This window comes from Coccinella septempunctata, chromosome 8 (genome assembly GCF_907165205.1).
Source record: "Coccinella septempunctata chromosome 8, icCocSept1.1, whole genome shotgun sequence".
Taxonomy (NCBI): Eukaryota; Metazoa; Arthropoda; class Insecta; order Coleoptera; family Coccinellidae; genus Coccinella; species Coccinella septempunctata.
The window spans coordinates 2,227,671-2,294,336 of NC_058196.1; the positions used below are offsets into that span (position 1 = coordinate 2,227,671).

Sequence of the window (66,666 nt, forward strand, 5' to 3'; positions counted from 1 at the left end):
ATATATATATATATATATATATATATATATATATATATATATATATATATATATATATATATATATATATATATGTGTGGGTTGCTAACCCACACATTGGCGACTCGGGTACGCGGGGACGTCACCCCCATATATATATATATATATATATATATATATATATATATATATATATATATATATATATATATATATATATATATATATATATATATATATATATATATATATATATATATATATACGCAGGGTGGTCTAGGCCATCGGGGATTGACGACCCCGCGTACCCGAGTCAGCCAGCTCCCAGGTCAGCAGCCTGGGAGTTGATGATATAGTTGCTCCTGTAACAAGAAGCATGGTTCAGGGCGGTAGAGGGCAGCGGGCTGGCCCTCTTCGGAGCCGTCCGGAGGAAGAGCCTGTTGGGGTTAGCTGTGGGGCAAGCGGCGCAGCCCCCCGAGATGGCACCGTAAGCCAGGACTCGCGCCCTTTCAGCAGATTAAGGAGGAGCATAAGCTTGGACGGTCTACATGCCCGCCCCGCTGAGGCTCTAAGGCGAGATGGGAGAACACGCTGGAACGAAGAGGAGAATATCCTTCTATTACGTGTTCATTACATTGCAAAGGAACTGGAACGCAACAAAGGCATGAATTACAGGCAAACCCTCACTAACGTGTGGAATGAGATAAATCCGCACAGACAGTCGTACACCAATCTTCTGACCAACAGAGTAAGATGGATGTTAGACCAAGAAAAGTTCACCGAAATCGAACTCAACAGCATAATGCTAAGCTGTTACCCACGGGGCGCCACGCTGGATTCTGATGACGAGTCTGTTGGGGACATCCCAATCCAACCACAAAGAGAAAGCGCTGCACCTAAAACAGGTAATTTAGAACGGAAGTTACTTGAAAATTACTTGAAGTACGCTGGAATACCACCTCAAAACAGACCCAGGATACCTAGGATGAAAGGCTCTAAAACCATGCTGAAAAAAGTACAAGAAGTAAATGAGCTAATACAGCAAAATTTTTCGACAATCAGAAAAATAGAGGAAGTGGTAGATCTTGTATACGCGGGGGCAATCACAGTTTGCACAGAGTTGGGCATGAAGATCAGGGATTCTGTTCAACCGATGAGAAAGGAAACAACACCACCTTGGAAGCGGCGTCTAGAAGAGAAAATCAAAAATATAAGGAAAAACATAGGTATATTGCATACTTACCTGAATACCGGAACACCGTCCAGTAGAGTTGAGAAACGAGCACGCCAAATAGCGTCAGAATTCAAGATCAAGTCCAATAAACACCACTTCAGAGAAAGCGTAGTGGAAATCTGTGATAGGCTGAAACAGAAAATAAAAGCATTAGGAAGTAGAATTCAACGATATAATGATCGAGTCAAAAGGTTTAAGAACAACCAACTTTATTATAAAGACAAACAAAAGTTTTTCCGCCAGCTTGAACAAGGAACCCCCGACCAAGAAAGCCCACCGGTGAAAGAAGCCATGCACGCCTTTTGGAAGGAAATATGGGAAGATGAGAAAGTTCACAACGATAAAGCGCATTGGATTGGTGAAGCAGAGGCGAACGCCGCCAGGTACCACATGGACGATGTTAAGATCACTGAAGATGATATAAAGCTTGTATTGAAAAAGACCAACAACTGGTCAACCCCAGGAGTTGATCAGATACAAAACTATTGGTGGAAACACTTTACAACAACGCATGGTCATCTAGCGAGATTTTTCCAGGCAGCCCTCACAGACCCATCTGGACTACCGGATTTTTTCACGCTTGGTGTTTCCTATATGCTACCAAAGGAGAACAATACTGCAGACCCTAAAAAGTACCGGCCGATAACCTGTCTCCCCACCATATATAAGATTTTAACAGGGGTACTGACTCGATACATCTGGAGGCATGTTAACAAAAATAATATACTTGCACAGGAGCAGAACGGATGCAGAGGAGACGCCAGAGGATGTAAGGAGCTTCTGATCACGGACTATATAATAACGAAGCAGGTCAAGAAGAAGCAGCGGAATATATCGATGGCATGGGTAGATTATCAGAAGGCGTTCGATTCGGTGCCGCACTCATGGCTCATAAAAACTCTCCAATTATATGGAATAGCTAAACCGATAATCTCGCTTCTCGAACATCTAATGAAAACCTGGCGCACACAACTGGTGGTAAATAGTGCAAAATCTCAGTATAAGACAACCGAGGTTAGAATCAAGCGGGGAATTTTCCAAGGAGACACGCTTAGCCCCCTATGGTTTTGTCTGGCACTAAATCCTCTGAGCCAGCTACTGAGGAATCAGATATATGGATACATTGTTCATAAGGCACGGAAGATTAGAATTAGCCACCGGTTATACATAGATGACCTTAAGCTCTACGCCGCGAATGAAGAACAATTGAAAAAGCAGCTCAAAATAGTAGCATCGTTCTCCGAATCTATAGGCATGGTAATGGGCATAGACAAATGTGCTGTGGTCCACGTGAAGAGAGGCCGAATACAGGAGGGATCAGGAATGCAGGTGATGGAGGACGTCATAATACCACAACTAGGCACGGAGGAAGCTTACAAATATCTGGGTGTTCAACAGGCCCTGGATATAAAGTCAGCAGAGATGAAGCGGGCCTTCAGAGAAAGACTTTTTTGCAGACTAAAAAAAGTTGTACAAAGCAAGCTCAATTCAAGATCAATGTTTGAGGCAATCAACATCTGGGCAATACCCTGCATTGCGTACTCGTTCGGGGTAATTAGATGGACCAACACAGAGCTGAAAGATTTGGATAAAAAGGTGAGAGCAATACTTACCACACATGGAATCCATCACCCACACGCATCCGTGAACAGGTTGTATATCCCGAGAAACGAAGGAGGCCGAGGGCTTCTCAACCTGGAAATAACGCATTATAAAACAGTTTGCAGTTTGAGGGAATATTTCATTTCTAATAGCTCACCACTTCATCAAGCACTTCTTCAAGAAGATAACAACCTGAGTCCATTGAACTTGGCAGGCCGGATGGAGTCTCCACAGCTTACCACGGAAGTACTCTCCCAGGAATGGCGAAGCAAGGCACTGCATGGAAGATATCCTGGAGCCCTGCAAAACAAAGACGTTAATAGGTCAGAATCACTAACATACCTTAAAGCAGGATATTTATTTGCGGAAACTGAAGGAAGATTGGTCGCAATTCAGGATCAGGTGGTTCCGACAAGATCTTACATTAAAAATATCACAGGCAGAAATATACTTACAGATAGATGCCGCAAATGCTCACAGGCAATAGAGTCCATCCAACATGTGACGTCTTCCTGCAGTGTGCTAGCACCTACCGACTACACTCAACGGCATAACGAGATGGCGAAAGTTTACCACCAGGCTATCGCCAAAAAATATGGCCTTTTGAATAAAACAGTGAGACCGTTTGAGTACCGGCCAAGTAGCATTCTTGAGAATGAAAGCTACAAACTATATTGGGATACATTTATCACGACGGACCGGTCAGTCAAGCATAACAGACCGGACATCCTACTTCATGATAAGAAAGGAAAAACAGTAGTGATTATAGACGTCGCTATCCCAGCCGATGACAACCTCAGCAAAGCCTTCATCGAAAAACTTACGAAATACCACGATCTGGCTTTCGAACTGAAGACCATCCATAGCTTACAATCAACAGCAATACTACCTTTGGTCATGTCAACCAATGGTTTGGTTGAGAAACATCTGGTTGAGAACACACAGAGACTGGAATTAGACAAGGAGGTGATCAGCACTGCCCAAAAGGAAGTAATCCTTGCTAATACAAGATTGGTGAGAAAGTTCCTGACGTCCCTCTGATTTGCCTTGGCAATGTTTTGCCCGGCACTTAAGAGTCCAACCCTGAAAGGTGATATTTAAAAAAAAAAAAAAAAAAAAAAAAAAAAAATATATATATATATATATATATATATATATATATATATTTACATCTCCGAACATTATGGCTTCAGACCATAGACCAACCATTATGGCGTCACCTAGAAAGAGACGACCTATGTCGGTTTTGATTCGTGTATATTCAACCAAAACGACCAATTATACTCCCTGTCTACGAAGAATAGCGTACGATGTAAAATGAATATACGAAGTTTCAACATCTGGCGTATGTTATGGCTTCAGTATAAGTTCATAACATTGTGGCGTCAAATATACGCTTTTTGTACAAGAAGATAACATTACGGACTCATGTAAATTGCGTTTAATTCCCTCACAGCGTTGCCAGAGAGATTGCTATTTCGACAATTATAAGGTAGATTTTATAGCTTCGTTTCCAGTTCGAATTGAATATTCACGTGTCTAGTTGAGTTCGTTATCCATCTGGTCAGGATCGCGATCTTATCCATTATAAAAATGGACCAGAAAGAATCCTCTAGTACTTCAGTATAAAAATCTATGGTTACTGGAATATAGAATCAAATTTTTGAACTTTTTCTACTTTGTTATCCAAAATAATTAATTTTGTGAAAACTACTCGACCTGAAATATTCAACTGATATTTTTTCGAAAGCCGGTGCTGATCATTTTATGAAAAAATTATCTACTTAAAATACCTTTAAGGTTTCCATAATACAACTATTCTGGAGTGTAAATGGAAAAAGCTGCTAGATAAATGATTTCGATAAAAAGCAAACAAAATATGAGTTTAAATTCAGTTCTGAATTAGTAGGAATATTTTCGGTATGAGATAAGCATATTTCTGCTGATTTATTTTCTGAAGAGTCCATTTTCACAGTTTTCGTGTCGTATGTATGAATGTACCGGATATGAAAAACACTGTATGTAAAAACTCGAAAGTGTCTTTTTATGAAGATTCAAGATTAAAGAGATTTCTTTGTGGATATTCATGATTTGTCCACATCCAAAATTCGTTCTGATTTTTTCAAAGCCATAAGTTTTTGAAATATGAAGTCTGCTTTTTATTTGTGTCGATATACTAACGGCCGTTTTGAATAAACGTATATCCATTGTTTCAGCTACTGAAGATAGACAATACATCTGATTTCGTTACTATGATCTATCTGTAGATATTTTTTAGAATGGTTACCAATGGTTACTAATCGTCAGTAAGTGAAACGACGGATAAATAGTTTTATCGAAAACGGCCGTTAGTTTCCTACAACTAGTATACGATAGTTCAATCAGAGGAAAGACCCATCTCATGGAATTTGACTGTTTCGTCTGGAAGATTTAGTGAAAAATACCTTTACTTAGCACGCTCAGAGAAAATACTGACAAAATTTTATACAGTTTTGTTTTTCAATTATAGATTTTGATATATCGCAACAGCTATCTCGTTTCGATAGTGAGTGAGTTCTATCTTTGGTTCCTTGTTTTTCAGTATTATGAGTTGAATATTGAAATGTATTATTTTGAATACTATTTATTTAATTTTGAACCACTGGTGCCGATATCGCTGCTGTTTGTTGTTTATTTTCATATGCTTTCGATACAGTTCTCTCTAAAAATTTCACACTTTCTTTATTCAAGATCGCTTATGCATAACTTAAATTTCGATCTCTTGATGAACCCACATTTTTGTTTATGAAGATTAAGTGGCTAGTAGGTACTGCTGATGACAGTTTTTTTCCAATTTCTACTCTATTCAACTGTCTACCAAGTGAGATGTCTGAAATACTCGAATTGTATATGGAATTGAATCGAAACAATTACAACCTCTCATTGTCAACCAAATCACATCAGGTTATTTCATTGAGAATTCAATATACCGAAACGTATCTGATCAATTTTTTCATTGTATGGCAATATAATATACCTATGCAAGCTTCAACCCATGAACCCAGAAATTCATGCACCGTGTGAATATTTTTATCTACACAAGAAAATTTACTATTTTTCAATTTTGCGTGCCATGTTTACTATGCTGTCACGATTCAAACTACTGTTGACATAATACTCAAAATTTGTGTAATGAATATTAACACAACAAGAAGTATCGGAAATTTGTTTTAACTGCAGGGACATCTGTCCTGGAGAAACAATGTTAAATAAAACAACGAGAATATGCTCAGTCAACAGTCCGATAAGAAAATATACTGAATAATAAGAAAGAAGTTTCAATGAGTGAACTAAATTCTGATAGTCGAATGGGAAAACTGTACCTAACCATGAATAGTTATTCATATTCTCAACCTGCCTAATCAACATCAACTGCTTATTCCCTGCGTTTCTTGGAACAGTGAGAAGATTCTCATGAAATCAGCAGTATTCATTCCCGAGATATATGAGCATTTGCTGGAGGTCTCTTTTTTTTTTCTTTAGAAATTTCACACTGAAAATTTATTTTTGGTAGATCAGAATGTCAGGGAAGCTTTGCTAGGCTGGCGTTTTTCTTTGAATCATCTGTTTTAACTGTTTTCATCCACAAACGATTATCGATATCTCCAAATGCTAGTGCGGTTGGTAGGTATTATATGTGGTTTCTTCTTCTTATTCGGATCCATGTGATTTGAAGTTTGATTGTATCTAAAGAGTTTTACGAGGGCTGCAAATTCAACGAAATCAAATTCTGGCATAGCTTCCACCATGAAGGGGTTGTTTATTCAATTTTGGACGGTTTTTGTTAAAAATGATAGTCATAATAAAGTAAGCACTTATATATATACAGGGTGTCCCAGATGTCGACGGCAAGCTGTAACCGGGAGATCGATTCATCGACCATCTGACTCTTCTTGAAAAAATACTAGATCATTCCTTGAATAGTGGACGATCTGATTCTTTGCAAAAAATAGTTTCCAAGACATTTTTCTTAGTTATTTGAAAATAATTCTTGTGTGCCAAGGCCTTCTTTGGGGCTTATTGTAGTTTGAGTTGAACAGAAAGAAGTATTTTACTATGTGGGAGCGAGACTGAGAATGACACAATTAAATTAGACGCGAGTACGCGCGCGAGTACGCGCGCGAGTACAAATGTTTGCTGTCCCGGAACCATCAACCCAGTGTAGCTTTTGTCGAACAACACCATCAGGAAAATCCGTGATTCGCAGAGAAAAATTTATGGACAGATGAGTCCACATTGGAAAAATATGGTTACCTGAGCACGCATAACTTGCACGAGTGGCAGTTAGAAAGTATCTTGATGAGGTATACTCTAGCGATTGGTTACTATCTCGTTCACCAGATTCAAATCTGCAAGATCCATCTTATTGGGAGCGGAGAAAGTAAAGGTTTGTTTAGCCAATCGAAAATATCTGAGTTACTGCAGAGATAAAGGGAGGCAGCTGAATTTGTTAACATTGGAAGAAACAAACGTTTGATAACACGATCTTATAGAGGAGTTTATACCACGGGAATTCCTCGCCATCCGTATAAGGCGTAAAGGGGGAAAGACTACCAGAATGTGGGGTCTTTCCATCAGTAGAAGTTACGAATATTACAATAGTTTCCACTTTCGTCGAAAAGACGAACGTCTTTTTCCAATTTCACCAGGATACGAATTGTAGCCAATGGCGAGACTTTTGGAGAAATTTTTTCATGTGGAATTTCATAGAAGAGATAAATGCACATCGGAAAGTTAATAACATGAATGAATATTTGTTCTTCAGTAAAAAAAAAATTTTTTTCCGTTCGACGAATAAAAAAAATTCTAAATTTTCTAGGTGACGAACTGATTGAATTGAATTATAATGAATACCCCATATAAATTAGCTCTTTCTGACGTGAGATATTCATTTTTTCTTTTTGAATTGATCACTAGAACGGTATAGATCCCTCTTAAGGAGATATCAAGCTTGCATTGCGGCTGAGGAAAACAATTCGAACATCTGCTATAAACCTTATTATTTAAATGAAACATATTAAATGAATTTTATAATAGTGTCATCATCGGTCTCGCTCCCACATCGTGAAGTGATTCTTCCTACCTCAGTCAAACACGAATCAGCCTTGATGAAGCCTGTTTTTTTGCAGAAAATGAAATTTTCAACCATTTAAAGAATAATAATTTAGAAAATCTCATACCGTTTTTGATTTGCCAAACTCGCACAGTATGTATTTTATTTTTAGTGTCATTTTCTTCCATGCTGGACGAGCTGGCTCTAAATTTAATAGTAGAATCATTATTCAGTATTACTCAACACGAAAAAAAATAAGAGAATTGAAAACTCTAATCAGGAGTGAAACAACGCCACAAGTATTCCAATATGACAGAGTTTTCCATTACTATAAAAGCCTTCATTCTTATCAATTATCATCAATAATATCAATATTCACTGAAAAGAGTTGATCAAACCTACTATTTTTCATCAAAATAAATGAAGTGAAGAGATGTTGAAAACGGTTGACCGAGTTTTCCATATTCGCTAAAAACCCTAGCTATACCTACTATTTTTCATTACCAAATAATAATACTTATATAGAGTAAGATCAAGATTGAATATCGAATTATAATAAGGGCTTTTAGAGAATATTGATACAATTCGACTGTAAAAATTTTCAAATCGTTGACTTTTGATGTAATTTAGAAGATAATCGAGTTTGTGACGATATCTCAACGTTTATTCTCATGAGCTGTAAATAAAGACTTCCTAAGGTTGAGAATATGTTGGTTTTTATACTGACTCAAAATTTTAATGAACAAACACTATGTATAACCTACTTTTGTTCTGTTATCCTTGACTTCATATTATTGTTTAAATAATAAACTGAATCTTCATTTGGGATTTTTTTCAATATTTACCCACCAAATGATAATACTTTTGCAGTATGCTGATAGACTACTATGCTAATAAATAATTTTATATCATTCGAGGTCGGGATCAAATGTGGGAAAATTATTATGTAGTTGTGTTTTACTAAAACCAACTAAACCAACTAGGTATTTGTTATATTAAACTCATTTCATTGCAACATTTTTTAGGAATATCTTCCTGAGCTCTTGGTCGTTGTTAAAATTCCTTTATTTCGAAGGTCTTGTTACTAACTTCGACGACATTTGAACTGCAAATTCATTATGAAATGAGAAGAACAGGTTTTTTGTTTTTTATGGAAAGTGGTTTTTTCCATCAGATTAAAATTTTTTATATGAAGCGAAAAACAATTTTATTAATTTTGGAAATAAGTTTGCAATTCAAGCATTTCATTTTTTTTTCAGTTAATGTAAAGAAGTTCCTGATTTTCTTCGAATCATCAGAACTCCTAAAAAAATTTCTGGAAGCCATTATGTTTTGGCCTATCACATAGTTTCGGCTTGAGATAGCATTTGGGCTGAATTAACATATCAGTTATTCTTCAGTATTCAACTAGAATGTGCGTTTGACTGATAAAAAAATGAACCACGAATTTTTATCACTGATTAGAATATTAACATCCATATATGACGTTTTCCTTCATAGAAGCTTTGAAAGGCCACAAGATGAGTACCTAACTTTGACGCGCAATAAGAATTCTGCATCCCCAAGAGATATTCGAAATTCAACCGCTGGATGAGAATTCTCTCTATTTACTATAGATAAAAACGCGAAGGAGATGTTGCCACATCTCTGAGTCCATAAAGTACAAGGTGTAGTTTACAATATACATGACATGTATATTACAGTCACGACCCCGGTGGCAATGTCTCAAACTAAAATATACAATATTTACCATTCTCCGACCATTAGGGCTTCACGAGAAGAAATTTTTATTTCGTAATAGTGATGTCATCTTTACAATTTAAGCAGATATCTGTATTCAAGGTTCTTCCACATCACTCAGTGCTTCGAATCACGTAAACCAGAGTCAAATCGGTAGCTTCATTGAGCGGAAAACGTGAATTACATTATGGCTTCACATATACTGAAGTCATAATTCGCCTGAAGCCACAATGAATGGTCCTTGCATGTTACATGAAGCCATAATGATAGGAGGATATATATATATATATATATATATATATATATATATATATATATATATATATATATATATATATATATATATATATATATATATATATATATATATATATATATATATATATATAGTTATAAAGTGTTAATACCACCTCCGAAATAGTAACTCGTTTAACGCTCTCACCTCATATATATCGCTGTCACCTCCGAAATCGGAGGTGACAACGTTTTGCCTTGTTTTTTAGCTTGTTAGATTCAGGAGGCTTCAGGGATCAACATATCAAAAAATCGTTTTGAGGTCACAACGCACCCCGTTTATGTACTGAACAATCTTTTAGTTCGAGTGTATATCACTGGCGCTAGTGTGCTGAGCTGTATATCGAAGAATTGCTGTGGGGGACTCTCTGCTCGTTAGCACCTCCGAAAATGGCAACGTTGTATTTTCAAAGCAGATGTAGACAGGCGGAATATAAGTATACGGATGAATTAACTGTAGAGAGGCGCAGCGCGCTATCTCCTCCATAATTGCAATCCAGGCGGCATATCTCAACGATTTTTTATCGCATTTATCTGTAGGGGAAAGAATCACGTGAAAGAAAACCAATCTTGGCTCTCTCGAATGGAATTATGACTGTTTATATTCCATCGTGTGTATCTATACATCCGTTGAACTTCTTTTATCTCAAGCTAAATATTCAGATGTAAATGGTGATGAATATTCAAGGACAATGAGCCATTCCGAAAATTTTCATTTCAGAATCAAGAGAAAAAATGCTACAAATTTTACAATATCACAGAAATGAACAACGTCGGCTAAACCGAATGTTGGACATTGTTGTGTTATTTCAAATGGAACGCTCTATATATTTTTCTTAAATCGGATTGCTCAATGATTTTGAGGAATCCTTTGCTCAGAAACATCTGTTTTATTATCGATTATGTTTAATTATTGGATTTTCCCGAAAATTTGAATAGCTTGTACCATCTCTCTGGTTTAAAATACTGGAACTAACAATCTGCACTCAACTAGTAGAATACCTTCTAAAAAAAAAGATCCTTTTACCCACACAACATGGTTATGTAAGAGGTAGATCAACTCAGACAGCAGTGTTTGAGTTCATTTCAGGAATCCTTAATGCCTTGGAGGATTCTAATATAACAGTGGGTCTAATGCTGGATCTATCAAAGGCATTCGATACTCTGTCCCACGACCTTATTCTCCATAAACTTTCTGCATATGGCATAAACAAACTTGACTGGTTTCAATCATATTTAGCAAACCTCAGGCAGAGAGTGATGATCTCTCAGAACGGAAAAACAACAGTTTCGGAAGAAGAACTCACAGAGTTCCGCAGGGTAGCATATTGGGCCCTATAATTTTTATCATTTTTCTAAATGACCTAAGTACCATATTCGATGAAACCATGGTCAGGACAGTGAATTATGCAGATGACACAAACTTCACTGTATTGGCCAAGCACGATTTAGAGTTGAGTTTACCATTTTACACTCAACTCTAACTCTAAATCGTGCTAGCCAGTGGTTTGAAGCAAACGGTTTGTGCATGAATTCTGAAAAAACAAGTGCCATCCTATTCAGGACAGCTCATTCCGGTCCCCAAGTGCCTACCAGCATTTCACTGTCTAACTCCACATTAGAACTGACTAAATCTTGTCGCTTCCTAGGCCTCACTATTGAGGTAACCCTTGATTGGGGAGAGCGAATTTCCAACCTTTGCAATCAACTGGGTACCATCTGCTACACTTTGGGAGTCCTCAATAAATATCTGGACATAACCTCACTAAGAACAATATACCAGACAGTGTTTAGGTATGGCATCATGTTCTATGGTAGTTCATACAACCTACATAGAGTGCTGAAAATGAAGAAGAGAGCCTTCATAATGATCTGGAGGATGAGGAGGACGGAATCATGCAGGGGAGTCTTCAGAAGGAATGGTCTTTTGACTGCTCCTGCTGTACACATCCAAGAAAGCCTGATATTTACATTCAAGAACTAGCACTACTTCGAAGAGAACACTGTAAGTAATTACAATACGAGGACAACTGCACTAAAATATCCAAGACACAGATTAAGCCTCACTGAAAAGGGACCTGAATATAGATATATTCGTTATTACAATAAGATAGCTCACAAACTAAGAGGAGAATGGACTCTACAACAGTTCAAGAAATTCATCTTCAAACTCCTACATGAAATCGAACCCTACAGTGTGGAAGACTTTATGGAACACAGACTATAAAGCAGAAAATGACCCTGTTTCACTTCAAGTGTTTAATGTCATGTGTACACTTTACCTGATATAAAGCACATTATTTATTTATTTATTTATTTATTTAAATTTTTTAGTGATGTATCATAAAGAAAATTACAAATTATATCGAAACAAGTAAGAATTCATGAAGAATTATCCAAAACAGATTTGTAAGGGAAAAAATAAACAAAATTGAAGTCTTTCGAAGGCCTCGAGTCAACATATTTTGAAATTGCAACCATATTTTTGTCAAGACATGATGAATCTACAAAATGAAGGTAATAATATAGATACATACTCGGATACATATGATTGATTGGTAATTCCCAAAAGCTATGATGAACAGCGGACACTATGATGGACGCATGATGAATGGAGAAAGACAAAATTTAATTTAAGTATTTTCGCATGAAGTTTTATTATTCAAAATAAATGATGATTCTTATAATTAACAAATCAGGTGCAATTAAAATTTTTGTTTTGGTCTTCGAAAATAACACATATTGATTAAACTTCTACTATCCAAAATGAATAGGTACATAGATAAAATGTATCTATATACAGGATATCTGTAAACAAATGCGAAGGACTAAGGGAGATGATTCCTTAATGAAAATAAGCGGGGCTAGTTCCTATAAATTTTTTTCCAAATAGACAGCTCTTCCAAGATGCAGCCTTGGAAAGCGATGACGAGTCTACAGTTTTTAATTTTTTTTTACAGGTTCTGAAAAACACTGAGTCATAAAACTATACATATTATGAAGCACTGAGTAGATTGGTACCAGTTTCAACTTCGGCAAGCTCGCAGTTTAGGCGGTAACTTGCTATCGATTTTTTTAATGTGTCTCTCCCTTAAATTCAAAAATTTCTGTGAAAATGTTGAAATTTGAGTTATTATGCTATTGTCATAGAAGTATACGAAACTATCAGGTCAGGGGATCCAAGATTTCGGGCCGATTCACATGAAAAAAAAACATAATAAAATGAATTTCGTGAATACCGAGGCTGAAAACTACTATTCTCCGCTATGAAAATTTAATATTATTCCAATAATATACCGAGTTAATTAATGCTACGTTGCTATTACTATAAGGCCCGGTTGTTCAGTTCAGGATAAGGCCGAGATTTAAGATGATCCTAGATTAACCTGACAGAACTGAACTGAAGTGTCAAAATCAATTTAGGATAAACTTTAATCCCGAACTGAACAACTGGGACTATTCATGTAGAGTTTCGGATTTTGCGAGAATCTACTGCTTTTTCTTCAAAACAACAACTGCGCTGAAGGAAATGTGATTGACTGTTATCTATATCATTTACATCATTATTTGCCGAACTTCAAAGTTCTGAATGAATTAAAATCTAAACTTGAAAATATACGAGATAATTTTCGCAAGAATTTCAATGAAATCTGAAAATTTTCATCATTCTGGAGCATTCTGGACATCAATAATTCTCGAATCATCCATGAAATTCAATTTTATCCAATATAACACGCAAAACGAAATGTTATTCGAACTCGGCATCTTGAGCAATTCGTTCCTAAAAAGCCCGAATCAGGTAGAAAATTTTGAACCCTTCATATCAGCGTTAACACGTGTTTTGCAGTAAACAGATGCCGATTTCGTTTTCAACGGGCCATGTAACTAGGGTCGGCGTTGGGTGAAAGGATGAACGGTTCTTACAACAAGAAGAATTTGAATTTTGATATGACGGTGAGGGCATTTGTTTTAAAACGTTCAGAGTACAAGAAGTATACAGGGTGTTTCACGAGTAAACAGACAAATGAAAACCGTGAAAAGAGGGCATTGAGCTGAGTTCAGAATCATCCCATATACAGGGTGTCCCAAAACTAGTGAATCAAACGTCACACCGCGATAGAGTAAACCAAATATTATCGAATGACACCAACATTAGTTCGACGAAAATGTACCGTTTCCAAAATAATCAGAATTTTATTAAAATACATAAAGTTGCCGATTTTCGAACTATTTTTCTTAATAACAGGGCCAGTTTGTGAAAAAGGATATCGATTTTAAATTATATTGAAGTAATATTATTGTTTCATCTCCTCTAATTGAAATTATTTTAAGTAGTTAATCGATAACCATAACCTAAGTAAATGTAAATTAAAACAATTGTTTTTTCTACATGATTTTTAATACTCAGAATAAACAGGGGTGATAATATGGGAGAAAAACGCTATCCTCAATAACAAATTGGCCTTGTGACTGAAAAAATAGTTCGAAAATCGGCAACTTTAGGTTAGGTTTTTTTAGAAACGGTACATTTTCGCTCAACTAATGTTGGTGTCATTCGATAGTATTTGATCTAGTCTATCGTGGTGTGACGTTTGATTCAATAGTTTTGGGGCACCCTATATATAGGTTTCTTCGAGGTTTTTTGAAATTTCTCGAATTTCCGTTTTACTATAACTCCTGAAATTCTGATCAAGTCGAATGAAAATTTATATTTAGCCTTGAGTTGTTAATTTCATTGAAACAGAGCATTAAAATTCGACAAAAATCTGGACCGGGCTCAGTGAGGCTTTACTTAACTTCAAACTCATAAAAACACCATGTATGTAGTTTTTTAATCATAATTTCAACTTTTTTATCTGCATTATTATTGTCTCAAAATGAATTGATTTTTGGGTTGCCCCACCTGTTGATCATGTTCTAGAAATAATTGTTTTGGTCAGACGCCTCTAAGGAATAGAGCACTTCATGAAAATGTATTTAGAAATCCATAATTGATTTTTTTTCAAAGAATATTCTGTTGAATGTGTTCAACAATTATACCATATTCGGTCTTCAAAATACTCTTTCACAAGGATAAAATGTTTCAAAATTGATAATATCCAAATATGGGTGGAAAAACTACGCTATCTTGAAATTAAATTTAAAACTTGATATTCAGAATGAATCTATTTTTCTATGGACAACTAGTTGTGTGAATAAAAACAAAGAAAGAAATCGCGGGGTGTCAGATCTGGAGATCTAGCAGTCCAATGTTGGGGTCCTACCCTTCTAATAAAATGACCTGAAATACTGATAAATACTTTTGCTGGTGCATGAATATCATCAATGTTTCAATAACAAATTGTAATAAGACCAGAACAATCCATAGATTTCCATAGATCCAATAATGACTATAACGAAAGAAAGTGCATTTATCATACTTATCCGAAGTGCCAATCATTACCTTCACTAAATGACCAAATGAGGTGAAAACCAGTTCGGAAAATTACTTCAGTTCCACGTTGTCCATAAAAAGCGATTCATTCATAAGACATCGAATTATAATTATTATTTTCATGATCATGATAGCGTAGTTTTTTTTTTCTATTTTTGTTCATTATCAATAACAAAGCTTATTATCACTGTTAATGACTTATCTGAATGACCAGATATGCTATAAATATCAAAAACAAATGCAAGACATATATTGAGAACGAAAAAATTCAGTTGAACATTTCAAATTCCATTTTTAGATTTCCTCAGTTGATTGGCGATCATATTCATCCCATTAATTAATGTGAAGTAAAAGTCAATATGCAGCGCTGTTTTTTCCAGACATTCCACGATCAAACAATTATTCATTAAAAATAATCTGAAAAGGCATACCAAAGTTTCATTGATTTTGAGAAAATCAATGGAGATGCCTGAAAAATTCAAAATTATGACGAGAAAAACTACAAACAGAGTGTTTTGCATGAGTTTAAATTTGAATATATCCTCAATGAGTTCGGTCCTGTGTTCGTCAACTTTTATTGTTCTGTTTTATTGAAATTTAGAAGTTTAAGCGGATAATGAATTTTAAGCCGAATCCAACTAAAATATTTGGAGTTATAGCCGAACAAAAATTAGGGAAATTTGAATAAACTCCTCTCTATATCGGAAACGGAATGCCTAAGACACACATATGAGGTGTTTTTGAACTCAGCTCAATGCCCTCTATTCACGGTTTTCGTTTGTCCGTTTACTTGTGAAACACCCTGTGTACTGAAAAATTTCAAAAGACTCCTCGAGCAATTAAGAAATGCCATTAAATCAAGGAGTTTCTTTTGAACCGCTATGATGAAAAATGTCAATATCCAGTTATTATTATTATTTGGGGTGATTCATCGAAAATCCCCAATATCTCGAAAACCAAGGCACTTTTGCCAAACGTAAAATATATTTATTTGAACCGCCATAGAGTACTCTACCCGCAGGCTCCATATTATCCACTCATTACGCCACACCCTGTATAATTATTATTATTATATCAATGTATTGAAAATAAACAGACATGAATACTAGGCAGTTGTTTTGTTTGAACGTGAAGCTCCTGTTGCTTCAAACTTCTTTTAATTATTTTGACGCAAGATGATTTTTGTTGAGGAATTCAACATTCTCGTAATTATCCGTTCATTTCTTCAAGAGATACCCATTCCCTACCACCTATGAGTATTCAATTCAATGCTAACACTGCATCAAATGCATTTCATCTTCGGGTTGATTTTTTTGAATTCTACAACTGATGTAACGTCTTCAGCCAAAGAAAATAAACAACAGTAACTCTCCTCAAGCTACTGATTACTTCTATTTTCCATGTAAATAAATAGATTTGGTATGTCTTCAATCAGTTTGTATAAATGTCAATTATGTTCGTTACATATTTTCGACGCAATATTTTCCGAAGTGATTTGACATTGTGATGAAGTACGTTATTACTGAGAGTCTCACGTAGAACGGACTACGTAGCACTGATTTAAAACTCAAAAATGTTTTGACCAGCGTCTTAACCCAACATTTTCGTACCATACAGAGTGAAAGGTATTCAATTTCCATGGCCAATCCTGTGCTAAAATGAAAGTGAATGAAGTATAGAAGCTGAAAGTAAAACGTATATCTTTGTTGATTCATTCGGGAAAAACATTTCAATGGAGTTCCTCATGTCGTGAATATAATGCCCAGAATTTAGATAACTATTTCATACCAGAACAAATTCGGTAAAATTGTCTTTGGAATTAATCTTATATGTAACGAAAAATTTCATTGTCATGTATCATTCATTTTAGGACCTATACGGTATTAAACTCCCCTATCGGACGAAGTATCGTAGACATAGCATACTTATTCAAAATTGTTGATATTCATGAAGAAAAGATAATAATTTCTGTCCAAATTCATTTACTCCGAATCCTTATCGATCAATTATTAGCGTATGAAGTTTATTAATATCAGTATCGTTCTCGAACTATTTACAGGTTTCAGTATGTGTGAATGAATCGGAAGAGCAGCTGTATTCTGTATATGAGTAGAATTCAAGCTGCCCTACTTTCTGTCCTCCTGAAATCTGGCAACGTTGCGGGAGGTGAGAGCGCACTACTAATAAGAAATATATGCGGAGGTAGTAAGGTCTGATTCGTTTAAAGAAAAATTTTTCAATGAAAATCTTTTCCCCTCTTTAGGTACCCCTGTTATTTACCTTCCCCTCTACATATATAAGCAAAAATTATTCCAATTAAAAAACTCCTTCACCCGGAGGTCAGGTCGCCCAATGAACTTAACGGAGGTAACAACGAACTACGGGTTCATATATATATATATATATATATATATATATATATATATATATATGGGGGTGACGTCCCCGCGTACCCGAGTCGCCAATGTGTGGGTATATATATATATATATATATACATATATATATATATATATATATATTATGTTGGGTATATATATATATATATATATATATATATATATATATATATATATATATATATATATATATATATATATATATATATATATATATCATTCATTCATTATGTTGGGTATCTAGGTTAGGATAACTTTTGTATTGTTCATTTATTTCGTATAAACGTTTCGTCGTATGCCTTCTTCAGTATACATTACATTTTATGTTTTCATCATCGTTTTGGTTTCGTCTGTTGTGTATTGTCTTGTCCAAGACAAGATGCCTCCATCGTTGGAGGCATATGGCCTCCTCGCCTAGTACTGTCTGCGATGTTCTGCAGAGAAAAGTTTGTCACCTCCCAAGGACAGAGCCTTTTCCGCCCAGCCTATTTTATGCCGGACCCACACAATGTTGGAGACAGACCTCACACCGCTTGAGGACGGGTCCTGCAGCTGGCTTAGTCTGTCTCTGAGTATTCCTGGGATCGTGGTAACGAATGCAGGAATCCCGAGCCCGCCGTTTTTAACGCGTGAGCAACCGGATAATACAAACAAGTGGTAATACCTGGGCACTAAAAAGCAACGCAAGATCTTGAGGCGTTGGTGCGGCTTAAGTGGAGCTCTTGAGATTCTCTTAATCTCATCCTCAATGGAAGGGCTGATTTTTCGCAGTCCCTGGGTCTTATGTTGAGCCCTGAATACCTCCACTCGTCCGAAGGGCCGAGTTGATGTATGGGGTCGCCCACTATGAAATGGAACTGAGCCCGGGTGAGAACTTTGGTCTTTTTGTCTGTACCTGAAGGTACCAAAGAGGTAGCTACATACTTATTAGGGTTGAATGTTAACCTTTGCTCGAGAGCGGCTCGCTCAACCGCCTCGAGCGCGATGGTCATACCCGCCTTCGAGGATTTTAGACACTGTACCCCACTTGGGGAGGGATCGAGCGGAGCACCTTATCCACCACCAATGCAAACAGAATGCTGGACATTGGATCGCCCTGTCGAACGCCTCTACTCACCGGGATCTCCTTCGACCTCTCGTCGCCACACTCCAAGACAGTACTACTGCTCGAATATGTGTCAGCGACATACCTCACGAGCTTGTCGCTTAGCCCAGCCTCGGTCAGGACAGATGTTATCGCCTGGTGACTGACCGAATCATACGCCTTGGCTACATCTAGAGACACTAGATGCAACTCCTATAGGTGTTCCCTGGCGTGATGGAGGACGGCAGCTAGTAAAGAGATGTTTTCTGCACAGCCGTCATCCAGGCATCTCTGCCTCTCATCAATGATGCCGGTAGCCACTATTCGCCTGGCCAGTAACTTATGTAATTGTCGTACTATGACCGACGCTATGCTGATTGGCCTAAAATCAGCAGGCTCGGTACTTGCCGACTTTTTAGGAACGAAAACCGTTCTACTCGTGAGAATTTGTTTGGGAAAGGATCCCAGGTACAACACAAGGTTGTAGAGAAGCGCTCTATGGGCTGGCGGAACCTTGGACCACATAGCAGATGTTACGCCGTCGATTCCAGGAGCAGAGTCGTTAGGAATTTCAACCGCTTTAACCTCGCTCTCGCTTATTGGCAAAGCGGTAACAGATTTCTGCAGATGTTCGGGCAGACTAGGTTTCTGTGGTAACGGGGTTGAGGGTATAGTGAGCATTGGCTCCCAATAGCCCACCATCTCCTCTAGAGATGGTTGTGATGTTACACCTCCCCCGTCCAAAATCTGTTTGGCGGCCCTCGACATGTTCTTTTTGGAAAGATACTGCATCGAAGCAAATTCCTTGCGCCTTCTAGTATCTCTATTAGAAGGCGGTACGGCTCTCCTTCTCCTCACATACTTCCGCTTGCTTTTGCCATAGGTTGGTATCATGGCTTTGAGGCAGGCCACTATCATCTCTGACGGGTCTTGGCCGCTCTCAATGTGATCCACCAACGAGACCAGCATGTCAGAGCCCGGATAAGCGGACTCTTGTACCTTCAGCAACAGACCTCTTGCCGCTAAAAGGTATGGGTCTACGTTGGGTACGGAAGCAGTCGGAGGAGGCTCCTGTTTTTCGACAATGGTCTCAAGCGGTAAATCAGGGACTCCAGAAGGATCAGAAGAAGCCGCAGCAGCAGAGAGTAAGGTAGCGGCATCTTGGAGGTATGCCTTATAAGCCGGTTGTCTTCTCATACCCTTAAGGGAGTCAATTGTTCTTCCTGGGAAGAACTGACTCAGGAAGACATTGACAAACTCGACCTCACGGCCTTGTCTGTCCCGACCAAACTTGTTCACATTCGCCTCCTCCGCCGCAGCAATCCTCATTACCTCCGCAGAGTTTCCCCGATTTCTCCGCTCAACCACTATCTCTTCATTCGTAACGTCGGTATGGGCCCTTTGCCTATGTACCCCTAGGCCAATCCTTGATGCGAATGCCCTTACGGGATCGCACAAATGGCACACAAGTCTCCGCTTGCCGTTGTTGGGGCCTCCGACCCAGACGGCTCCTGGCTTGCCAGGCCAGTTGCCTGCTCTGGGGCGCGGTGTGTGCGCATGTGATTAGCCAGTCCCCGCTTGGTATCGAAGTAACGTTGGGGGACGCACGTTATCTCAGGTGTTCGAGATCGTGGTGTGGACCGAGAGCCTCGATTTGACTGAGAGCCTTGATCGGACTGGGTGCCCCCGGAGTACGTCGATACCAGGGCGGTGCTCCGAGTACACCGCCGTTGGCCCACAGGCCGATTTACTCCATCTAAATCCTGAGCTGCTATCTGTAGAAGCCGGTGAGGGCTGCTAACCCACACCAGCCCGGGGAACAGTACCCCAGTGCCTCTCCGCTTGAGCTGAGCGCCGAACACCGAGATCCTCGGATGGAGTCGGCCACTTGGGGGGGGGGTGGGTTTGTCCGACGTTCGCTGTAGTGCTCGCCGCGCCACCGGCTCCGTGACGTCGGCGTGTTACGACGCACACGGCCATTGCTTGCTATTAGCCGTTCCGGGGAACGTTACCGACTCTCACCACGAGGAGGTTCCAAGTTGGACTTAAGAGAGTGACTGAATTCTGATCTCGCCGTTCAACCTCGCGTATTCACATCGCCTATTTCACTCATCTTTATTGAATATAACTACGGTCAGTTAGATTGATCTTTACATATGTGTGTAGTTGTACACGATAGAATGCAATACAAACATGCAAATGTATAAATCTGTAGATGACAATAACAACAATAATGGTTGTTAAGTAACCGCACATAGCACTAAAACAGTAAGCAAGACAGGCCATAAATCGCACAGGAATGCAGATCACACAGAATCGCACAAGATGTCCTTTCCTCTGTTGACTGTTATCAGAGATAGCGAGAAACAATTCGGTCATCCCATGCTTTCCGCATCATGTCGACGTAAATCGAACACGACCTCCTAATTGTTGTAATTATAAGCTCTCTCCTGTTCGCTTGGGTGTTCTCCAAGAACGCGTAGAATGTCTCACTTAACAGCCTAGGGCCTTCCCATGAGATACCTACGTCTGCCACGACTACATCATTACCCTTGATGCATAGCCTATCCCGCTTATGCAAGCGTCCGCTGAGGTCGTGGATGTTCGGCTCTTCAGTGATTTCCCAGCCCTTTGCTCTTCCATTGTGCAGATTCTCCTAACCACGAAGTTGTGCCGGATAAGTCTCTTCTTCTTGCCCAAATGCCATCTCTGCAACACATGTCAAAGAGACTCAATACGACCGCCGCCGCCACGACACATTTTGGCTTCTCTAGGTCCATATGAAAGGCCTCTAGTAGGAAGGCTGTTGTCGTGCAGGTTGATCGCGCGCACATAGTCCTCACAAGACCAAAAAGGGGATGGGGTGTTGACAAAATGACTCGACACTGAGTCATTAATTGCCTGTATTGTTCCTCCTCCGTAAAAAGAACCCGCGAGCCTTGTGGCGTTTGCTCGATCAACAGCATCTCTACTGTTCAATTGCGGCTTTATAATTCTCTCAACTCTCCTTTCCCAGTAGCTGTTTTCGCTTATGAATGAGGAAAACAGTTGAGAACTAGTTTTAGTGGATCTCAATATGTCTCTCATCATTATGAGAGGGATCTTACAGGAAAACGAGAAGAGACCTAAACCCAATAGTTTTGTTGAGGTATACAATGTTTCGTCGATGATGTGAGACGGCACCTTCAGGAACTTTTTAATAGTTCTTAAACGTCTGTCGGATTATTAAATCCATCTTCTTGATGATTTTCAGGTTGACTGAAGGGGATTGCATGGCATGAATATATCTGGTAATCAGGAACGTCTTGATCACGTGCATATTTTGTTGCGGCTTATGAGGGGCAGTCTGAATTCTGCTCAGTTGCTCGCAACGTTGTCCAATAAAGCATGGAGATACTCGCTGGCTGGCGAAGTAGAACTCCAGATAATGAAAGGTCTCACCGACAGATTTGTTGGGAGAGATTGGTGTCGAGCCAATGTAGAATTTAGGGGTCGTGTGAAGGAACAACTTCTTTTCAGATGGAACGACTGCCATGCTCAACATTTCGCTGAGTTTAGAGAACGATGTTGTGCCTCTAAAAATTTCCTGGCGATGTTGAGTTGAAACTGTGCATCTTTCGTATTTTCTGCCAAAAGAAGTAAGTCTGCATACACTTTGGTGTAGCGCTTCTTCCTCACTTCTTCTCGAGGTCTGCCAATGGCCTATGCGAGGTAATCCAGCTCTGTGTTTAGTCTTTCCGGAGTGTTCTACGTGTTTTCGCTGTCCGGTATGACTCTATGCGCCCACTCATCAATTTTTTCTATATGTTCTTTCTTTGTCTTGTTCTGTCTTTTCAGTTCCAGTCTTAAATCTATATATTTTCTGTCAATCTCTTGCCTTGCCTTGACTCTATGATTGGGCAGCACTCGATCATAACGTGCTGAGCGTCATCACTCTGAACCCATATTGTCTATTATCTCGCCCTTCGTTATGTTCTAGCCAGTGCTGGAGCCTTTTATTTATTATTTTGTCCTGCACTCTTCCTATAGCTGGTAGCAGACCTACTGGTCTCATTGTCTTTTTTTTCTTTGGAATCCACACCACCTTGGCGTGTTTCGATGTCGTGGGGAAATATCCATATTTCAGGCATCCATTGAACAACTTAATCATGATTTCTTCTGCTATGTTGGATATATGTCTCATGGCCTTGTTTGGTATACAGTCGATTCCTGTGCTTTTCCCCCTCTTCAGCTGCCTTAATATGCTCACCATTTCGTCCATGTTTACTTCCACCTCAGTGGTCTCATTATAGGTGTGTTCTAAGTAAGTATATATAGTATTTCATTTCCTCAGTATCGTTTGTGTCGTCATCTTGTGGTGAGTACTTATCGATTAGATAGGAGTTTTTGTCTGTGTCCTTGACTGTATAAGTGCCGTCATCTTTCTCTTTGTTTGTGTTTGGCATTACTTGTCTCTTTTCAAAAAACTTTCACAATTATTCCCATGGGTTATATATTTACATCTGGCATACTTTATTGCGTCCTTTCAAAAAGCAACCTTATTGCGTCTCCCAGAAATACGCTACCTAGGTGGAATCTGATCGAAGTATATTAATCTACGCAAAAAGTTACGTAGTTTAGTCGTTTCAGATCTCAGATATCTTTATTAATAAAGAAGTTGATATACGCACATTATTGCGTCCTTTCATGGTCCTACCATTAGTGCGTCCGGCGTATATTTTGTTTTCATATGTAGCACAATGCTGCGTCCGAATTTTATTCAATCTTTCACCATTAGCATGTTGTTGCGTCCAGCGTAGTTGCCACATATGTTTTAGAATCTGGTACAGTAGGATTATTCGAACTCGATGACGTGATCGTATTATAACATTGGCTCCACCTCTATATTTATGATGGCTCTCATCCTTAGTTTGTGGACTGCTCACTTGGGGAATCGTGTTTCAGAATGTTTCAAACACTCTTTAAGTGTCTTTTTGTCAAGAAGAGCTGTGATGATTATGTAATAATTTTAAAAACGTTATATATTTCATTTTCGTTTTTTTCAATAACAAATGAATGTGAGAGAGTGGTGCTCTGGAGATAACTTAAATTAGGAATGCATTAACTGCAGAGTTGTTAGTTTATCCTACGTTTATCCTATGAACAATTTGGCAGTCTGGAGAGTCAACTACTCTCTCAGGGTAGTTAAATGGACGGCGAATGAAATTCTCGAGTTCGATAGAAGAGTTTGAATATGAATCGTAGCCTGCATCCTAGCTCTTCGATATACAAGGAATCTCTTTGCTTATAGAAGGACGAAACCATTGAGCATATCCTCAGTGACTGCCCAGCGGCAGACAAGGTTCGCTCAGGCTGGTTCAAGGCGATCTCATGAACTACTCCTCCTCTGTTATCACCTCTTCCCTTTGGAAGATGGCACTGGAGGTAGAAGTTTAGCTCTTTGATCTTGTTTGTGTGCCACAATAGACCGCTTTGGTCGCGGTACTCGCGGTAGCAGGTCTGGGGGATTCGACAGATGCGCTGAACAAACTGTAACTGTAACTCTTCGATACAAAGGATATACTTTCCTCGAATGCAGGAAGACAGGGGTTTCAAAGTTTGCAATAACAAAATTATACACAAAAGTTGGAAATGGAATAAGATTATTGAGAGGTCAAGACCCACTCAAGGGAATAGTAGCTCATCATAAAATCAAAGTCAAAGAGCTGGAGTGCTTCGGAGGAGCTAATATCCGACATATGAATCGATCTTAAGCTAGTAGGAAAATCTATCACGCCAGCAAAACAAAAGATATTAGAGAGCCTGATTAGACAAGCAAAACTGAAGTTTTCATTCGAATATCATATGAGTAAGCATATACTTTATATATTTCAAGAGATTGAAAGACCATGACTTGCTGTAAAAATCATCTTCTGCTTTTCTGGAGTCGGCTGAGCTGATGTCGGAAACGGGAGGATTTGTATTAGGTAGTATAAGAAGAATATAATGCAAGTGGTCACCTCAACATCTTGCAGGGCTAGCCGTGATCAACGAAAACTCTTATGCACATCTTGTCCGCTTGCAGAATTCATACTTTATCAGGGTATATAGAGAGACACAATGCGAATTCCTTACTTCCATCTGAGAAAAGTTTATGGCATAGACAAATAACCAAAGCTCTCATTTGTACCTCCAAAGACCAAAGCAGTTTTTGAGAATGATAAAGCTCGCATATATTGCAATTAAGCTTTTTCAACAACTTGGCATATGCCAAGTTGTTGAAGAAGCGTGTATATACACGCAAGGGCTCGATAAAGTTCTGCCAGAAAAAGAGCTCAAAGAATTTCTTGTGTCGTATTCCTTCGCTGCTAAAAATAATGTGGTAGTGAACGAAGAACAGAAAAGTGAAAAATACAAAGGATCAATGTTCGAACAGGAGGCTTCATACCCAGGGCACAAAGTTTGAATGGTAATTCTGATTGAAGAATTTTTAGATCTGAAAACTAATAACGTAACTGAATTGGAGATTATTCTGGCCTGCAGAACTCTGGCAGAATCTCAAGAACGTGGGGACAACACCTGGTCTGTCACTAGGGCAAGAAAAGGGGTTCTGGACGAGACAATAGTCAACGCAGCTTCCAGAAGAAGTGTTAAAGCTTGGGAAATGGTGACCAAACCATCAATCTCTGACCATAGGATAATCGAATATAAAATAACAGAAGAGGAACTGATCCACCATTAAGATCCATCTGAAGCAAAACTTACAACAGTTCGAAACTAATTGGCCAAACCTCTCGGACTACGATCTGGAACAAAAAGTCGATTAGGGAATTTTGGAGGCCTTCCACTCCAGTTATCCACTCCCGGAAGTTTGAACGAGTGAGGATGCATCTAATTAATCCTATTCGTGCATGGACTCATGCCGACGATTTTGAAATCTTTGGTGATCTAGGCTCTATTGAAGACTGCGTTTCCTGCAGCATGCTTTGTGGACTAATTCTTGATTTGGTGTGGCAGAAATCACCTACCATTGAGCATTTTTGAGTGCAATGTCACCACGTACACCAGGAAAAAGAACTATTTATCGTATAGTTAAAGTCTTGATGGCAGCGTCCTGAGCAAAAAAAAACGGAGATAAAAGATCTTGGCGTTGTTTTGATCAAAGTTTTACATTTGTTCCTCATGTTAATCATTTACTTGGTACGAGGCCAAGAATGTGTGAATTCATCGTGCTTAATAGCAGATATTTTCTGATCCGGAAACCTTGATTTTGCTGTTCAATACATTTGTGACGAGCAAACTGGAGTTTGGATGCATTGCTTGGAACCCAATATACGATTGCCATACACATCACAATGACATATATTCCGAGAGCTGGCGACGAAAATTGGCAAAAGATTTGTAATGGATCATAATTAAATATGAGTTAGTTTTGATGGTGTATATGAAACAGCACCCACGCTAAAAGGTCAGGTAGTGGAACATCTGACGGCGACGCCCTTTGATTTATATAAAATTACAATATCCGTACTTTGGGGTGACTGCTGACTGCCTCTCTTCTATTGATTTGTGGTCTGAATATTTTATTCACAAATAATATATGATATTTGAGCAGTAAATGCAGTTTCAGCCAATACAATTCTTCTGAAACAACATCATCAAGGCAGCAACTTATGTGATGTACTGACACACCGCGTTTCACTAAAATGAGATCTGACCACTTTTTCAAGTTTTCTGTTCTATTAACTAGTGACAATTTTCAATCATTACAAAATACTTGTAGAGTGTGTTGTAATTTCATATACCTACATCAAAGCACGTCGCCGCTAGATGTTCCACTACCTGACCTTGAGAGTGGGTGCTGACTTATGTACATATCATATTAAATTATACGCCAGTACAAAACTTTTGCCGAATTTCGTTGCCAGCTCTCGGACTAATGGAGGCTGTTCAGAGAAGTTTTTTCGAGTAAGATCATGCTGTTTTGTTGAATAAATTCGGTGCAGTTAAGCTTGATGTCAGGAAGGGCTTTGTTTGTTTGAGGTTCCTTCCTGGACCCTTGAATGGCACATCTACTCGCTAGAGTAGGATTTCATGTAGGACGCCCAAGTTCTAGACCCGTACGCTTGTTCAACCTTACTACGCCCAGAACAAATATATTGTTTCAGTCATCTGTGTACAATATGATTTGTTTTAAATTCAATCAGATCTCGCATCTCTGTGATATACACTTTGACAAACAGTCCTTATTAATTAATATATTACAGGTTCACTACATATATACAAAAGTTTACATAATTTGTAGAAGTTTTTAATTTTTGTGGTGAAGTCACTTCTAATCCCACAGCACTCAGAATACAAAAGGTTATAGAAAAAGGAGTAATCAACCCCACAATATCGCTCAATAAGCAAGACAGATAATTCACCGAAGGAGAACAGGAACGATCTTTCAGTTTTTCCAAAACAACCTTCACAGGTAGTAAACCCATAACTAGAATCGATACAGAAATATAGACCAAGAAGAAGGAAGATTGGGATATTTAAAAGACGATGTTTGGAGTGGGCAATGAACACCTTCAATCTATATAGATCACCAGAAGTGTAAAGAAAAATCCTAGAAGAGATTCGTCTTCATCTTCTGAAGATAACCAGAAGCTGCTTAGAATGAGTCATATACACAGAAAATGGAGAAGGACAAAAGTTCCCTTCACACCAAAATGGGGACCCACAATCTTCAAGAACAATTAATTCAACATCGTTTCTATTGAAGACGATGAAGAAAGTAGTAGATAACAACATAAGAACATAGAATCTGGAGAATACACCAATTCACAAAGGCCAGATGGCCTACAGGACGACTGATCAACAAAAACTGCTCTGTATGACCGTTGTGACTCTATAACTAGATTCCTGGTCCCTCGGGAACTAAAGGAAATGGAGAGGCAAATACACTTGTTTCTAGCAACAAGGGAAGTTGACGTTTATTCATCCAGTGGAATAAAAAAAATTTTAATTCACAAGTGAAATGAGATGACATAAGCATAAGCGGATAAAGCGATACCTTTCATGTCAATTTATAAATCCGATAATTCTCTGGGAAGTGTTATCGTTGGATTTCCAATTGAAGTGGAATAAAATTCACGTGAGTTATAATTTTTTTTCATTCGAAAAAATAATAATGACAATATCAGTTAAAAGAACACCATAAGGGCACTTCAATCGGACCTGCTATTGCTCTAGAGACAGAATCCAATTCTTCACCTAACAGACTTTCGGGATGACCTTGGAGCCTAGGAAGCTAATTCATTTCAGTTGTGCAAATACAACTTGGTTTACTTGTATACACAGTTGCCAGATTTCGGACGCAACATTATGCGTCGTGTGAAAGATGTATATTGACTGTATATCAGTTTTCATCATTTGAAGCGCCCTCGAAGCGGAATTTGCGTGAACTAAAAATATACTTTAGGTTTCATGAGACGCACTTTAGTGCGTCTGGAGATATGTTTTTCAACATGGAATAACTCTCTTATCAAAAGATGAATGAAATCTATAATTGTTCCAAAGATAGCTCTCGACGTCCTTCACGATTTGCGACCACCCCTGTCGTTGAATCCCTCGAAATACCAGAGAAAACTTTGAAAAACAATGCTGCGTCCGGTATACGGACGCAGTATTATTCAGGACGCAATATTGTATGGCCCAAAGACAATGTATGGACGCAACATAGTATGCTGGATATATATATATTTTTTTTTTTTTTTTTCATCACCGTTTACCGGGTAATCATGCAGCTGCCGGACTTGGTTGTCAAGGCAGTCGCAACGCTATTGACCTTGCAAACACTTTCTCACGATACGGACGGTGTTCAAAAGTACTTGCTTCTGTGCCCGTGAAATTATGGTCTGATCCAGGCCCAGCTTTCGCGTATTTTCGATAAGGTGTTTTTCCACCAAACCATTAGTCGATATGATCAGTGGTAAGATACTTATGCCCTTTAAGTTATGTAAAGCGCGAAGCTGAAATGCTAGATCGTTGTATTTGCTGATCTTTTCCGAGTATGCTCTGGGAATATTGTCGTCCGCCGGGATAGTCACGTCAAGGAGGACACAAGTTTTCTGCTCCAGATCAAACAATGCGATATCGGGCCGGTTGTGTGCCACTCCACCATCTGTTATCAGTGTGGCATCCCAATATAATTTGTAGCGGCTGCTTTCCAGGAGTGTTTTTGGTTGATATCGGTAGTGTTCCTCTTCACTGCAAAGCAAGCCTAATTTGAGAGCCAAGTGTTGATGATATATCTTGGCCATCGCATTGTGTCTGTCCAGATAGTCCCTGGGGGCCATAACCGAACATGATGACGTCAAGTGCTGAATAGACTCAGGAGCTTGGAAGCACCTTCTGCATCGGTCAGAGGGGATATCTTGTTTGGCTATATGTTTCAGGTACATTCTAGTAGGCATTACCTGGTCCTGTATTGCTATCAGCCTCCCCTCTGTTTCCGGTAAAAGGTATCCAGCACGTAAGTATGACAGTGATTCGACTTTATTAACATGTCCACTTTCTAGGAGAGAAGCATATCTACCATGAAGAGCCTTGGACTTCCATTCTTCGATCAACTCATCACTCGAGCGCCCGGAAACCCGATCAGCCCGATTAGACAGTCCAAGAGCCAAATAGTTTTCGTCAGCTCGGCAGAGAGCCTGCAAAAGTGGTGAGTCACTTTCATGAAAATAACCCCTTAAGGAATCAATATGTTTGTCATGTGCAGCCTCCAGGTTAAGTAATCCTCTTCCTCCCTGTTGTCTCTTAAGATATAGTCTGATGTTAGATGAATGCGGATGGTGGACTCCATATCTCGTGAGCGTAGCTCTCACCGCTCTATCCATCTCGCGGAGCTCTGTTCTCGACCAGGTCAGCACACCAAACGAGTACATCATACTAGGAATCGCCCAGATGTTAATAGCGGTAAAGAATGCTTTGGAATTGAGTCCTGTCTTCATCAGGAGTCTTAGTCTGGCATAAAGTTTATCCTTAAACATCTTTTTCATCTCCGATGTTCTAATCTCCAAAGCTTGGCTGATTCCCAAATACTTGTAGGTGCCATCATCGTCTAGAGCCGGTATTGTGACATTATTCATTAGGGTCTGGTGTTGAGTTTCTTGAATTTTTCCCCTTTTTACCTCCAGCACTGCACACTTTTCGATTCCCAATTGCATATTTATTGATTCGCTGATTGCTGCTACAATCTCAAGTAATCTTCTCAGTTGTTCCATACTTGCGGCGTATATTTTCAGGTCATCCATGTACAGATTATGATTAGTTTTTATGTTCTGTTGTTTGTCTATGATATAGCCGTACTTTGTATTATTGAGCAGCATGCTCAGGGGGTTCAGTGCGAGGCAAAACCAGACAGGGCTGAGCGAATCACCCTGGAATATACCCCGTTGAATTCGGATCTCGTCTGACGTCCCCAAAAGATCCCCCGCTCGTATCTGAAGTGATGTTCTCCATGTCTTCATTAAACTCTCCAAAGCAGTTATGATGATATATATATATATATATAGATGTAGAGGGAAATATTTGTCGGTTATGTAAGTAGAGTCTTGGTATTTATTGGGAAAGCGATAATGGTAAGTAAAACTCTTTTTCCTTCAGCTTTCGAGACTTTATTTATCTCTTCTTCAGAAGCACTATAAAACATAGAGGAGTTAGTATTTATAGGCTATAGTATTTGAAAAATGTAATTACTTACAGGATTTGAGGTTGTACCTGGGTTGTTTTCATTATAATTACAAATCAGGATGATCATAATTGCATGTTATATCTTAAGATTGATAGAATTCAGGTAAGAAATCCTTGAACGTCGGTGTTTCATTAGAGGTTAGATCTTAGATTCGATAGGTTATGAGTTACATGAGACCACAGACGTACAGAGAAATCATTGGTAACTTGATGACAAGTCGACTCTTCTTCTTTGTGTTAGGTAGTTGTTAGAAATGTCTTACATTAAACAATGGCAAATAACAATCTGAGTGGATTTTTTGTTCTCTTTTTGTTAGAATTAGTTCAGAGCATTTTTTGATTTTATTTTTATTTTTTATTTTTAGGTGACAACAGGTATATTAAAAGGCCGTGGGGAAACTACTAGGGTCTTCTATCCGTATCTGTATCTGTATCTATCTGTATGGGGTTTCTGTTTCTAGACATTTTGTCTATCTCGACTAGGTTCGCATAAATTGCGCTGAGGTTATCAATGTCTTTTTTGTGGTTGATTGCGTTAGGTTCTTGGGTTATCCTGATCATCTCTATAAATTTTCTCTTCCAACTGTTAGTTTCTGTATCTAGGATCTCTAAGTCCGAAAATTTCATGTGGTGTCCAGTCGTGTTTTCGTGTTGAGCTAGTGCGCAGGCTTGGATGTTCCTTCTAGAATCACTCTTGTGTGATGTGATCCTTTTATTCATCGTTCTCTTCGTTTCTCCGATGTATACTCCGCTACAATTGTTGCACGGTATCTTGTAGACAACGTTGGGTCTTCTCTCTTTGGGTGTTGTATCTTTGAGTTTACTGTACAGGTATTTAGATGTTTTCACATTGTATTTTGCTATGAAGGTATTGTCGTCGCTCAATAGCTTTGTTATCTTGTGTGTTAATCCTTCTATATGGGGTAGTATTATTATCTTTTTTCTGTTTTGATTTTCTTCTCTTGGTGGTTCTCTTGGTGGTCGCTCGTTATTTGTATTTTCCATTTGTTGTTCATGCATGTGATGGTTGGGGGTGTTGAAGACTAATCTTCTTACCAAGGATCTGGGGTAACCATTCTGTTTCATCAACTCTGCTAAGGTCTTCAGGTTTTTGTCAAGGTATGTCGGGTGTGAGATCGTTGTGATCCTGGTCTTCAGGTTTAGGATAAGGTTAATCTTCATTTTCATCGGGTGGTATGAGATGTAATGTATATATCTGCCTGAAGCTGTTGTCTTTCTGTGCCAATCAGTTTTAATTGTTTCATCTTCTCTGATCACTTTTGTGTCCAAGAATGGAACACAGTTATTGGATTCTTCTTCAATGGTAAATTGAATCTTTGGATGGAAACTGTTGAAAACGTTAAGGATCTCATCTTGTTTTCCTTCGGGTATCATGAGGATGAGGTCGTCGACGTATTTTTTGCAAAAAGGTATTATGAACGTCAACTGGGGTATACACTCATCTAGAAGTTCATCTATGACATAGTCAGCTATTATTTGTGATAACTTTGAGCCCATTAGTGTACCTATGCACTGCCTGTAGAATTTTCCATCAAATGCAAAATATATTGAACTAAACACCAACTCGATCAGCTCCATAAATTCTTTCTTTGGAATTTGACACTGTTGTTCTATTCTTTGCCAGTTATATTCGATGGCCTTTTTTGTTGTTTCGATAGTAATATTGGTGAAAAGTGATACGACGTCTAGGCTTACAATCCTATAACCTGGTGGTACTTTGAAATTGTTAATAGACTGTGTGAAGTCGAATGAGTCCTTAATGTAGTATGTATTGTTGAAATTGTATGCTCTATAGAGAATATCTTTCAGGAATTGTGATATCCTGGTTGTTGGGCTGCCAATCGATGAAATAATTGGTCTCAGGGATAGCTCAGGTTTGTGAATTTTGACTAAGCCATAATATTTCGGGCATAAGCCGTCGTAGGTCATCAACTCTTTTGCTTCTTCAGGGGTGATGTAGTTCTTTTGTTTCAACTCGCTGACTTTCTTGTTTAATTTTTGTTCGATTGTACTCGTAGGATCTTTAGAAATTTGCTGGTAGTACTCTTGGTCTCCGAGTTGTTGGTTTGCTAGGTTTATGTATTTTTCTTTCTCCATCAGTACGGTAACTCCACCCTTGTCTGATTGAGTGACTATGATGTCTGGGTGTTCTCTAAGAAAGCGTTTTGTTGAATTTTCCAATCGAGTAATGTAGGGTAATCCTGTGGATTTCGATTGTTGTAGGTGGTTTGTGATAACGTTGGTTACCTTGGCTCTTATGATGTTGCACTCGTTATTGTTCCTGCTGGTGTTGTAGGTTTCTACTGTTGCTAGAAGTTCGATAATTGGTATGTCCCTGATTTGTGGTACAAGTGAGAACTTCGGACCCAAAGACAAAAAGGTTTTTACTTCACTGGGTAGTTAATATACCTGTTGTCACCTAAAAATAAAAAATAAAAATAAAATCAAAAAATGCTCTGAACTAATTCTAACAAGAAGAGAACAAAAAATCCACTCAGATTGTTATTTGCCATTGTTTAATGTAAGACATTTCTAACAACTACCTAACACAAAGAAGAAGAGTCGACTTGTCATCAAGTCACCAATGATTTCTCTGTACGTCTGTGGTCTCATGTCACTCATAACCTATCGAATCTAAGATCTAACCTCTAATGAAACACCGACGTTCAAGGATTTCTTACCTGAATTCTATCAATCTTAAGATATAACATGCAATTATGATCATCCTGATTTGTAATTATAATGAAAACAACCCAGGTACAACCTCAAATCCTGTAAGTAATTACATTTTTCAAATACTATAGCCTACAAATACTAACTCCTCTATGTTTTATAGTGCTTCTGAAGAAGAGATAAATAAAGTCTCGAAAGCTTAAGCTGAAGGAAAAAGAGTTTTACTTACCATTGTCGCTTTCCCAATAAATACCAAGACTCTACTTACATAACCGACAAATATTTCTCTCTATATCTAACTACAGAATGGGTTTCTTTGAAGACATGAGGAATATCCACGGCCAACAGCTAGTAGTGAACCTAAAGGAATATAACAACAACCTACACAAAATTTCTAATTTGAAAAACAGGAGGATCTTTCTTTTACGCTGCAGAGAACAGATGATCACCCCCACACACCTACAAGGTTGCATCAAAAGACTGGACTCTATGATAGAATTCAAGGATGCCCGAACCGGACAACAGGTCAAAGAATTCAACAACAAGTTAGGACGTAAAATACTCACATTTCAGATCGATATTACTATAAAAAACTTGAGATTCTTGGATAGTAGACAATCTATACTGGATAATTCAATTTCAGACATTTTATCTGAGCATACTTGGAACGAATTCAAGAGAAAAACCACTAGTAAAGTTAATAGAGCATTCCACCGCAAAAAGGAAGCCAACAGGAGAAAATTTGAAAGCCTAGAAAGTACACAGAGAAAGACCATTGTGACACAAGATAAATGGCTGAAGAATCTCACCGGACTCCAACTACCCAGTGAAGTAAAAACCTTTTTGTCTTTGGGTCCGAAGTTCTCACTTGTACCACAAATCAGGGACATACCAATTATCGAACTTCTAGCAACAGTAGAAACCTACAACACCAGCAGGAACAATAACGAGTGCAACATCATAAGAGCCAAGGTAACCAACGTTATCACAAACCACCTACAACAATCGAAATCCACAGGATTACCCTACATTACTCGATTGGAAAATTCAACAAAACGCTTTCTTAGAGAACACCCAGACATCATAGTCACTCAATCAGACAAGGGTGGAGTTACCGTACTGATGGAGAAAGAAAAATACATAAACCTAGCAAACCAACAACTCGGAGACCAAGAATACTACCAGCAAATTTCTAAAGATCCTACGAGTACAATCGAACAAAAATTAAACAAGAAAGTCAGCGAGTTGAAACAAAAGAACTACATCACCCCTGAAGAAGCAAAAGAGTTGATGACCTACGACGGCTTATGCCCGAAATATTATGGCTTAGTCAAAATTCACAAACCTGAGCTATCCCTGAGACCAATTATTTCATCGATTGGCAGCCCAACAACCAGGATATCACAATTCCTGAAAGATATTCTCTATAGAACATACAATTTCAACAATACATACTACATTAAGGACTCATTCGACTTCACACAGTCTATTAACAATTTCAAAGTACCACCAGGTTATAGGATTGTAAGCCTAGACGTCGTATCACTTTTCACCAATATTACTATCGAAACAACAAAAAAGGCCATCGAATATAACTGGCAAAGAATAGAACAACAGTGTCAAATTCCAAAGAAAGAATTTATGGAGCTGATCGAGTTGGTGTTTAGTTCAATATATTTTGCATTTGATGGAAAATTCTACAGGCAGTGCATAGGTACACCAATGGGCTCAAAGTTATCACAAATAATAGCTGACTATGTCATAGATGAACTTCTAGATGAGTGTATACCCCAGTTGACGTTCATAATACCTTTTTGCAAAAAATACGTCGACGACCTCATCCTCATGATACCCGAAGGAAAACAAGATGAGATCCTTAATGTTTTCAACAGTTTCCATCCAAAGATTCAATTTACCATTGAAGAAGAATCCAATAACTGTGTTCCATTCTTGGACACAAAAGTGATCAGAGAAGATGAAACAATTAAAACTGATTGGCACAGAAAGACAACAGATTCAGGCAGATATATACATTACACCTCATACCACCCGATGAAAATGAAGATTAACCTTATCCTAAACCTGAAGACCAGGATCACAACGATCTCACACCCGACATACCTTGACAAAAACTTGAAGACCTTAGCAGAGTTGATGAAACAGAATGGTTACCCCAGATCCTTAGTAAGAAGATTAGTCTTCAACACCCCCAACCATCACATGCATGAACAACAAATGGAAAATACAAATAACGAGCGACCACCAAGAGAACCACCAAGAGAAGAAAATCAAAACAGAAAAAAGATAATAATACTACCCCATATAGAAGGATTAACACACAAGATAACAAAGCTATTGAGTGACGACAATACCTTCATAGCAAAATACAATGTGAAAACATCTAAATACCTGTACAGTAAACTCAAAGATACAACACCCAAAGAGAGAAGACCCAACGTTGTCTACAAGATACCGTGCAACAATTGTAGCGGAGTATACATCGGAGAAACGAAGAGAACGATGAATAAAAGGATCACATCACACAAGAGTGATTCTAGAAGGAACATCCAAGCCTGCGCACTAGCTCAACACGAAAACACGACTGGACACCACATGAAATTTTCGGACTTAGAGATCCTAGATACAGAAACTAACAGTTGGAAGAGAAAATTTATAGAGATGATCAGGATAACCCAAGAACCTAACGCAATCAACCACAAAAAAGACATTGATAACCTCAGCGCAATTTATGCGAACCTAGTCGAGATAGACAAAATGTCTAGAAACAGAAACCCCATACAGATAGATACAGATACAGATACGGATAGAAGACCCTAGTAGTTTCCCCACGGCCTTTTAATATACCTGTTGTCACCTAAAAATAAAAAATAAAAATAAAATCAAAAAATGCTCTGAACTAATTCTAACAAGAAGAGAACAAAAAATCCACTCAGATTGTTATTTGCCATTGTTTAATGTAAGACATTTCTAACAACTACCTAACACAAAGAAGAAGAGTCGACTTGTCATCAAGTCACCAATGATTTCTCTGTACGTCTGTGGTCTCATGTCACTCATAACCTATCGAATCTAAGATCTAACCTCTAATGAAACACCGACGTTCAAGGATTTCTTACCTGAATTCTATCAATCTTAAGATATAACATGCAATTATGATCATCCTGATTTGTAATTATAATGAAAACAACCCAGGTACAACCTCAAATCCTATAAGTAATTACATTTTTCAAACACTATAGCCTACAAATACTAACTCCTCTATGTTTTATAGTGCTTCTGAAGAAGAGATAAATAAAGTCTCGAAAGCTTAAGCTGAAGGAAAAAGAGTTTTACTTACCATTGTCGCTTTCCCAATAAATACCAAGACTCTATATATATATATATATATATATATATATATATATATATATATATATATATATATATATATATCTGCTAGGTTAAGGGTGTAGTGACTCAGGTATCTGATGTAATAAATGTGAACTCTTTTTTCTTTACCGAGCTTTCGCAATTAATTTATTGCATCCTCAGGGTTTCTAAAAAATACAGATATACAATAATAAAGTTGTCAAACATAAAGGAGTCGGTTCTCACCGAAAACGAGATTTTTCTAATAAAACATATTGAGAATTTCGTCCAACGAAACATACAAGGTCGCGAACAGGAATGTCTTTGATACACATATACAAAACTAACATCTAAATATCCAATATTCCACTGTGATGCACTCTGATTAATCATTACTTATTTGTTTTCATGTTTAAATATAACGAACGATGACAGGTTGAGTCGACGTGTCACTATCCTGTCACTCATCTAATGGACCGTCATAGAATTCATTTTCTTTTTCTTTTTCAAGTAAATAGCTGTAAATATTGCTGAGTTTTTGTATGTCCGATTTCTTGTTTATAGTGTATTCACCCTTTTTGATTTCTATCATTTCATGTATTAATCTTTTGTGATAATTTTTTTCCATTTTAAGTATTTTTACGTTTTCAAGATCAATTTGATGGTCCAAGTTATTAGCATGTATTGCCAGTGCACATCGATCCTTGTTTTTTTTAATGTCTGATCTGTGTAGGGATATTCTGCTTTTAACCCATTGGGATGTTTGGCCAACATACACACCCCGACAATCCTGACAGCTCAGCTGATAGACCACATTGCTTTTTAATTCTGTTGGTATTGGATCCTTGAGAGTGCTATATAGTGATTTCACTGTTTTTTTATTGTATGTTGTCAGAAGTACCTTTTCGTCTCTGAAAATAGATTTTATCTTGGAAGTCAATTCTTTAATATTAGGGAGGGATGCATAAAGCTTCTCTTCTGTGTCCTTTTGTTCTTGCTGTTGTACATTAGGCTGGGTTGTTGTCTCCGACGCATATATAAGTTTATTTAACAAAACAGCTGGATATGAATTTTGCCTTAGGATCTCGAATAATGTTTTCAATGCATTTTGTTTGAAGGTTTCATGGCATATTTTGATGATTCTCTCTTTCATTCCCTTAATAAAATTGATTTTTATATTCATACTATGGTCAGAGTGATAATTTATAAACTTATTTGCTGAGGTATTTTTTCTATACCAATTTAATTTAACGATATTGTTTTGTCGGTGTACTTTTGTGTCGAGAAAAGGAACTCCTTGCTCCTGATCTTCCATCTCAATGGTAAATTGCAGGTCTTTACAGTAGGAGTTGAAGCATCTCATTGTGTCTTCAATCTGATCTTCAGGCAAGGCCAAGACAATGTCATCGACGAATTTTTTGATAAAGGGTATTCTGAACTTTAGTTTACTTATGCTGTTATCAAGTAGATCATCCATAACGTATAATGCTAGAATGGGACTGATTTCTGACCCCATCGCACAGCCAAATATTTGTTGGTAGAATTTTCCACGAAACGTACAATAGTTGTTTTCGAGTATGAACAGTGTAATTTCCAGGAAGAGTTCCTTATCAATGTTTGCATGTTCCTGAATTTGTTCCCACTTTTTTTCTAGGATTTTGATGATATTATTTTTATCTAGGTTTCCAAATAAGTTAACTACATCGAATGATGCTATTTTATGGTTGTTGGGAAGTTGGAAATCATTTATTTGGTTAGCGAAGTCAAATGTGTCCTTTATATAATAGTCATTGTTTGGGTTGTATGCTGACTTTAGAATGTCTGCCACAAATTTTGCTAGTTTTGATGTGGGACTATTTACACTGGATATAATGGGTCTCAACGGGTTGCCAGGCTTGTGTACCTTCGGGTTTCCATATATTCTCGGGCATGTGGAGTTATATGTTTTCATTTGCTTAGCTTGCTGATCACTGATGTATCCTCTTTCACACAATGTGGTTATAAATTTGTTACATTTATTTTGAATAGTTTGGGTTGGATCTTTGGGCACCTCCCTAAATTCTTTTGAATCTAGTATAGACTGTATTTTTCTTTCATATTCACTCTTATTCATTATCACAGTTACTCCTCCTTTATCACTGTCCAATACTATTTCAAAAAAAACATGTCGAGGGCCGCTAAACAGATTTTGGACGGGGAAGATGTAACATCACAACCATCTCTGGAGGCGATGGTGGGCTATTGGGAGCCAATGCTCACTATACCCTCAACCCCGGTACCACAGAAACCAAGTCTGCCCGAACATCTGCAGGAATCTGTTACCGCTTTACCAATAAGCAAGAGCGAGATTAAAGCGGTTAAAATTCCTAACGACTCTGCTCCTGAAATCGACGGCGTAACATCTGCCATGTGGTCCAAGGTTCCGCCAGCCCATAGAGCGCTTCTCTATAACCTCGTGTTGTACCTGGGATCCTTTCCCAAACAGATCCTCACGAGCAGAACGATATTCGTTCCTAAAAAGTCGGCGAGTACCGAGCCCGCTGATTTTAGGCCAATCAGCATAGCGTCGGTCATTGTGCGCCAGTTACATAAAATACTGGCCAGACGAATTGTGGCTACCGGCATCATTGATGAGAGGCAGAGATGCCTGGATGACCGCTGTGCAGAAAACATCTCTGTACTAGCTGCCGTCCTCCATCACGCCAGGGAACACCTAAAAGAGCTGCATCTAGTGTCTCTAGATGTAGCTAAGGCGTATGATTCGGTTAGTCACCAGGCGATAACATCTGCCCTGACCGAGGCTGGACTACCGGACAAGCTCGTGAGGTATGTCGCTGACACATATTCGAGCAGTAGCACTGTCTTGGAATGTGGCGGCGAGAGGTCGAAGGAGATCCCAGTGAGTAGAGGCGTTCGACAGGGCGATCCAATGTCCAGCATTTTGTTCGCATTGGTGGTGGATAAGGTGCTCCGCTCGATCCCTCCCCAAGTGGGGTACAGTGTCGGACGAGACGGATTAATGCGGGCGCCTATGCTGACGACATTGGCCTTCTAACATCCTCGAAGGCGGGTATGACCATCGCGCTCGAGGCGGTTGAGCGAGCCGCTCTCGAGCAAGGGTTAACATTCAACCCTAGCAAGTGTGTAGCTACCTCTTTGGTACCGTCAGGTAGAGACAAAAAGATCAAGGTTCTCACCCGGGCACAGTTCAAGCTCATTGGGGGCGACCCCGTACGTCAGCTCGGCCTACGGACGAGTGGAGGTACTTAGGGATCAACTTAAGCCCCCAGGGACTGCGTAAGATCAGCCCTTCCATTGAGGATGAGATTAAGAGGATCTCAAGAGCTCCACTGAAGGCGCAGCAACGCCTTAAGATCTTGCGTTGCTTTTTAGTGCCCAGGTATTACCACACGTTGGTATTATCTGGTTGCACGCTGAAGGTCCTGCGACAGTTAGACCTTCAGATAAGAGCGGCTTTAAGGCGATGGTTAGATCTACCCAAAGACACTCCGCTTGGGTACTTTCACGCGTCGGTTAAAAACAGTGGGCTCGGGATTCCCGCATTCGTCACCACGATCCCAGGAATGCTCAGAGACAGGCTAAGCCGGCTGCAGGACTCGTCCTCAACAGTCGTGAGGTCTGTCTCCAACACTGAGTGGGCCCGGCATAAAATAGCCTGGGCGGAAAAGGCTCTGTCCTTGGGAGTGACAGACTTTTCTCTGCAGAAGATCGCAGACAGTACTGGGCGAGGAGGCTATATGCCTCCAACGATGGCGATGAGTTGCGGGAGAGTGCGGGGTGTTCTGCCTCCACTAAGTTGATCGATGCTGGCAGCACGGGCATACCCGGAAGGGATTATTGCCAATACCACCACGTGCATGTCAACAGTCTGCCATCCCGGGTTCGTACTTCTAGGGGTCAGAGAACAGCCCTCACCAACATCAATTGTAGGGCTGGGTGTCGTAGCACAGAGACAACGGCGCATGTGATACATTCTTGTTTCCGGACCCATGGGGGAAGGATCAAGCGTCACAACGCCGTGTGCAACACACTCGCTGGCTTCTTTAGGAAGAAAGGGCTAACCGTTATGTCTGAGCCGCGCCTACGAACAACAGTAGGCTTGCGCATACCCGACATGGTCGTCGTGATGGGTGAGAGAGCGTGGGTGATAGACACTCAGATCGTGTCCGGTGGCTCATCACTGGACGGCACTCATGAAAGCAAGGTGGGGAAATACAACATCGATCCTGTCAAGGATCAAGTGGCCAGGCTAGCCAACGTCCCCGCATCTTCTGTGAGTGTGACCTCTTGCACCCTTTCCTGGCGAGGAGTGTGGTCAGGGAAATCGGCAACTTCCCTGAGAGACGATCTGGGAGTTCCACTGGGCCTACTCTGGGGTATAACCACAAGAGTATTGCAAGGGTCCCATACCAACTGGACCCGATGGAACCAAATGACTGGCATGGTTCCACGCCCGAGAGCCGGGGTTGGATAGGGTGTTTGCGGGGACAAATTATCCCAGGGCAACCTGCGCCCAGAACAACACAATCCGGCTGCAGGAAATAAAGTCGTGCTCGCCCCCCGCATGAAGGGGCGGGAACAGAGGATGGTTTTAGTGGGTATTGCTCTGCGGGAGCAGAGTGAGTCCAACATTTCATCCGTAAAAGTATTTCCTCCTTACGAAGGCGTAGAAGGGCCACATAATATTTTAAAATTATTAAATTCCGACTTTGAAGTCGGAATTTAGTTAAATTCCGAGTTCAAAGTCGGAATTTAACAAAATTCCGAGTTCAAAGTCGGAATTTAACTAAATTCCGAGTTCAAAGTCGGAATTTAACAAAATTCCGAGTTCAAAGTCGGAATTTAGTAAAATTCCGACTTTGAAGTCGGAATTTTATTTACTTCGAAACTGATACAGGCTAGATGCACAGGGTATTGTTCTACGACGACATAGATTATTTCTCCATATGTATGTACTGAGGGGGGGGCCTGGGAGCTCGATGTTATTTTATGGTTACTATTTCAGTACTGGGGTGGGGGGAGGTTGTGCCCAACCTTACCTCTACCTGTCTACGACCATAATTTCATAATTATTCAAAACATGGACCTAATGACAATTTTCTCCAATAAAATACATCAAGTTCAATATTTATTAAAGAAAAACGCGTGTTTATTTTGTGAGATCTGAATCCTCTCGTGAATATCTCAGCATAGTTGGAAATGAACCAATTCGTCATAGAGCTGCCTATATGAGGTTTTCTCACCGTTGTAATGACCTCTTCATGTAAGAAACATCAAAGCACACCGGGTGTACCTCGGGGTGTACTGATTTCTTGTCCATTGAGCCTCACGAGTACATATGAGAAGGAAATTTATTCATAAAATATCCGGAATATACCTAAAAACCAGTTATGTCTACAAAAATATTCATGTCATGTCATGTCATGTCTGTAAAAGGTTGTCATATCATTGTTATGACCTCTCATAGAAGAAAACTCAAATAATAATGTACACCCTGTGTACATAATTATTCATTCATCATAAATGTGGGAACACCTTGTTATATGAGTTTGACTATTTGTAGAAACGCAAACTGTAATTCAGGAACAAATCTACGTCGTCGTAGAACACCCTGTAGAAGTTCGGAAGTGAATAAAATTCCGAGTTTGAAGTCGGAATTTAGTAAATTCCGACTTTGAACTCGGAATTTAACAAAATTCCGACTTTGAACTCGGAATTTAGTTAAATTCCGACTTTGAACTCGGAATTTAACAAAATTCCGACTTTGAACTCGGAATTTTACTAAATTCCGACTTCAAAGTCGGAATTCAAGGAAAAATATTTTTAAAATATTATGTGGCCCTCTACGCCTTCGTACCTCCTCTCTAAAAAAAAAAAAAAAAATATTTTGTACAATACTTTCATTCGCCCTATGCTTCACAACGCTATTTATTTCCATCCTAATTCAAAAACGGATCGATGAATTCATCTCATTTTCAACATGTACAATCAGAAGGAAGGAACAAAGAGACTCTCGTTTCGTTTTTGAAAAAAAAATGAATATTTTTCTGTTAAACTCAGTTTGAAAATGGTGGTATTTATATATGAGTATAAATTCGAATGCAGAAGTGATGGTTCGAAATGATCAACGAGAGTATTTTCTTAAAGAGACCTTCTTCATGATAGCAAAAAAAAAATTAATTTTTTCTCAATTTTCCTTGATTTTTGAAGGAAATAAGATTAATTCACCCGCCTCTCGTCAAACTCCACCCTTCTATTTCTGAGTAGCCAATCACAATTCACTTTGCTCTTGCATTGAGATTTATGGCCAAACAGTCGACAAGCTTTTATGACTTTTATGAGGGTTAATTTTATAATAACAAAAGGACGGGTGGTACTCGACTCTTGCAGAAAATTCCATACAAACATTTATTTATAAACTTGATTTATAACATCCACCTAAAATTTACGTGAAAATAACGTTTTGGGTCTGGGTGTCGGACTATACCTATGTATATAAAATTTATAAAATGCGAAAATTCGTTATTTTCACGAGTCATCGAAAGTTTCGGCTAATTTTGTTCATCGTGAAAGATAATCAGGGTCGCCGTCAGGACCGGCAAACTGGACACCCTGCCGGGGCGGCACATTCTGGGGGCGGCAAAACAGTTGAAAACGATACCAATTTTTAATACAAATTTTTTTTTTTTTCAAAATCGAAAAGAGGAACAATATTAATTATTATAGTGAAATCGAAAAGGCGGTTTTTGCGCTTGGTCGCCAAACAATTTACATATGTTCACAAAGTACCGAATAAAAATGCATTTCGAACAGAAACAAGGGGAATACCCTCATAAATAACTATCAAAGACAGCCTGTAAATATTTCCACCGCAGTGGCCACTCACTGTCCAATTTTTTTGAGTTATTGCTCTCTAGCCAGTCGGCCATAATTTTTATATTCTGTTTACTAATCTGAATTCGAAATGTTCATTTATGGGAGGGATTCAAAGTACTTGAGAAGCAAGAGTACCTAAAAACAGTATAAACCCTTTAGAATAGTATATCGTACTTATACGAATTGAGACTGTTGTAGATTTTCATATATCTCTTTATCTGTGGAGTTTATAATTTGAAATTTTCAAAGGTTTCACTGTATGTATTTTACTGTATGATACCGGCGCTGGCGTAGTTAGTAGATATAAAACCCACTCTTTTGTATTCCCTTTTTCTTATTTTTTTTTAGAGTCAACATTTACTCAATTTATAAAAAGACTTATCTCTAAATATCTACATTTTGTACAAGTTGTACATTATTTCATAAAGAATTATGTGCTTAAACTCAATATAGTCACAGCAAGGTGGCAAAATAACATTTTGCAGGGGCGGCGAAATTTTATTATGTCGGAGCGGCAAAATGTCTGGCGGCGGCCCAGAAGATAATTATAAATGAGATTCAAATTCCGTCCAGTTGGGTATATTCTTTGTGAAGAAAGGTAGGTACATATAATTTTGTAATCCTTGCTCAGGGAAGGTATATAGGGTATAAACACTGATGAGTTCATAAATTTCGAACCTATTCTTGATCTTGTTATAATTCTCAGAATCGGTTCACTTTACTGTTCGTGAAAGGAAATATTCGTTGAATGCCTTCCTCTGAGAGTTGACAGATGACTCAGAAATATATTTCTGCTAAGTTGTAAAACTTTCCCGAAATTTCAACATCCCACCCCACTGTATTGTCACAGGGTCTATATATATATATCAAAAAATTTTGCAGAAGCAACCTTAGTTTTCTCCATATGTTTATGCAGTTGAGTTGTGTTCAAACGTAGTGAGTGTAGTAGTATTATTTGTTATTTACAATATCGAGAATTTTTGCGAATATGGCGAAACATCGTTATCCATCAAAAATTCATAAAAAAACGGCGAACTCAAATTTAATGAAAAAATTAAATATTGCAAGGTTTGTACTTTATCATGAATCATAATTTTAAAATTTGAGGGAAATGAATGATGAATTTATTATCTTCCATTAATTTTAGACAAGCGGCTTTGACTAATTTGAAAAAAGGCGATCGTATAATAGCTCAGAACACAATATTAGATAGAAATGTGTAAGTAATGAATTCGATGTAGAATGTGATGGTGTGAGGGAAAAAGTTGATGATTTTTTTTTCTAGAGAAGAAGTTGATAGTTTGCCGGAATTAGAAAGGGAGATTGACTCCACTTATCAATCAATAAACGATTTGTTGCATGGTCGTCGCATTGTGAATATAGGACATATCCTTTTTGAGTATGAGAAAATTATTAGGCATAGCGAGAGATGCACTATGGGAAGGATAGCTTTCGTGAAAGAAACCAGATTTGGTTTGATCTCGCGACTTCATTTCTTTTGCGACAATTGTGATGAATCGATGATATTGTGCACCGATCCGTCAAACAAAGATAACGATTTGTCTAGTGCCGTCGTGTGGGGCAATTTATCTATAGGTATTGGCAAAAACCAATGCGAGGAATTGTTTGCGGTGATGGATATTCCTTTCATGACACAAAAAACGTTTATTCGTAAAACTTGTCAAATAAAAAAGGTAAGTTTCTCACCCCCCTGTTTCCTTCTATTCAGAATCGAAAAGGGTCATTTTATATTATCGCCATTAGTCAAATTTGTTCTTAGAAGTATAGTTTTCAATTTTCAAACAGATACATTTATAATGATTCAGATTTGGGAAGGAAAAATGCTCGAAAATATGTTGCAAGCTAGCGAAGAAGAAAAAAAAATTGCCATTGCAAAAGGCAACATAAATGCTGATGGAACACCGTTCATAACAGTAATAGTAGATGGTGGATGGTGCAAACGAAGCTATGGATTCAATGCGGCTTCTGGAGTTGTGATTGCAAGTTTACTATTATAATATACACAGATCATATTCTTCAAATTATTTTGTATGATCTGATCATCATTTGGAATGCTTCATACTTCAGGGAGTTATTATTGGCGCTCAGACAAAAAAACCACTATTCTTAGGGGTTAGGAATAAAGCCTGCTCTGCATGCTCCTTCTACAGAAACCGCAATATACCTCCGAAATCGCATATTTGCGCAATGAATTTTAGTGGTCCGTCTACTGGTATGGAACAAGACATTATTGTAGAGGGGTTTTCTAAGAGTATAGAACACCATGGAGTTATGTACAAATATTTAATTGGTAAATACAAAACCTTCCATTAGGTTATATTTTCAATTTCTTTCACATATTTCATTTCTCCAGTTGACATTGATGTTTCAGGTGATGGTGATTCGAGTGTATATCCGTCTACTGGTATGGAACAAGACATTATTGTAGAGTGTATATCCGTCTACTGGTATGGAACAAGACATTATTGTAGAGGGGTTTTCTAAGAGTATAGAACACCATGGAGTTATGTACAAATATTTAATTGGTAAATACAAAACCTTCCATTAGGTTATATTTTCAATTTCTTTCACATATTTCATTTCTCCAGTTGACATTGATGTTTCAGGTGATGGTGATTCGAGTGTATATCCGTCTACTGGTATGGAACAAGACATTATTGTAGAGTGTATATCCGTCTACTGGTATGGAACAAGACATTATTGTAGAGGGGTTTTCTAAGAGTATAGAACACCATGGAGTTATGTACAAATATTTAATTGGTAAATACAAAACCTTCCATTAGGTTATATTTTCAATTTCTTTCACATATTTCATTTCTCCAGTTGACATTGATGTTTCAGGTGATGGTGATTCGAGTGTATATGCGAGAGTTAGTAGAAAAGGTTTCGTATGGCAGGGATGTTGTCAAAATTGAATGTGCCAATCACATGACTCGTTGTGTGAGTGATAAACTCCACAGATTGTCTAAAAACACCTCTTTCAATATTTCTAACAGAAAAATTTTAACTAAAAAATATGGCCCTATTAGTAATATTGAAAGATTAGTCAAGTTTGTTAGAACAATCGTGAAGAATAATGCACAGGACACAGTCATGTTGAGAAACGATCTGAGAAATGGTCCCTACCACATGGGCGGTCCTACGGGGGGGTAAAGGGGGTAATTACCCCCCCAGAGCTCATAACGAATACGATTTTTCGAATTTTTCATATAAAAACTAAGAAAAAACAATATTATAATGAAATGAAAAGGAGAGATTCCTTTACAGTGCATCTCATCTTGGCTGAGACAGCCAGGTTTCTCGCTTGTTATTTAAGTTTTTTGTGAAACTCAAGTTATCTTAATCAGATTTTGCATAACTGTTTCCGTATATGAGATACAGGGCGATGTTGGAAATTGATACTTTTCGTATCCCTCCTTTATCTCCAAAGTTTTGAGAAATAATGCTGAGCTGAAAACTACGTCTGATAACAAAATTTTGCGTAGAATACAGTGTCGTCCTCAATTTTCTTTTTCGGGGTTTTGAAGATACGACACAAACTTATATTTTTTTCAATGGAACACCCTGTTCTTTATTACTTCGTTGAATTCAGAAATGCTGAAAAACACTGAAACATTACATAATGATGATTTTAGAGGAGAAGGATCAATTAGCAAACAAAGATAATACACTCATCACTAACACGAAAAACAGAACGAAGGTACTGTTATGGTTTGCGTTTCCCCAATATATTATTGTTTAGTTTAGTTTTTCCAATGAGTACTAGGAATTAGAAGAAATTTTAGTTAATTTATAAGAAATTTATTCATCATAGATGATATGCTAGGAAATTTTGGATGTCATGGAAACATAAAAAAAATAATAGGGAGTTGTCAGTCAAGAATAGTTTTCAGAAAAGTCACTCCTTGAATAGACTAATTGAAATAATTTGCTTTTTATAAGTTACGATTGTGTTGATGGATTTTATCAAAATAATATTAGGTTGGGGAAAAAGAAATCTATTATTTTTTGACAGATGGTTTTATTGACCTATACCTCGTTATGTAGGTGTCGAATTGGGACAAACGTATACTCGTTGTAAAGAGGAATTCATGTACTAGCAAAACACGTTTTCTCATTGTTATGACCGAACGATTCAGTTGTCAATTAAAGAGTCAAAGATGGAAGTGAACAAAGAAAAAAATCGTTATGTTTTACAATTTTGCTTTGATAAAGGGGAAAATGCAAGTCAGGTTGCTGCAAATGTAAATGAGGTTTATGGTGCCAATACTGTAACACCCAATCATGCGCAATTTTGGTTTCATCGATTCCGTTCCGGTAATTTTGATGTGAAAGATGCACCGCGCACTGTGACGCCTATAGTCAAGAATGTCGATGAAATCATGAAAATGATAGAAGTAGATCGGAATGAGAGCTGTCGTAGCATCGCTCAGGCACTAAGGATCGACCACAAAACAGTTTTGAACCATCTCTGCATAAGGCTGGATTCAAAAAGAAGCTTGATGTTTGGGTGCGGCACGAGCTGAAAAAACGAACGGAAAAAAAATTGATAGACCGTGTTTCCATCTGCGATTCCTTGGCCAAACGAAACGTAATCGGGCCTTTTTTGAAGAGACTGATGACTGGGGATGAGAAATGGATCACATACGATAATGTCAGGCGAAAACTTTTATGGTCGAAGAACGGTGAAGGCGTCCAAACGGTGGCCAAACAAGGATTGACGTCCCGGAAAGTTTTGCTGAGGTCAAAATTGTTCAATAGAAGAGGTGTCGCATTCCACCAGGACAGGGCCAGGCCGCACACGTCTATGATGACCCTCCAGAAGCTCTGGGACCATGGTTGGGAGGTTCTTATGCATCCACTTTATAGTCCGGATCTGGCCCCAAGCGATTACCATTTATTTCTGTCGATGTCAAATGTTCTTGGTGGTGTGGAGTTGTCCTCATGAGAGGCTTGTGAAAACTGGCTAACGCAGGTTTTTGCCAATAGGAACAAGACATTATGAGAACGGGGCATTATGAAATTACCTTCTAAATGGCAAGGAGTGAAAAAATGGGCGCATACTTGAGCCAAGACGAATGATTGTAACTATGGTAAATAAAGCTATGAAATGAAAGTAAAAATAATGGATTTCTTTTTCCCCAACCTAATATATAAATAAAATTTGAATTCAGCGGTTCGTAACAGTACCTACCTAATAGCAGCACATAAATAATACAAAAATTCATAATACAAATTAGATAGAGAAGAAATACCAATAAAATATTTATTGGTAATGATAAAAATAAAATATTTATAAAATATTTAAAGGTATTGATAAAAAATTTTAACATTGCATAATATTTTACTAATTAAACTGTTCAAATTGCTGTCTGTTTTGCCTAATACATAATTGAGAAACCTTTTCAATACGTGGTATAAAGACTTTATACTTTTATAGGTCTTTATACAATGCCTGAGTGCATTTAGTATTATAAAAGGCTGTTTTGGTGTTTGGTAATTTCTCTGTTGATGCACGAAGTTCTTCGGGACTGTTGTGTCTAAACACAATAACAATTCATAGCGATGACAGCTAGATCAGATTTCTTTTTTTCTCTTCAATGCCTACTTGATTAAACAATGCTTCCAAATGTATAGTAGTCATAATAACAACGAGGATGTTTGTATCATACATGAAATACTACTCTTAATAATCAAAAGTAATAATCTTCTTATTGAAACTTGGAAAATTCATGGCTCACTAACAAAAAATCATCATTATGTTATGTTTTAGTGTTTTTTAGCATTTCTGAACATCCTACCTATATAATGTTATACATAATTTTGAAGGGAAAAAATAACGAATTCAACGAAGTAATGAAATACAGGGTGTTCCATTGAAAAAAATATAGGTTTGTGTCGTATCTTCAAAACCATACCCCGAAAACAAAAATTGAGTACGCCACTGGATTTTACGCAGAATTTCACAAAAAAGTAGGACAGAAACGTGAAAACCTCAAGGCTCTATCTTAAATAACAAGCGAGAAACCCTGACTGCCTCACCCAAAATAGGATGCACTGTACAATTTAAAGAAAAAAAATATGGTACTGCAAATGCTAAATAAAGATACCTACAGGGTGTTATTTGAAGTCTTAATTTGGAATTTCAATTGTTCTGTCAATTACTACCCCCCCCAGAAAATCAGTCTAGGACCGCCCTTGCCCTACCATATTTTTGGAAATCACAGCAACTGCAGGTGAGCCGTGTGTTTTGTTTCATAAGTGTTGACTAAACTTCGACCATATTTCCCTTACAGAGATTCCTACTGTAAAAGGAAAAATTCCGGGGAAGAAGATTATACCAAAAATATGACTCCTGATTTTTTCATGGAAATTTTGACAAATGTAGAGCCCATGGTACATAAAGCCGATAGATTGATTTATAATGAAACTACGAATCAAGCGGGAAGGTAAGAGTAACCCAATTCTGAGTTTATTTTTAATCGTGCTATCAATTTATTTATAATTGAAACCATTTTTTCTCAGGTATATGGCTCTTGTTGCAAAATGTACTGGAGGTAAGAGGGTGAATTTTAGTGGGTCCGTTTCCTACACAGTTCGGGCTTACGGAGCAGCCCTTTCACATGCTGCTGGTCCTGCCTGGCACCTACACACTTGGAGAGGTTCTTTAGGGGTCAACACAGAAAAAACTTTCCTTAGGAGGAGGAAAATTCACGAAAGGAGAAGGGAGAAATTATTGAGCACTTCAAGAAAAAGGAAAACTCTCTCCAATGGCCCTGATTCCAATTATGGTCCAGATGCTGCCCAACCTGACATCACTGAGGAAGAAATGTCCTCCAAGAAGTCAGAATTTTTAAATATTCTCAGAAATAGAATATCTGACTCGTCGAAGTTGAAGGATTTGGAGGAAAAAACTCGTGGGCAGCATGACAATGCACTTTGGAGGCAATACAGGCAGGACTATCTAACATCCTCGAACTTTGGTTCAGTAGTGAAAAGAAAATCGACTACTCCTTGCCACAATTTTGTGAAAGTCCTTCTATATAAAAAGCAATTGAATACCGCTGGAGTACTTTATGGCAGGATGAACGAAAGTAAGGCGGTATCACTATATGAACATTCAAAAAATATAAAGGTTACCCGGTGCGGATTATTTATTGACCCTGAGTATCCATTCCTGGGAGCCTCTCCTGATGGATTGGTTGGGGACGATGGTTTGATAGAGGTCAAATGTCTCCAATCAATCAAAGGAAAGCTAAGGGACTATAAGAAACCGCACTGCTTCACTATCGAGGATGATAGAATAAGGTAATTCTAAGCAAATTCGTAATGTTCGAAGAAATATAATTTTCTATCATTTTTAGGCTGAAAAAAAATCATAATTATTTCTACCAAGTGCAAGGACAGTTGAATATCTGCAAAAAAAAATTTTGTGATTTTGTTCTATATACAGATGAAGATTTCCACATAGAAAGAATAGAATGTGACGAGGCGCTGTGGAGAAATATCATGTTGCCAAAGCTGGAGCAGTTCTATATGAATTGCATTCTTCCTGAAATAATAGATGGGAGAATACCAAGAGGAATGCGAGCACGGGATATGAATGAAACAAGGCAATAATTTCGAAGAATCAAGAACTCAGGAGACTAGTGGACTACGACTCAAAGGAAGACAAAAGGAGAATGCGAATCCTCCCGAAATACTAACTATTACTAACGGTAATAGATTGAATCACTTCCTTGAAACCAATATTGATTATACACTGCATGTCCCTAATAATCCCACGCACTATCCCAGAAATAACACCACCCCCTCAACCATAGATTTAGTTATATCTAAAAACATTAAAAACATATCAGATTTAGATTCGAGAAGCGAACTCTCCTCGGATCATAATCCAGTAGTATTCACCATCACCGTAGGAAACATCGAAAAGGTAGGTACCCGAAAAATTTGTGTTTGACTACTCAAACACTGACTGGCGTACATGTCGTAGAATATTAGACTCTAAAATAGAAATGAATAATAACATAAACAATGCCCACACCCTCGAGTTGGAAGTAGAGAATTTCACGAAAGCTCTCATTTACGCTAGCGATAAAACTACATCCAAAACCACCATAAAACCCCCCCAGGACAAACTCCCCCAGCATATCATCTCCCTAATCAAATTCAAAAATAAAGTGCGAAAGCGCTGGCAATCTCACAGATTAGCAGCAGATAAAACTCTCCTCAACCACACCACGAAAGAAATCCAATCCCTAATACTAGAATTCAGAAATGAAAAGTGGGAAGAAAAACTGTCTCACCTCAATCCCCAAGATAACTCTCTCTGGAAAACAGCCCAGATTTTCAAGAAAAAACACACTCCAATTCCCACTCTAGTGAAAGCGTCTTCCACATTCTAGGCTGATGTAGAAAAAGCAGAGGTACTCGCGGAAACTTTCGAAGAAGCTCACACAATCTCCCAAACCGACAGTGAAGAGTAGACAAAAATAATCGATAGCGACAAAGAATTTCTAGAAAAAAATAAAAACCCCAAACCCGACCAAACCTATCACACCAATCCCACAGAAATCCATGACACCATTAAATCCCTCCCCAATAAAAAAGCCCCTGGCTCTGACGAGATCGATAACAGGCTTATCAAGAATCTTTCTAAAAAAGCCATAGTGCAACTCAACTACAAAATTAACGCCATCATTGCATTACAGCACTGGCCGAAACAGTGGAAAATGGCAACGGTAGTTATCCCCAAACCAGGGAAAGATAAAACATCCCCTAACAACTACCGACCGATAAGCCTGTTATCCAACCTCAGCAAAGTAGTAGAAAAAATCCTATTAATTAAAATAAAAAAAAACACCCGTAGACTCAAAATTAAAGACATCTATCAATTTGGTTTCAAGGAAAAACACAGCGCCATCCAGCAAATTTGCAGAATAGTGGTTGACATTGAAACGTAGACTTGGGGAAAGCCGGTCTCAAGGCAATGATAGGCTCGCGGCTACACTCAGTGAAGACGGGAGTGAGTTTTATCGGATGGAATGTAATGGGCGCCAGGTAGAGTAATGCCTGCCTACTCAAGGTTAATGAACTGCTTACTCCTCCACCAGAGTAAGAGTTAACAAAATTCCTCAAAATTCAAGTCACAACCATTTATTACCCAAAAACAAAAATATGTATGTGCAGTGGTTGATATAATACGGATAAATATTTTCCCCCAAGGGGTAGCCAGAAGAAAACTTACTAAACACACTAAATCAGATAAGAACCAATAATCTAAACTAACAAACTAAACCCACTTAATTGGCTTACGTTCAGCTTAACGTTCGGGTTTAGATTGTCAATAACTACGCTAAATTAAACAATGATTCCTTAAGGGAATACCGATCAATTATCCTATAATAAAATCCTGAAGGGATACACGAGCACCTTTGTTGGTACCCAACGCAACTTATGAAGTGCACCTCACTATAATTGCCCACAGTTATATATAAAATTACCTTATAGAATAATATCACAAATTATCAAAAAAATAAAAAAAGTACCAATGATTTACAATTTTAAAGCCAGTGCTATGCACTGGTTACCTTCACAAACTATTACAAATGGTAAGTTGAACGTATGACGCCAGGCACGTAGACCTCCAAGATGCCAATTGTTACCCCTCACTGACAGGTACGTAGATGACTCAGGTACTCCGGACTCCGAACTACGTGGATAACTGACACGTATGTGGAAACTGACCAGTACGTGGAATAACTCAGCTACGTGAAAACTCAGGTACCGCGTATTGGGGGTATCTTAGTTCCACGTGTTGGGTGTGGGTACCTGACCATCGTCAGACAACTAGTTCAAGATAGAAAGTGCATGCATACCTAACGAATTTCCTGTGGAAAAGTTTATGATCACGTATAAAACGTATTTCCCAAAATATTCCCAAAATACTCCTCAGGGAATAATGACACTCGAAGTTATAATCCCTCACAACGAGGATGAATCTATAGATTCAAAATTTATCTTCGAAAAATGTCCAAACACTCAACAAGATTTTCGTATCACAAAATGTCCGCTCTGACAGTCGCACAGAAATTTTCCGATACTCAAAGTTCACAGAGCCTATCAGTTGCCATAGTGAAGAAGAAGAAAACACATCAAAACCAAAATAATATAAAGGAATCATTACGGTACTGATACCTAATCTACGCAGTTTATACCAGAGGAGGGTCTCTATAATTCCATTTCTATAATTCTTCCACGATTTTCCGGAGTACCGTACTGAGGCCAAATAATTGCCAACCACTGCTTTTGAACTAACCAAAATGACAACACCACAAAATGACCACCAACACTAACCTCACAATTTTAAATAATAAACAAACCGTTTTCTGATGGAAAACAATTCAAAGGTAGGTAAACGAAGTGAATAAGTACAACAATGAGGAAACTTTGAAAATGAACCATCCCAATAAGTTTACTAACCAATAATTTTTGGAAAAAGATGGCAAAACTACATTTTATGATAAATTCCAAAATAATAACGTTACAACATCATAAATAATTTCAACCAAAAAAATCATACTGTCATGGTCCTATTGGACACACGAAAAGCTTTCGACAAAGTCTGGAGAGAGGGCTTAATCTATAAAATGATCAAGCTCAGCTACCCACCATTTTTGATCAAACTCATTCACGCGTACCTAACTAACAGAAAATTCAGAGTTAGAATAGGTACCTACAGAAAACTCCAGCATAAAAAATATCACCGCAGGGATAGTACAAGGGTCAGTCCTTGGACCTAGACTCTTCAATACCTATGTCCAAGACATTCCCACACATCCTAACACAAAAATTGCACTGTTCGCAGACGATACTGCAATATATGCACATTCGCGCTGCGCAACTGAAGCAAACAATGAAATCGATTCCCATCTCAAAATACTACTTAAATATTTTGAAAGATGGAAAATTAAACTCAACGAAAGCAAGACAGAACAGATCGTGTTTAGCAGAAGGGTCAACGACAAAATCATCAACCCCCCACTTAAAATCAACAATCATACAATCACCCCCAAAAACTCCGTTAGATATCTAGGTATCGAACTGGATAGCAGGCTAAACTTCCATAGCCACATTCAAAAATCGCTGAACAAAGCATACACCGCGAAGAAAAACCTCTACCCCCTGCTCAACAAAAACAGCAAATTGAATCAAAAGAATAAAAAACTCCTCTACACATCCCTAATTAGACCAATAGTCACGTACGCCGCCCCAGCATTTTGTCATCTCCGGCCGTTTCCCCTCAGGCCCATTCAAAATTTCCAAAACAAAATGCTTCGTCTCATCTCGAACAGGGACAGCTACACGAGAATTTCTAACCTCCACGAAATCACAGATCTCCCCACAATCAGAGATCATTTCGACCACATATCAAATAATTTCTACGAATTCCATTGTCGTTTGAGCGATCTCGTAAAAAACATAACAAAAATGAGAGCTAATAATATCGATCCCAACAGCCCACACCCCCTACCCTATCAGAACCTTCCCATCTTCCTCTACCGCTACCGATGGGTAGCAGAAGCGTTTTGCGCTCCGTCCGCTGAATGCGACCAATATCTTTCAAATTACAGAACAACAACTGTACCATTGGGCAACGAAACTGGAACGACGTTACCGCCACAGACGGCGCGCGCTGGCCACTCCCCCAGCGAAACCGGACCAACCACAAGGTATCAGACCGACAGCTGGATTGCGAGGGATCACTGAGGGAGGGGTCAAGCGCGCCTAGCCAATGGCGGCCTGGCGGACAAGGATCGCTGAACCAATATTAAAATTTTCAAATATGAATTGTAAATAATGTATATACTGTATATAATGTGAATAACTGTACATAGCCCCCACCCCCCCCCCCATTAACAAAAACAGGTTTTTTTCTTTTTATTTTTCCTGTGAGCCTAAACAAAATGTAAAATATCAAAGCAAAATGAAATTACCAATTATTTATAACTTCTAGACATACAGAACCACAAACGTGGATACTTAAAAAGTAGGAATCATGAGCACGACCCAATATTATAAATGTACTGTATGCATAATTGTAACAAAAAAAGCACAATAAACGTTTTGAATTTTGAATTTTGAACCCCGGAATCCACAGTTCGAGGCCAAGCCAAGCATGCGCCACGAGTAAAAATTATACACGGTTGGATTTTCTTGAAAATATACGCATAGAGAATGAGATTTCCAGAAACATTAACTGCTTGAATATAAATACGAATATAAACTTAAACACATCATATATCGCTTCATCTAAGAAACTTTAAGACATGAATTACTGGATTATTCGGCTTCTTGTTCGAGTTGATGTATTTGCTATTTGTCAACCTGTGAGTGTCACTTTTGTGTCCATGTGGAGAAGATTTGTGATATATGTACAGGATGGGCAAAATTGGTGATGCCTAAATTACAACTTTTTCGACCCCTCGCTCCCCAACTATAACGATGGTTCACAATTCGAACACTACCGCTGACAGAAGCACCTATCTTTCATCATCTTACGTCTTACATTTGTAAAAATTATAATTATAGGTAACTATCGTATTTTATTTATATTACTGAATCTTTGAGTTTCTTTCATAAATAGGAAAACAATAATTGAATGAATTTTCTTCTTTAATAATCAGATGAAAGTCTTCTACTTTCTTTTAAAGGAAACAGAAGGTTGAGCTCACATAGGATTATGTGGAGTTCACGAACCATAATGCATTTTCAACGGTCGCTATGGTTACGTCAGCCTAAAAATTCAACACTGAATCGAAAAGCAGCAAAAAGTATTAAATTTTTTTTCTTATGTTATATATGTTACGGCTGAAGATAGGTGTGAACATAAACTTAAGATTAGCCAGCTAAACTTAGGTTTAGCTTCGGGTATTTGCTAATGTTAGTTTCTTCTATCTTCAACCGGCTAAACTTAAGTGTAACCACATCCCATCGACTAAAAATGTAGAAGGATTGAGGGGCGAAAATTTTCGGCAATTAAAAGAATGTAAAGAAATAGTAATACGAGTACCTATAATCAAACTATTAATGCAAAGTATTTTTTGTATGAATTTCACATATTTTAATAGCAGAAAAGCATTCTGTTAAGCAGTTGAGAAATTGGAGAATGAACATATTATTTGTTTCAACTGTGTCTCATCGAATTCTTATTGACGAATCTAAAAATCTAAACGCTTGATGACAAAATTCATGACATGCTATTTTGAGTGTGGGGGAAAACTGTAGTATTAATGATTATTTTTCATCTTGTTATTATTCATAATTTGAGGGAAATTGAATGAGCAGAAGGAGATAATGAAGACAAGAATGCCGCGAACTTCTTCATCAAAATACCAAACAGTGACGGCTCGTGGTCATGAGAGCTGAGGAGGCTAATAGTTTTCGAGGAGTGTGTAATGAGAAAATGGGTTTTCCAACCTATTCCCTCATTTTAGAATAATCATTTTAGTTTTCCTTTTTAAATAATTTTGTTTCGAATTAATTTCCGAGAAATCTTTTCGAATTTCCAATTCAGGATTCCGACATCGTTCGGAATTGTAAACATACCGCACCGTTTTTATTCCGTTTTTATTTCCTAAAAACGATGTCGCACCGTATAAAACATCCTGAATTGGAAGATAACCGAGTTTTTTTGTTCGCTAGCACAGATAAGTCGAAATTAAGACGTTTTCATCGACGCGAAATTGCCGAATTTCGACTGTCGGGCACATCTGATTTCCGCACCCCCCCTGTGGGTATAAAATCAGATGTTCCCCCGCAGGCCACTTCACTTACGATTTATTTTCTATCTGTTCGCTTACGATTGACTAATTATTCGCCGAAGTAGTACGCTTGCCGTTAATTACCGTCCGCCGTTGCCTCCAAGTATTAGAAAAGTATTTTTGAGTTCAGAATTTTTTTTTCTCTTTAAGTTCATTCATCCGGGATAGAATTTTTCTTTAGTTTTTTTTTTTTCTTATAATTATTGTTCACCGTATTGGGTGATTGCCCGAAGTGCAAGTGGCCAAACAGAAACTTAGGTAAGACGACACGCCGTTATTTGCTTTTATATTGGCTTCAGCCTCCCTTCATCCCTTCCTAACCCGGGTTAAGTTCCACCCCTATTGCTAAAGCACCCCGCTGGCGTGGACACTCAGGGGGTGCGGAGGCACTGTGGAGTGGCGAACCCTCTTCCCTTCCCCGTTGTTTCGACGCTCACTTCAGTTGCTATCGAAGAACCCCGCTGGCGTGGACACTCAGGGGGCGAAGAGCGCAACTAGGGGTGAGCTGTTGTGAATCTGTGCCGTCTTTCATCCCCGCACCTGGCTGAAGACCCGATATCTGTCCGTCAAGTGTACGTCTCAGGTTCTGGCTGGCGAACAAGTCCGTTAACCCCCGTATAACGCTTGAGATCGGATCCCGTGCTATTCCGTCCGTCTTTCGAATCACTGTAAAATTCAGTAGTAGTGCTATTTGTGTTCTCCTTTTCGACGAATAAAAGTTGTATACGTTGATTCTGCCTTTCATTGTGCGTCGCTAACACCCTAGACACCAGGGAGCCCTGTCTCCGGCTAGTAGCTGCCAGGGTAGGTTTGCTATTCTCCCTTAAAGAATAGCTGGCGCTCGAGTCAGCCGAGGAAAACCCCGTTACAAAAATGGCGCCCGAGCAGGGACCGTTCAGAATCTACCAGGAAACAACTGAGGTGAGAGACATTAACCGGACAGTGAGTGAATTCCCGAAACAGTGAGTAAAACCTCAGAACAGTGAGTAACTATTCCTTGAACGGAAAACCGTGAAAAATAAACTTGAACTGTGTTTTATTCCCTGCCACTCCATATTGAACTGTTATATTGTGAATTGAATTGAACTATATTTTGGAAATTTTTCCTACTGTTGAACCCCGTTGAAAATAATTTGTGATTATTCTTTTTGCCGATTACTGTATTGAGTTGTTGAAATCTGAACTGTTATTCCGCCGTTATATCAGTGAAAATTATTTCCGATTTCTAATTGCATATTTCTGATTTATTGAATTGAACTGTTTTAATTTCACATTTAAGGTGAGTGAATTTCCGGACTTTGAAAAATTGAAAATTTATTGTCGCAATTGGTAAAATTTAATAGGTGTGATTTACCTATCGGTTCAATAGGGAATCACCTATTACCTATTGATAAACTATCTACCTGTTTGCTATTTCTTTTGACCTGTACTGTTGAAACTTACCGATTATTTCTGATTTTTCTGAAAACTGAAAGTCAATTATTGTGATTTATTTTCTGGCTATTGAACTTGAAAGACTGTTTGGAGTTTAACCTGTGCGTTTTGGTGCTATTCGAATTTCAGGAAATTTTTTCGGACTATACGAGGTGACTTGCGATTGTGTGCGGCATTTCTCGAATATTTTCGGACTTTAGTGGGACTGATTGAAATTTTTTTCGAGTAACGTAGGACTTTAAAAATTTTTGAAATTTTTTTTTGTGATACATCCGGACTTAGATTGTTTTTGGTGCGCCGGGACTTAGACTTTTTTCTGATACACCGGGACTTAGACCCACTTCGAACTCAAGTGAATACGATTAACTTACCGGGTTGGACTTAGAACTTAAACGGATTGTGAAAGACATACCGAGTGTGAAATATTGGTGCGTTCTGAATTGGACTTAGTTAAATATAATATGTCGAACATGGATGTGAACCGGTTACTCAGTGATGAACTTACATTCGAATTACAACTGAGGGGACAATCGATACCCGGTACTGTGATGACTAAACGGAGTCTGCTACGACAAGTGCTTCAGTCTAATGAACCTCTACTACCCCCAACATCAATGAATCCCGCCTCCGAGATTGAGATCTGTCAAAATAAACTAACCGATTTGGTGGAATCCCTTCAGAACTTCAATCATAGTAATGCGGCTAACGAATTTTCGCGAATTTACACCAGATTAATACACATTCAAGGCAGGCTGAACTTTATTGTCACCGCAGACACAGCACAGTTACAATTGATTGAACAAATGAAGGCGACTACAGATAAAGCATTGGAGGCACTGGAGGAGCTGCGTAGGAGGAGTGATCACGAACAGCCGCAGACATCCAACCGAGGTCAGAGGTCTCTTTTGGATGAGGAGGTGCCCAGTTCACCTGGGATGTCACCGATCCAACCGGAGAGGTTATCAAAGGTTGAGCCATCACTTATCGATTTAGGAGATGGTGTCGATCCTCCTGCTGTAGTTAATGTCTCACGTACCGGGACATCTGTAAGAAATCCAACATTAGAACGGGTCATGAATGAGACAAGGCAGACATGTAGAGCATTACTACAACAATTACCAGCGATACCTCTCACACAGTCACAGGACTGTGGGGCAACAACACCTGAGGGTCCGACACAAAGTAGATGGGTTAATTCCACACGAAGGGTATCTTTTCCACACTTACCTGCACCGTGGATAAGTTCTGACCGGCCAATTATCACAACACCTGCCAGGTCGGAACCGGAGTCTCGATCAACAGTACCAACTGTTCCGGTACACAAATGGAACATCTCCTTTGATGGCACTGGTAGTGTAACCGGATTTCTTGAAGAGGTGGAGAGGCTGGCTGAATCTCGTAAAGTGTCCCTGGAACAAGTTTTCGAATCAGTGTATGAGTTACTACGAAAGGATGCTAGGGATTGGTTCATTCCCCGGAGAGGTACTTTCGAGGACTGGGAGGATTTTAGCAACCAACTGAAAGAAGCATTTCTGCCAGTTAACTACGAGGAGAATCTGTTGGAGGAAATAAAAAGGCGAACACAGGGCCCTGAAGAAAAGTTGCTTCTATATGTTACCCGGATGCAGAACTTGTTCCAGAAACTCACCTATGCAAAACCATCCGAGGTGGAGCAGATCCGGCTTATCCGACAGAGGTTGATCCCGCCCTTACAGCAAGCCTTGGCCTTCCAAGAGACCAAGACTTATGATGAACTTCTCCGTAAGGGAAAAGTTTTTGAACTGGTCCAGTGGCAGATGAGCCAGTACACCCGGCCACCCTCCAAACCAGGTTTCGTGGAACCTCACCTGACGTACAGTCCCCGTCAACTGAGCCGATACCAAGCGAGCTTTTCTATGGATACCGGAGAACAGGTTCGCCAAACAGCTGATCACAGGGAATCAGTCCCGCCGACACAAGCCAACCAGACACGACTTTCTCCGCCGGGGGAAAGCCGTCCGAAGCCACCCAGGTCCAGAGAGTCAATAGCCCAGCGACAGGAATCTCACCGTCCGACTTCTGGAGACAGGTCCGAAGGTCGATCCAGACCTGCAACACCGCCACCCCGCCGTCCAGCCGAAAATAGCCCCGCTGACCGGACCGAGCCACCATCAGGGAGGAGAGTGTCCTTCCAGACGCAGTGTTTCCGATGTGGTGGATATGGCCACATGCGTCGAGAGTGTCGCAGACCACCGAAGATCTTCTGTTCTCGATGCCAGAGGGAAAACATTCTCTCACGAGACTGTCCGTGTTCGGGAAACTGAAGGGGAGATTGGAGGCGGAGTCGACCACATCTCCCGGAATCTTGACTCCACTGGCACCGACTACCTGTAATGATAACCGTCCGTTAGTAGAGGTCAGAATAGCCGGCAAACACTTCCGAGCACTGATAGATACCGGAGCGACCAGGAGTTTCTGCAGTCAGGCCGTATCCGATCAGTGTGAAAGTAAAGGAATCACAGGACAAACAATGCACAACAGTTTCGCCGTAATAGCGAACGGACAAACCACCGTCACACCGAAACTGTACACCACCACCGTGCAAATTTCCGATTACACACTGCCTGATTTGAAATTCTTACTGGTACCAAACTTACCGGTTGACATTATTCTGGGGATGGATGTTCTGTCGACTTTCAAGTTTTCCGTAAATCTCAGTACCGCCGAGTGCTTTCTGGAAGGCCGTCTGATCTCGAAACCGATGACTCCTGGCGAAACCACCGCAGAAGTTCACACCGCCGAAGAACACCTGTTGGAGTTGACGGAGTCTCAGAAACAGGAGCTGGAGGAATTTCTGAAAGAAGAATTAAAGAAGTTTGAAGACCTATATGGTACAACCGACCTGATTGAACATAAGATCAAACTGAAACCGGGCACCGAACCGATCAAACAACGATACCGACCGCTAAACCCGAAAATGCAGGAGATCTTCAATCAGGAAGTAGACCGTATGCTGACTGAGGGAGTGATTGAACCCTCCAAGTCACCGTGGAGTTCACCGGTAGTGTTGGTCAGGAAGAAAGACGGAAAATACCGTTTTTGCATCGACTTCCGTGCCGTCAACCAAGTGTCTGTAAAAGATGCATACCCGTTGCCGTACATTTCTGGGATTCTGGACAAACTGCGTAAGGCCAAATACATCTCCACACTGGATCTGAAACAAGGATATTGGCAGATACCGTTAGCAAAGGAAAGCCGTCCGATTACTGCCTTCACAGTTCCAGGAAGGGGATTGTTCCAGTTCACCGTTATGCCGTTTGGTCTTCACGCTAGTCCAGCCACATTCCAGAGATTCTTAGACACCGTTATTGGCCCAGAAATGGAACCGGAGGCGTTCGCTTACCTGGACGACATAGTTGTCCTGGGGGAAACTTTCGAGGAGCACCTGGAGAACTTAAGAGAAGTATTCCGGCGGTTGAGAGAAGCCAATCTTCGTCTCAACCCCGAAAAGTGTGACTTTGTGCGAAAATCCCTAAAATACCTAGGACATGTCGTTACTTCCGAAGGAATCCGTACCGACCCGGATAAAGTTTCCTCTATCGTAGCATTCCCAGCGCCGAAAACTATCCGTGAATTGCGCCGTTTTCTGGGAGTTGCTAGCTGGTACCGCCGTTTTATAGAGAACTTTTCCGATGTCTTGCACCGTTGACTCACCTGTTAAAGAAGAAACCACGTTGGAAGTGGGGTGAGGAACAACAAAAAGCGTTCGACCTCCTGAAACAAAAACTGACCGAATCACCGATACTGGCCTGTCCGGATTTCAATCAACCGTTCGTCCTGCAAACAGACGCCAGTGACGTAGGCCTTGGAGGAGCCCTGACCCAAGTCCTGGATGGAGAGGAAAGGGTGATCGCCTATGTCAGCCGTACCTTGAACACCGCCGAAAGAAATTACTCCGTGTCCGAAAAGGAATGTCTCGCCATCGTTTTCTCGATAGAGAAACTGCGACCATACCTGGAAGGATTTCATTTCACCGTAATTTCCGACCACATGAGTCTGAAATGGCTGAATTCCATCAAGTCACCGTCCGGAAGAATTGCTCGATGGGCCGTTTTCCTTCAGCAATTCGACTTTGAAGTCCAATACCGGAAAGGTGCCCTGAACAAAGTCGCCGACAGTCTGTCCCGAAACCCGTTACCGTCTGTAGATTCCGTATGCCTGGCCGACGTCGAAGTTCGCTGCAGTTGGTACAACAAAAAGCTCCAAGAGGTACAAAGAGACCCAGAAGATTTCCCTGACTTCGCCGTTGAGGATGGGAAACTGTATCGTCACTTCTGGGACTCTTCCGACTTTACTGAAGTTGGATCCGGACAACCATGGAAGCTCTGTGTACCCACCGAACAACGACTGGAGGTCCTGAAAGAAAATCACGATTCGGAATTAGCTGGTCACCTGGGAATCTCCAAAACCATCTCTCGGCTAGCCCGGAATTATTACTGGCCAGGGATGTTCAGAGATGTCGCAAAATACGTAAGAAACTGCCCATCCTGTCAAAGGTACAAAGTACCACAACAGAAGACGCCTGGAAAAATGCAACCACATAGAATGACTGATGCACCGTTCCAAGAGGTCTGTACAGATGTGGTTGGGCCACTTCCCCGTTCCAAGAAGGGAAATTCTTACGTAGTGGTGATGCAGGACCGTTTCACGAAATGGGTTGAATGCCGTCCGTTGCGGAAAGCCACCGCCAAAACCGTTTATTCAGCCCTGTACGAACAAGTTATACTCCGATATGGCTGTCCGAAGCTGGTGATATCTGACAATGGGGTACAGTATGACAGTAGACTGTTCAAAAACAGTCTCCGAGAACTAAACATTGCTCACCGTTTCACCCCTCCGTATACACCACAGTGCAACGCCGTAGAACGAGCCAATCGTACGTTGAAAACTATGATAGGTCAGTTTTGTGAAGCCGACCACCGTACCTGGGATGAGAAATTAGGTGAACTAACCTTCGCCCTGAACACCGCAAAACAAGAATCTACAAGATTCACACCGGCATTCCTGAACTATGGAAGGGAATTAACAGTTCCAAAGGCAATCTACTCGTCAAACACCCAAGACGAAGACACTGAGGAGACAAACAGAAGCCCAGAAGAAAGTAGAGTAAATCTTACTCACCGTACAGAACAAATCCGTCATCTTCAGGAGGCCTATGAGTTTGTCAATACCAGGTTGTACCGTGCATTCGAGCAGCAAGCTCACCATTACAACCTCCGTCGAAGAGAAGTTCGTTTTAATGTCGGTGATAGAGTTCTGCGCCGTGCTAATCCGCTGTCGTCCGCCGTGGATAGCTTTGCAGCCAAGTTGGCTCCGAAGTTCTCTGGTCCGTATACCGTTGTGAAAGTGATGTCACCCGTTGTTTATGACCTGAAAGATGACAGTGGTAAGAAAATCACCAATATTCATGTAAAGGATTTAAAACCGTTTCACCCGTCAGATTGTTAGTGAGTATACCGTATATAACCGTTTAGAAAATTTACCGAACTCACCATTTGGTTCCGGTCTCATTCGAGGGGTTCCCCGTTTCGTCCACCGTACTGAACTTAAAATCAGTTTCAGATGTCCGATTTGCAGACAACCGTATCCGGGGCGTGCTGGCGTTGTGGCCTCCCCGGATCGATCTGGCTGACTAGGGGACCGTCGACTCGAAGCTGTGACCGTTGTGGCCTGTGGGACACACTGGAGGCCTGTGACTGCATCGAGGGTAGGGAAGATACCCCGTGGCCACGTCGGATGCTGACGAGCGAAGAGCTTGCTCTTCGAGCATGCCCGAGATGCTCCACCGATTCACAGCACCTCCACTTGGTAAACTAAATAACCGTTTTACCTTTCCTTCCCTCGACAGGTACCATTTTCCCCGTACTCCGTCCTACTCCAAGTGTGCAGTCCGTGGCCCCATGCCGGGTTGTGAATCCGCACCGTCCGTTCGTCAATACATCACAAGTTATCCGACCCCTAGAGAGAAAAAAAAAATAATAACAAAGTTTTTTTTTCTTAACAAGGACGCGGCACCCGGACCAGCCAGAACCGTGTTTTCTCTGAATGTTTGAACTAATACTTATTACCGTTGCAGGATGGAGCGATACCATTTAGAAGCCATTCTGGGGGAAGGCGGCTTCGGCCGCGTCTACCGCGCCAGGGAAAGTGGCCAGGAGGGTCAGCAGCGTGCCATCAAGGAGGTCCACCTGGATCCCCTAGCCGTCAGGGAGGCAGAATTCATGGGCCTCTTTGACCACCGCAACATACTGCCGCTCATCGAGATGTTGGTGGAGCCCCCAAGCCTGTACTTAGTCTTGCCGTTATGTGAGGAGGATTTGGGGACCTTCCTCGCCCGCGAGGGTCCGAGGAGGGGCCCCTCATCCATCTTCCGGGTGGTCCGCCAGATCGCTGTGGGCCTCGCAGAATGCCATCGGCAGAGCGTGGTCCACCGCGATCTGAAACCCGGTAACGTGCTGAGACAGGGGGCTCGGTTCATGCTAGCCGACTTTGGGGTGGCCGAGCAACTAACACCGTGCCGACCACTCCTAACAGAGTTGGCTGGCACTCCTCTGTATTGGAGCCCGGAACAACTCCGCCGGGAGCCAGACAGCACCGCGGTGGACCTGTGGGCCTTAGGGCTCGTGGCCATGGATGTGGCCACGGGCCGGCCCTGCCAAACCGACGGCCGGGCTACGGAGCACTGGGCCTCTTCCCCAGGCGGAGAACGCCAGAGGGAGTTGGCCCAGCTGCACCCGTCCGTGGTCTGGTTCGTCGAAGGGCTGTTGATGGACGAGCCGTCCCTCCGCCGCTCCGCCGACCAGTGGGAGTGGCCGGCCGTTCATCTGTCCACCGTGGTAGACCTGGAGAAGACCCCGTCACCACCGTCCGATGGGCCGTGGGTGACTCGCCTACCACCGGACCTGGCAGACCGTCTCCGAACAGTAAAAAATCCCTCAGAATGGACGAGGAGTCTGAAGCGGAGGGTGCGGGCATTACTGCCAGAGGGTAGAGAAGGCCCCCGTGTCCGCCACCGCTTCAGATTCCCGTCCGGCACCGTACGCCGTATCTGGGTGCCGCCGGACTCAGACAGGACCGGGGAAACGTGAGGTAGTCCGTCTCCAGTCCCAGTGGGACTGAGGGAACCGAAAATTTTGTTTTAATAATCACATACAAAATTAGTACCACACTCACCTGTCTCTTTTTCTAGAAAGAACCGACCGTTGAAACCCCGAACTGTGCTCCATCCGACACCACCATGGCTGACGACCACATGGAGGTGGAGATCCTGGAACGCCTCGATAAAGAGCTGGGATTTGTGGACCCCGAGGAGGTGGACACACCCGAAGATCCACCTAGACCGGTCCCCTTACCGTTGGGAGCAGCGAAGGCATTCCTCCGCCCGACGCCGAATATCGCCGCCGGTTGCTCCACAACACCGTCCCCAGCGCTCGGACCGGCGAGACTACCAGGGACAACACCGCCCAGGGAGAAGGTCCCATCCAGCACCATTGAGTCCTGGGGAAAAACCGGTATCAGTAAAAGGTACCTGGAGACGAAAGCAAGGATGCGGAAGGGAACACAAACACAAGAGCAACAAACCGACAAAGACGAGTACCTACCCCCAAACACCAGAACCGTTGGGACTATGGGCCCCCAGGTGTATGTAGAGCTCCGCCCGGGTTTGTGTTGGAGGTGCGGCCAGGGGGAACACACCAGTGCCACCTGTAGCAGAACCCCCACCCTGTTCTGCAGCCGCTGTGGTCTGTTGGACACCCTCTCCCGGGACTGCCCATGTGGAGGTGCAAAGAAGAAAGATCCAACACC

The 66,666-nt window shown here is 39.9% G+C and overlaps 5 protein-coding genes across 5 annotated transcripts in view; 3 read left to right on the forward strand and 2 right to left on the reverse strand.

Annotated features, from left to right (window-relative positions):
- Window positions 1-30,982: 30,982 nt before the first annotated feature.
- LOC123319238 lies at window positions 30,983-33,312 on the reverse strand. Its single transcript, XM_044906109.1, has 2 exons — window positions 33,283-33,312; window positions 30,983-32,959 (listed from the first exon to the last, which is right to left on the reverse strand). The coding sequence occupies exons 1-2, from the start codon at window positions 33,310-33,312 to the stop codon at window positions 30,983-30,985; spliced, it is 2,007 nt and encodes a 668-aa protein (XP_044762044.1).
- Window positions 33,313-33,580: 268 nt separating this feature from the next.
- Window positions 33,581-36,112, forward strand: LOC123319239. Its single transcript, XM_044906110.1, has one exon. It carries the CDS (start codon window positions 33,581-33,583, stop codon window positions 36,110-36,112), a length of 2,532 nt encoding a protein of 843 aa, XP_044762045.1.
- Window positions 36,113-36,802: 690 nt separating this feature from the next.
- LOC123319015 lies at window positions 36,803-38,773 on the reverse strand. Its single transcript, XM_044905815.1, has 2 exons — window positions 36,890-38,773; window positions 36,803-36,831 (listed from the first exon to the last, which is right to left on the reverse strand). Exon 1 carries the CDS (start codon window positions 38,754-38,756, stop codon window positions 37,104-37,106), a length of 1,653 nt encoding a protein of 550 aa, XP_044761750.1. The 5' UTR covers window positions 38,757-38,773; the 3' UTR covers window positions 36,803-36,831; window positions 36,890-37,103.
- Window positions 38,774-49,654: 10,881 nt separating this feature from the next.
- Window positions 49,655-51,242, forward strand: LOC123319241. The gene is made up of 4 exons (XM_044906112.1): window positions 49,655-49,797; window positions 49,858-50,010; window positions 50,087-50,869; window positions 50,926-51,242. Exons 1-4 carry the CDS (start codon window positions 49,655-49,657, stop codon window positions 51,179-51,181), a joined length of 1,335 nt encoding a protein of 444 aa, XP_044762047.1. The 3' UTR covers window positions 51,182-51,242.
- Window positions 51,243-64,937: 13,695 nt separating this feature from the next.
- Window positions 64,938-66,666, forward strand: part of LOC123319242 (serine/threonine-protein kinase PLK4-like) — a 1,916-nt gene continuing 187 nt past the window's right edge. The window contains exons 1-3 of the mRNA XM_044906113.1: window positions 64,938-65,737; window positions 65,820-65,949; window positions 66,050-66,666. The exon at window positions 66,050-66,666 is cut by the window's right edge and continues 187 nt beyond it. Coding sequence (XP_044762048.1) covers window positions 64,938-65,737; window positions 65,820-65,949; window positions 66,050-66,666 — 1,547 coding nt within the window. The remainder of the gene's footprint in view (window positions 65,738-65,819; window positions 65,950-66,049) is intronic.

Coding starts and splice junctions, on each gene's coding strand:
- LOC123319238 (XM_044906109.1), bottom strand. CDS start 33,312: ATGTTATATCTTAAGATTGATAGAATTCAG. Junction 32,960..33,282: donor TTAAGATTGATAGAATTCAG/GTAAGAAATCCT, acceptor TTGGGTCCGAAG/TTCTCACTTGTACCACAAAT.
- LOC123319239 (XM_044906110.1), top strand. CDS start 33,581: ATGGGTTTCTTTGAAGACATGAGGAATATCCACGGCCAACAGCTAGTA.
- LOC123319015 (XM_044905815.1), bottom strand. CDS start 38,756: ATGAATAAGAGTGAATATGAAAGAAAAATACAGTCTATACTAGATTCA.
- LOC123319241 (XM_044906112.1), top strand. CDS start 49,655: ATGCTAAATAAAGATACCTACAGGGTGTTATTTGAAGTCTTAATTTGG. Junction 50,011..50,086: donor ACTACGAATCAAGCGGGAAG/GTAAGAGTAACC, acceptor ATTTTTTCTCAG/GTATATGGCTCTTGTTGCAA. Junction 50,870..50,925: donor ATCGAGGATGATAGAATAAG/GTAATTCTAAGC, acceptor TATCATTTTTAG/GCTGAAAAAAAATCATAATT.